The 72,089-nt window shown below is 46.1% G+C and overlaps 1 protein-coding gene and 1 pseudogene across 1 annotated transcript; both read right to left on the reverse strand.

Annotated features, from left to right (window-relative positions):
* Positions 1 to 6,654: 6,654 nt before the first annotated feature.
* On the reverse strand, positions 6,655 to 29,338 carry LOC142271034 (uncharacterized). Its single transcript, XM_075332461.1, has 11 exons — positions 29,261 to 29,338; positions 28,952 to 29,131; positions 28,746 to 28,869; positions 28,565 to 28,662; positions 24,424 to 24,573; positions 24,117 to 24,296; positions 23,912 to 24,035; positions 23,715 to 23,828; positions 11,224 to 11,656; positions 10,212 to 10,272; positions 6,655 to 6,963 (listed from the first exon to the last, which is right to left on the reverse strand). Exons 1-11 carry the CDS (start codon positions 29,336 to 29,338, stop codon positions 6,655 to 6,657), a joined length of 1,851 nt encoding a protein of 616 aa, XP_075188576.1.
* Positions 29,339 to 60,857: 31,519 nt separating this feature from the next.
* Positions 60,858 to 71,858, reverse strand: LOC142271035 (uncharacterized; annotated as a pseudogene).
* Between the last annotated feature and the right edge of the window lie 231 nt (positions 71,859 to 72,089).

Genomic DNA, 72,089 nt, shown 5'->3' on the forward strand with positions numbered 1-72,089 from the left:
ATTGGGGGCACGCTCAGGGAACGTGTCCCCCATTTTCTAGGAGTGCAGACCCTCCATGTGAAGAGTGTGGGTGCAATGACACGGCACCCACCCTCCCCAGGTCACTGCAGCAGAGTGCGAGCAGCAGCCAGCGTCTCGCAAAGCAGGAAGCCGAGCTGTCAGCTGCTCTGCACATGTGACCAGCGTCTGCTGTGAAGGAGGAGGGGGCTGCGGGGGATCAGAGCTGCGACAGGTACAGGGGAACACCGGAGGACACCGGGGGGGGGATAGGGGGTGACCCGGCAGGGCCTTGGGAGCAGTTTTCTGTCGCATGTGTCAGGCACATGCAACAGAAATCAGAGGAAGATAAATGAAGGCGGGGCACTGTTGTGCGCGCCGGTGTGCGAGTCGCCATCTTGGATTATAGAGGGGGTAGGGGGGGCACTTTAGTGACACCGGGGGACCGGGGAGGAGATTTATCTCCCATCTGACATGTTTGTTCATGCCAGATGGGAGATAAATCATTTTTTACCAGCGCTGTCATTTACTGTAACGTGATCATCGGTATACAGTGTATACCGGTGATCACGTGAGCGGGGACCAGAATAACGACCTGAATCATGATCTCTAGGGTCTCAGCTACCCCATGTAGCTGAAACTACGGAGATTTTCTGTCGCTGGCCGGCGCTACAAGCTTTTTTTGGCCTGACGTCTCAAACAAGTACGCTGGTTTTCCGACGTCTTGAGACGTTAGGCCGTCGCTATGGGGTTAAATTGATTGCTATAATTGGTGGAAAATACTATATTATTATTATTTTTCTTATATTTTTGTGATGGTATATTTTTATATAGCAAATCATTTCTATTAATATTGTTAACTATTGACTTAGCTCTATCAAGTGTCCATTGTGGATACCCTCTATTGAAAAGTCTCTTACAGACATTATCCTCCTCTATTATATAGTCGCATTATTGTTAACAGTTCCGTTTGTTACGGATCAGTTCACCCACTGGGATGTTATACTTAGTATGTGAATTATGACAGGAATCTGCTGTCAAAATTGAATTAAAAGCAGTTGGTTTACGATATGGGGTGACAATCACTCTACCATCTTTATTAATAGATATTGGTAATATCTAAAAAATTCATAACTTTTGGATTGTTAATTGAAGTGAATTTTAAATTAAATTCATTTGAATTAATGAATTCGATGACGTTGACAATCAAATTTTCTGGACCAGACCACATAAGTAGCAGGTTGTCCAAATACCTGCCATACCATTGTATGTATTCGTAAAAGATATTAATGTCATCATAGAGGAACTCCTCCTCCCACCTCGCCATAACTAGGTTAGCAAGCGAGGGGGAGAAGCGAGCCCCCATGCTAACTCCCCTGCATTGTAAATAGAATTTATTGTCAAATAAAAAATAATTATGCTTTAAAAGAAATTCTACAGATGAGACAATAAAATCCTTTAAGTTAACATCATAACGGCTGAATCTGTCTAGGTCTTGCGATAAACTACGTATTGCTACTTTATGTGGGATGGAGGGGTACAAGGAAACATCATCGCAGGACAACCAAAAATAATATTCTTTCCATACAAATCCATCCAATGCTATCACTACCTCTTCTGTGTCCTTAAAATAACCAGGGATGTCGTATATCAATGGTTGTAAAAATTCATCAATCCACCCCCCAAGGTTCTCCAACAATGACCCAATACCCGAGACTATTGGCCTAAGGGGAGGGAGGGAGTGATAAATAGGTACTGTGGAGACACGGGGCTCAGTGGGTGCTCTCGTCCGCTGGCCCGGCCGCCTTTAAAAAGACAGCATGACTTAGGGCTCATCCCAACTGAACGCCGACCTCCTTAACAGTGGGCGGAACACTACTCAGACAACACAGGGTGAGGGAATCACAATATTAAGACTTTATTGGATCCCCAAACAATTAACGACATATGGCACATAACCAGCAAAACACACAAATGTAACAGGCAACAGAGTCTCACCCATCCGCTGGCTCACCAGGGATTAGAATGTCTGTGCCTCAGAGCTTCCAGGGCTACTTACTCCAATCCAGCAGCACCCCGCTTTTGGTGGGCACCCACCGAGAAAGGAATAATGCCAGATTTAGGAAGCTGTCTGAGGTCTGCAAAGTCTGTAGCCAGGTGACCAAATTGTCCCAACCTGGGTTTCTTCCTTAAGTAGTCTCTGGTAGGATGATATAATCCTGGCAGCCGGAATCGAAATTCCTAGATTGTGGATATGGTCTCCAATCAGAATCGGAGTCCCTAGATTGAAGCCATGTAGCCAGGTGATCATCTAGTCGGAGCCAAAGTCCCTAGACCGAGTCCACAAGGCATCCTGGTTCTGATCCCCTAGGCAGCTCCTAAGAGCTTAGACTGGATCATGTAACATCCATTAACAACCTGGTGACTCCAAGAAGTCCCCTTTTATAGCCATAACCTTCCCTTAGGATATACTGTGCCCTTATCGGATTGGTTGTACAAGGTTGCTTCTCTTATTGGATGAATTTCAAGCTGCATGGATAATGTTCATTTAAATGATGTGGATAGAAACACTGAGGATATTTACATGTAGTCTGAAATCCACAACTAGGCAATGGCCACTGAGGGAATTTACATTAGATTAGCAATACAATGGGTGTCTGGCCTTCAGGGGCCACAACAATTACATGAGTAAACAAAAACTTCAATACTAAACTCCCAAGAGTCTTGTAGAACAATGAGGGATTATCCCCCATCTATAAACAAACTGTCTTCAGGTCTGGCTGAATTTTAGGAAACTTTAACCCATGCTAGGCATTGAGTGTCCATGTCGTCACAGGTGCAACCGGATATTTATTAAAAAGATAATCTTTAGTTTTTTCGTTGATGGCTCCTGTACAAACTACTTCCTCTAAATTCTTCAATAGTAAATTGTTAAAATGTCTAGTAGGATCACTATCCAGTTGGTAGTATGTATCCACATCTTTCAGATCTTCCAAAATCAGTTTTTTATATAGCCCTGAATTGAGCAGAACAATGGCACCCCCCTTGTCAGCACTTCTAATAGTCAAGTTGGGATTAGATTTTAACTCTTCTAGTGCTGCTCTCTCCCCCTGACTCAAGTTATCTCTATGGGGGCCATAGTTCTGCTCAGTTCAATGAACTCTGTCACAATCAATTCTTGAAACAAATCAAGTATTGGGGGTCGGAATTGAATAGGGTAATATTCTTAGTTTGATAATTTGGGAAAAATAGTATTTTCAGATATTTCATTAGATTCTATATGCAATAATCTTAATTTCATCAAACATTTTTGCTCACAAAAGGAAAAATTGTTATTTTTGTAAGAAAAGTCTTTTTCATTATCAGTGTCAGTATCAGTTGGTGGAGTCTCTTTTCTGTCATCAAAAAAATGGCATTTTGACGTTACATTGCGTGCAAACTTATTTAAATCTAAAATAGTTTGAAAGATGTTGAAGTTCACGTTAGGGGCAAATCCAAGTCCTCTGCTGAGTAACGATATTTGATTTTCCGATAATACATAACTGGAAAGATTCCAGACTGGGATCGTTAGTGTCTCTGATTGTAATTGTGAGCAGGGTAGATGTTGTTTTTTATGTTTCCTACCCGCTCTTCTCTTGCGTTTTTTGATCTGTTGTTGGAAAACATTTGTGGTGGATTTTTGTTTTTGTATTGTTTTGAGCGGGTGGTAATACCAGGAGTATCATTAGAGGAGTTGGATATGTCTGTAGCTCCACCTGAAGTGGACGCTATTGAAAAGTCAGCTGAAGAATTAATATTCTCGAAATTAACCCTATTGAAACTGGAATGGCGTCTCCTCCTCAAGATTGGTCTTGGTCTGTAATTCCAGGTATAAATTTCATCTTGGGCATAATCATTAGAGTCTCTCACAAATGTTTTCTTCTTCATTTCCATGATGTTATTCTGTAGTTTGGAAAGTTTGGTTTGCATTTTATCATAAGATAATTTATAATCTTCCAAACTATTAAATTGTTTAAGGGACTCTTTGATCTTATTTATATTAGTTTTAATTTGCACAAGTTCCAACTCCTCTTGTTGCACAATGAGTTGCATCAATTTCATTGAGCAATCGCTCAGTATATTGTTCCAATTTTTTTTAAACTCATTGTTATATTTACTGGTAGGGAACTTTTTCAAACACAACCCCCTGGGGATCATACCTTTTTCAATATAGGTTTTCAGCGAGGTTGAATCCCACCAGGTTTTAAGTTCCTTCACCATACTCTGCTCTAAGGCCATGTGCCCAAAGGCGCTCGTACCTGCGGATATATTCGCAGGTACGGCGGCATGTTTCCGCAGCTGCCCGCAGGCAGCCGCAGCTATTTTTAGCTGCGAGTTTCCAGCGGAATAGCTGCGGGAAACATGCGGAGATTCAGGCGATTTACCTGCGGACGTCCCGGCCTCTATCTCCATAGCAGAGGGCCGGGATCACCGCAAGTAAATCCGCATGAATAATTGACATGCAGTTAGGTGCGGCTGAGGGATCTCCGCAGGAGATTCCGCAGCCGCACTTTCCGCAGCGTGGACACAGACACTCCCCATGTCCCACAGGGTAACATGGGGAGTGCCTGTACATGCTAGAACCTGCGGATTTATCTGGAAAATGTAGAATTACAGTTTATTAGAGTATTAATATTGGACTCCCTCTGGTTGCTAGTAGATTTGAAAGTTTTTCCTTTCTGAACAAATGAACATACTTTGCAGCGATTTGCCCCACATTTGTAGAAGCCCATCAAATTTATCCAAGATGATTGTTTTGGATTACTTATTTCACTAGTAAATAAACTAGGTGACAATATGTTATTTAGTGTAGGGACTCTTTTCGCTACACATCTCACATTACCTTGAATTATTTTCTTTAGTTTTGGATCCTCATTTAATATAGGTAGATACTTTTTTACAATAGCTGATATAATGTTAAATTGATTGCTATAATTAGTGGAAAATACTATGTTATCCGAACCAGTACAACCGGCGCAGCCCAGGGACTCGGACTCAGGCGGATCACGCCATTATCCAACATTTTCGCTAACATACTCTTGACCTCTTGATAAAGATTCGGGGGAGTCTGGCGATATCTCTCTCGGATTGGGGCCACGTCTACTGTGGGTATCTCGTGTTCTACCGCCTTTGTGCAGCCAAAGTCTTCATCACTCCTGGAAAAGGCAGACTGGTATTCCCATAGGGTAGTCTGTAGCTGGTACACGTGTTCCGGCGTTAGCTGGGTTGTATCCATCCCCATCAGCTCTATAATCTTCCTACCATTCCACATGGGCGTGGGTGACTCTTCTTCTGCTGCCTGCATCGACAGAGTCCAAGCAGTCTGGCAGTTTGCTTTCAACGTGAACTGATTCTTGTGGAGAACATATTCACCGTACACATACACATCGGCCAGTTTTGAGCCCGCCACCAAAGTTGCCTCATGGCTCTGCAAGTTCAGGCACCTCATTGGCACCCTCACATTTTGTTCAGTGGCCAGCGTCCTGGCAATCATGAAGCCTCCCATGCTTTCGGACTGTCTCAAAGGCTCCAGAATTACTTCCACACCATTCAGCTTCCTATGGGACTCCACCGGTATCAACACCAGCTTCTCGTGACCAGGAGAGATAGTGACAGCAGGGCTACGTGAGACGTACACGGCTCCTACTGCTCTTCCTCCCGCTGAACTACCACACAAACAGACCACCTGCTGTAGGGCCCTCTGCGTGACCTTATGAGTTGTCGCTCTTTCCAGTATCCTGGGCCATCGCGCTTGAACAGAAGATAATCCAGTTCCCTCAGGATGTTCATCCCTAGGACCACTGGGAGATTTGGCCTTGCCTGCGTTTTCATGAGTATAACTCCCTTGGTTCCCAGCTTCTGTCGGCACAGTTGCACCTTCATCCATGTGATGCCCACTATTGGAATCTCTTCATTGTTAGCCGCTTTCATTCTTAAAAAATGCCCAGATTCTAGTGTAGCAGCTTCCTTGAAGTACATCTGGATATATTCCACCGGCATAGTCGTCGCCCCTGATCCAGTGTCTACCACACACGTGACCTTCTTCCCTCCAAACTGTACCTCTAGTACAGGACTCTCCGCAATCAGATCTTCTAAGCAGAGTTCGGGCATTTGTTCTCGGTTCTGCCTCGCCGTATGCCCAGCAACAGTGAGGGCTTCCCTTTTACCATCGTCGCAGTTTCTTCTGTTCTGCCCCTCCGGCAATCTCGTTGCAGATGTCCAATCTCATCTCCAACACTGGATAGGCCCTCTCATCCCGCTTCTTGCTACCTCTGTTCTGGGGCCAGCCGCTGTTCCTCGTTGTGTATAACGCCATGACTGCATTTCCACCATAGGAGGTGGCATTTGTCCAGGCATGGGAGTATAGGAGCATATCGGTATGGGTATGTTGGTAGCGTCCCCTGAGCCCGCATTTGTTGCATCTGTTCCGCTAGACCCTCCACAGTTTTCTGCAAGTCATACATGGACAGAGTCTCGACTCAATTCCCTTGTGTCAACTGCCTGCATGTTATTATATAACCTCCAGGATCCGCGCCACTGCCTCTTGTTGGATTTCAGCGTAGGTAACACCAGGGGTACTGCTTGCCTTCAACAGTAGTTCCCTCCTAACATTTCATTTTAAATCCCCTCAATGAACTGATCCCGTAAAATGCGATCAACCTCGGCGTCAGCGCCCACAGTTACATTCAACTTCTTCTTAATCTCCTGATGCAATTCTTCCAATGCGATGCCAAAATGGATCAGACTCACTCCGCTCCTCTGGATCCGAGCGAAAAATTGTACTTGCAGTTGTATGGCCGCTGCCACATGGTCAAAAGCTTTTTCCAAGATCTGAATTATTTCATCAACTGTCTTCCGCTGGCTTTCTGGTTTCAGCAGAACAACCTTGAAGGCATCTCCCTCCAGAGTATTTAGTGCGACCTGGAGCTGCAGTTTGGAATGTACGTTGTGCAAGGCAATGGCGTTCTTAGCCGGCCCACCCAATCACTGAACAGTAAGTTATATCCATCGACCTTAGCCAGGTGATTTAGCTGCGTGCCCGTTGCAGAGCACCCTATAAGCTGCTCACTGCTGGTCACCAAAGGGGAAGGGGGGTGAAGTACTACAGGGGGTGTTGCAGCGTCTCACACTTGCTCAGGATTATCCATAGCGAGCACCGTATCATGCCGATTACGCCAAATATGTAACGACCGGATGCCGCTTGTTATGACTATTAAGGTACGATGGCACTATGGAAAACCCAGGGACACAAAGATGGTAAATAACAGTTTTCTTCATAAGTCTAAAGATAACTGACAAAACCAGTTCTCTTACAACTTATGGACCACAACAGCCCGGAATAAACAATAACAATTTATGCAACTTGGAGGACTTCAAGTGTTGGTCTGTAGAGATGAACTGGACTATAATTTTTATCCCCCGGCTATACTGCTCCCTCCCCTGTCTATTAATGGGGCTTAACCGAGTGCACTACTACAGATAATGGCACGTGATCCCTCCAAGGATATAATCTTACAACCACCTCCCCTTATGTTTACAATTCAATCAGGGTACCTGGCCAACTTCCCATATACAGTAAGAAACAAGTGAATTTATGTACATGTACCTCTATGCAACACTCTGTAACCCTCACTGCCCCCAGACAGTGTGATGAAGCAAAGACAGAATAGTCTGTTATTATCAGCACAACACAGCTTAACTTCTGATAAATTTCGGGTCAGAGCAAATGCCTCCGGATAAACAAGCAAGCAAAGCTCCTTGTCAGTGAACAGTCTTTCAAAGAATAGTCTTCCTTCAATGCGTCCTCTTCCTATCTGTCTGTCCCTAACTGACTATTAGTACACCGATGGTCTCAGGTCAGTTGCTACTCACAGAAGTCTTCCACCCAAGATGGCGTCGGTCTCCCTCAGACTGCTTCTGATGCACTGTTAGATGATCTTATCCAAGCACTTTCTGGAGAAAAGTTTGCTCAGATGAATTCCCCTCGTCAGGAGCAGGCAGTAGGAGCTTCAAAGAAACAAGCAATCCCATTTGTCCAGAACACAGGAGTTCAACAACCTTCTCCCTCTCTCGCAGCCTTCTTCCTGTCACTCTCCTCTTGCTCGTGCAGTCTCCATATCTCAACTGAACATTTAACTGTCTCTATCTGTTTAAGTTACAAGGGAAAACTAATGTAACCCCTTACTGTCTAGCAGTGTGCCTGCCCTCTAGTGACAACTTGTGGCCATTTAAGTTATAGCATATATAACTTACATATACAGTATTATATATATATATATATATATAATACTTCATTAAGAAACATAAAAGTTTATCTTATGTACATTTTCACCCTGTTGCAGGGACATATATACTAGGACAAGAGCCATATATACTAGGATGGGGATCATATATACCAGGATGGGATAAAGATGGACAACATATATACCAGAATGAAAGACCTATATATGAGTATGGGATACAAATATACCTGGAAGGGGCCCAGTATGGGGAACATTAGTACAGAATTGGGGGATTTTATCCCCATAACAGTGTCAGCAGCAGATCCTACCCATAACAGTGCTTCATGACCACATTTTTTGCGTTAATTTTTTCCCTATATTCCTCCTTCAAAACCTAGGTGTATCTTGTGGTCTAAAAAAATACAATAATTTCTAAAAAGAAAGAAAATGGTTCTGTTCCTCACAAATTCTTAAGGAACTGTAGCCGATTTTAGGATAAAACCCTTTGAATTATGGTACATCATAATGGCTTCTCCCGTGTGACTCATCTGACAACAGAACCTGAATAATGATAAAAACATTTGGCAAATTCTGAATGCAAAATAGGCTGCTCCGCTCTGTTGGTTTTCTGATGGTCGGCAAGACTTGATTTACCAGTTAAACATTTCAATTATTCACAACATGAAAAAGGTTCCTTCCCTCTGCGGCTTCTTCACATGTTTAACAAGATGTGATTTCTGAGAATTACATTTGCCACATTCAGAACATAAAAATGGTTTATTTTGTGTGATTTTTATGATAGTAAACAAGACCTGATTTCCTAGTAAAACAGTTACCTCATTCTGGGCATGAAAACAGCTTCTCCCCTATGTGAGATCTTTGATGCACAACAAGTTCTGATTTCCAAATAAAACATTTCCTACACTCTGAACATGAAAATGGCTTCTCCGTAGAGTGGATCGAACGCCCGAAAAACCGGGGATATGGGGGCAGGAGCGTGCGCGGTATACTCACAGAGGCGCTGACATGGCGGCACACTCCTTCCGGGTCACGCTTTTCTCTTCCGGAGTCGACAATTCAATATTCATTGTTTTGCCCGCCCACCTGCGCATCATTGGTTGCAGTTAGACGCGCCCACACCCTGAGTGGCAGCGTGTCTGCTGACTGCAACCAATCACAAGCGGCAGGACGGCCGGTGGGCGGGGAATGCAGTGACTACTTTTTTTTTTTTAAATAATTAAAAAAAAAAACAACGTGCGGTCCCCCCTAATTTTCATCCCCAGCCATGATAACGCCGGCTGGGGGCTGGTATACTCTCAGCCCGCATCCACCCAGTATTGCCGCATCTATTAGATGTGACAATCCCGGTGCGATACCAGCTATTCCCGTTGGCCTGATGCAGTGCCAATCGGGGTAAATAACAGCACATGGCTGCTACTAAGCCCTATGTTTGTGATGGCACAGGCGTCTGTGAGACACCGGCTTCACAAACCTGTAAGTGAATGTAATTAAACAGACACAGAGAAAAATCCTTTATTTGGAATAAAATACAAACACGCACCCTCCTTCACCACTTTATTACCCCCAACACCCTGCAGCTCCAGCGTAATCCATACACAATGTCCCACGGCGACACATTCAGCTTTGCTACATGTCACAGCTAGCAGCCATAGAGATGACTGCTAGCTATGAGTGCAGCCTATGACTGAGCAGCGTTAAGCGATGACTGCAGGCAGAGCTGTCACAGGCTGGGGGGGGGGGAGCGTCAGCTTGGAACCAATCATAGATGAGAGGACGGCCGGTGGGCGGGGAAAACACAGAAAGCTGTGTGTATGCGATGGATAGCACAGGAAATGATTGCGCGACCCGGAAGCAGTGTGCCGCCATGACGCCGAGTCTCGGTAAGTATGAAACGCTCATTTTTTTCTGATTTTGTTTATTTGTATTAATTACCGAATACGAATCGTGCACCCGGAATCCCGCGCCCGGGTGCGGCACAGATATAACTCTGAAACTGCGCGTATCCAGAATTTTACAGTCCGGACACGCTCAGCACTACTTCTCCCCTGTTTGACATCTTTGATGCACAGCAAGTTCTGATTTCCAATTAAAACATTTCCCACACTCTGAACATGAAAATGGCTTGAACCCAGTGTGAGATCTTTGATGCCGAAGAAGTTTTGATTTCCGAATAAAACATTTCCCACACTCTGAACATGAAAATGGCTTCTCCCCGGTGTGAGATCTTTGATGCACAACAAGTTCTGTTTTCCGAATAAAACATTTACCACATTCTGAACATGAAAATGGTTTCTCCCCTGTGTGACATCTTTGATGCACAACAAGTTCTGATTTCCGAATAAAACATTTCCTACACTCTGAACATGAAAATGGCTTCTCCCCTGTGTGACATCTTTGATGCACAAGAAGTTCTGATTTCCGAATAAAACATTTCCTACACTCTGAACATGAAAATGGCTTCTCGCCTGTGTGACATCTTTGATGCACAACAAGATCTGATTTCCGAATAAAACCTTTCCTACACTCTGAACATGAAAATGGCTTCTCCCCGGTGTGATATCTTTGATGCACAACAAGATCTGATTTCTGAATAAAACATTTACCACATTCTGAACATGAAAATAGGTTCTCCCCTGTGTGAGATCTTTGATGCTGAACAAGATTTGATTTCCGAATAAAACATTTCCCACATTCTGAACATGAAAATGACTTATCCCCTGTGTGACATTTCTGATGTCTAACAAGGTCTGATTTCCGAATAAAACATTTCCCACACTCTGAACATGAAAATGGCTTCTCCCCTATGTGAATTTTCTGATGTGTAACAAGATGTGATTTCTGAATAAAACATTTCCCACACTCTGAACATGAAAATGGCTTCTCCCCTGTGTGAATTTTTTGATGTCTAGCAAGGTCTGATTTCTGAATAAAAGATTTCCCACACTCTGAGCATGAAAATGGCTTCTCCCCAGAGTGATTTTTTTTATGGTAAGCAAGGGTTATTTTATGAGTAAAACATTTTCCACATTCTGGGCATGAAAATGGCTTCTTCCCTGTGTGAGTTTTTTGATGGATATTAAGATGTGATTTCCTGATAAAACATTTCCCACATTTTGCACATGAAAATGGTTTCTCCCTTGTAGGAGCCGTTTCATGTTTCACATCCCTTCTGTAACTTTTGTTTTGCTTACAATTCTGTGATAAATTGGAATTTTGGACTTGTTTGAAAAGATCAGATGTTAAAGCTTTCCGAGGAAGGGCTGGAAGTATATCTGGGACAACAGCATGCTCTTCATATGTATCATGTGTGATACTTTCATCATCTGTTATAAATTCTGAAGATGTTAGATGTCCATCTGAACTCCCAATACAGTCATCTGTGAGAAATAAACACAATGTTATTTTTTTTTTTTAAAAAATTCTTTATTTTAAATACCAACTCGTAACATTGGAAACTTTCTATTCCACAAGGAGCGACATGAAGATTATCAGGTACATAAGATTGACATGTATCCTGACCTCCAGTACCCTTATGTATCCCGTCTGCCATCCAAACGAGTCTGGTCTGAGTTTAACCTTTTTGAGAACCAACTCTATACAAAGAAAGAAGAACATATAGCAGAAAGAGAGAAAAAGAAGTCCTAAAAGAGTATATCATAAGTTGAATAACAGAAACAGGAGAAAAGTAAGAGGGGGAGCGGGGAGAAAGGTGAGAAGAGGGGGGGGGAAAAGGAGAAAGAGAGGGAGAGGGAGAGGAAGAAAAAAAAAAAAAAAGGGGGTGGGTAGGGAGAGGGGGTGGGGGGGGACTCACGGGGCCTCACACCGCCCTCCCACCAGGGCACTCCTGTGGATCAGAGAGCAGTCTTATGTGGTCTGTTGAGGAAGTGAACTCCATCCATGGAAACCATGTCCTGTAAAAGTCCTCGTGACGGTCATTAAGAGAGGATGTCAAACCCTCCATGTGCATTAAGTCGTTAACCCATGATACCCACTGAGCCGTCGTGGGGGGGTCAGTAGACTTCCAGCCAAGAGGAATGCAGGACCTGGCGGCCATGACCAGGAATCTCAGCAAGGAGCGCTTGTATTTAGAGATCGGGAGTTCCGATAATTGAAGTAAAAACAACTCTGGACCCAGTGTCTCTTTCGTCCCGGTCACCTGTCTGATTACCTGTTTCACCTCTGACCAAAACCTCTGCAGAGAGGGACATGACCAGAAAACATGTACATAGTCACCCTCCTCTAATCCGCATCGCCAACATGTAGGGTCCACTGAGGGGCATATCCTATGCAGCCTAGTCGGGACTCTGTACCACCTTGCCAGCAGTTTATAGTTGGCCTCCAGCAATCTGGAGCTGATCGATGTTTTATGTGCTAACAGTAGAATTTTGTCTCTTTGCGTAACAGTCAGGGCAATCCCCAGATCCCTCTCCCACTGCTTCAGGTAGGCCGGAAGGGGCAAGTCTCCTGGGTCCGATAGCATGTTGTATACTAGGGAGAGTGCATGCCGAAGAACACCCACCTCTAGATACAGTTTTTCAAACCTCGTGGGGGGCCCCGCATACTGAGTGAAGCAGGGGAGGGAGCCCAGAAAATGCCTCAGTTGCATCGCCCTCCATCTCCCCATGGGGTTCGGGGTCAGGAGACTACGGATATCCTCAAGAGGTAGCCAGTCCCCCCCTCCTCCCAGGTGACAAGCTCTAAATCTACCCCCCTGGGCCCAGCCCCGAAAGACAGGGTCCGAGAGGCCGGGACGGAACTCCGGGTCACCTAATATGGGCGACATGCAGGAAGGCACTGGAAGGAGGAGACGCCGAATCTCGCTTTTCGAGCAGCATTCAAGGGTGGCACCAATAAGTGGGTGAGATTTCAAATTTGTCGGAGAAAATTGCAAAAGCCAAGGAGTGGCCGGGAGGTGTATGTCCGAGAAACTCTGTTCCAGTGCCACCCATGCCTTTGTCTTAGAGTGGCGGCACCAGTCTAGTATCCTGACCATATGAGTGGCCCAGTAATATTTTTTCAAATCGGGGATTCCCAGACCTCCTCTGCTCTTAGGCCTGCACAGGAGGGAACGGGAAATTCTCGCCGGTTTATTTGCCCAGATAAATTTAGTTTGTAGTGAAACCACATCCCCGAAAAAGGAGCCCGGGATCCGAATCGGCAGGGACTGAAAGAGGTATAATAGCCGAGGGAGTATATTCATCTTCAATATTGCACACCTCCCGAACCAAGTGAAGTAGCCCTTCCCCCATCTTGCGCAATCTGTTCTAATAGATTGCAAGAGAGGTAGATTAGTCAACTCTACAAATTGAATTATGTCCGCTGCCAACTGGACCCCCAAGTACGTCAGGGAGTGACTAGACCACCTAAACCTAAACGCAGATTGAAGCGAGACTACCTGTTCTTGGGGTAGAGATACATTTAAAGCTTCGGACTTTGACATGTTAATTTTACAGTTAGAAAGAGAGGAGTATATTTCCAACTCTCTCAATAGGTTGAGGAGGGAAACCTGTGGATTAGTTATGAAAAAGAGTAGGTCATCCGCATACGCCGCAATTTTGTAGGTGGTGCCATCAACTCTAGGGCCCGATATGTTGATGTTTCCTCTGATTCGACAGAGTAGGGGTTCCAGGGTCAGGATGAAAATTAGGGGCGAGAGGGGGCAACCCTGTCTTGTGCCATTAAGAATGGGGAATCTATCTGAAATGAGACCATTCACCCTGACTGTTGCCGATGGGATGCTGTACAGAGAGCAGATCCACCTGAACATCATCCTCCCCAGCCCCACTACTCGCAAAACCTCCTCCATGAATATCCAATTAACTCTGTTGAACGCTTTTTCTGCGTCAGTCGACAAGAGCATGAGGGGCGTCCCTTCCGTTTTAGTCTTATGGATTAAGTTTACCGCCTTAGTAGTGTTGTCTCTTGCTTCTCTTCCCCTTACAAACCCTGCCTGGTCCGTGTGAACAATTTCCCCAATCAGCGGGGAAAGTCTATCCGATATGATTCTAGTAAAGAGCTTCAAATCAGTGTTAAGGAGGGATATCGGCCTGTAACTAGAGCAGGAGGAAGGGTCTTTGCCCTCTTTAGGGATGACTACTATGTTAGCGGCTAAGGAATCCTTCGGCACTGGGGCCGCCGCGTGGGATGGGATATTGTTAAAGGCTGAGAGGAATGGGGGAAAAAGTAGAGCGCCCATTTTTTTGTAGTATCGCAAGGGGAAACCATCTGGGCCCGGGACCTTGCCTGTGGGGGGAGTTTTTGATTTCGGACCAGTACTCCTCCTCAGAGATGGGCCTCTCCAGTGCCGTCGCTTCCTCGGGTTTAAAGTGTTTGAAGACAGAATCCAAGATATATTTCCTTATGCGTTGCCGCAGCTCCGCCCCGGCCCTCTCGGATCGTCCCCCGTCTATCGAATAAAGCGAGGAATAGAAATCTTTGAAGGCGGATGCAATGTCCTTCGGCAGTGTGGCCCACCCCCCTCCAGAAGTGTGTACTTTAGGGACATATCCCCTCGCTCTCTGAGTCCGCAGGGCACGAGCCAGTGCCCTACCACGCTTATTGCCGAATTCGTAGAAGTGTCTTCTACACTTGGCTAGTGCTCCCTTGGCTTTGTGGTATAGTAAAGTACGCAATTCCTCCTTCTTCCTGCCCAGCCTGACTCCTATTTCCCCTCCCAAAGACCCCTTGTGTGTTACTTCCAACTCCCTTATATCGGCTAAGAGATATGTGACCTCTGCTGCCCGTTCCCTCTTCAATCGTGAGCCATGTTTGATGAGTAGTCCCCTTGCAACGCATTTGTGCGCTTCCCAGACGATATTGGGAGACACCTCCCCCTTTCTGTGACTGTCAAAATATTCAGTCAAGGCCTCCCCCAGTTTCCTCATCGTCACCTGGTCAGTAAGTAATGAAGTGTTCAGTATCCACTGTCCCTGTCTTCTGATGGAACAGTGGAGGGATATAGTGACTGTGACCAGAGCATGATCAGAAAAGGATATGCACTCAATTGACGCGTCCACCAGAGAATGAAGGTCCCCGTGTTTGAGGAAGAAGAGGTCCAGCCGTGAATAGCAGTTATGAACTGCTGAATAAAATGAAAAGTCTTTGTCTAATGGGTGCATCAACCGCCAAGTGTCTATCAGTTGGTGATCATGTAGTCCCCGTCTCATCCGGCGCAGAGCCGTCTGTGGGAGACTGGACACCCCCTTTGAACTATCCCTAGACGGCTCCAACACGACATTAAAGTCACCCCCCAGAATCAGAGTACCCTCTGAGAATTCCTCCATCTGCTCAAGGTAACGTAGCAAGGCGGCACACTGGCCCGTATTAGGCAGATAAACTGCCACAAAGGTGACAATCTGGGAGACAATGCGTCCCTTGAGCATTAGGAGCCTTCCCTCGGCATCCGACCGAGAGTCCAACTGTTCCCAAGGGAGAGTACTAGACAGCAAGATGCTTGTGCCCCTTGATCTGGGATCCGGGGAGGGTGAGCGGTGTACTATTGGGTACCTTCTGTCCGAGAGACTGTATGGTCTGGATTCGCAGTAGTGTGTCTCTTGAAGAAAGGCGACCTGGATTCGGTTTCTCCATAGGAAGTTCAATAGTATAGAACGTTTCTCCGGGCTGTGAAGTCCCTTGACATTCAATAAGCCCACTCGTAGCTCGTGCTGCTTTTGTTTCGCCATGCTCTGTCACAGGAACCTGGGTGGGGGGGAAGGGGGAGAAAAAAAAAAAAAAAGGGGGGGGGGGTGGGGGAAAAGAGGGGAGAAGAGTGCGTAGAGGGGGGGAGAAAAGAAGAAGAAAAAAACTTCTAGGATAGAAGAGAGAAAGGAAAGAAGCTCAAGAAGATAGCCAGAAACTAGAGAGACAGTTAATGTACTGTTCGTAGAACCGGGGACCAGCCCAGGGACTACTTAAGGGAAGAACGGGGACACAGACCGACACACGGCCAGAGCGCAAACCCGCGCCCTACTTTTTAATGCTGGCCGGCCCCCCTCCCCAACAATAAGGAAGGGTCCGCCAAATAACCTCCCGCTAACCCCACCCCCCCAGGATAAGCATATAAAGACATTACCCCCCCACCACCCCAGCAGCCCACCATCTTAAGATCCGCCAATGCAAATGCTTTAATCATCCCCCAGTACATTGTGTCCAACAGAATTGATTTAACGTCCCGAAAGCCATTTTTGAGAGGCGTAGGCACACAGAAGACTCTCCTATCTCCCGTCTCTTTGACTCCGCCTCCACCAGCATTGCCTCATTTGTAGGCACACCTCCGCTCAAACTTTACTCGAGAGTAGCCTCAATTCTCACAGGTCCTCCCTTTGGGCAGAGGGGTCCCCCCCCTTTCTCCTCCGCTGCTCCGTATAGGCCTGGGGTTCCCAAGCCATCCAGTCCGGAACCGAGCAGTCCGATATATCCAGGAAGGCACAGAGATTCGGAAGCTCCGAGTGCCTCCTCAGCAAGAACACCGAGTCCCCCTTACGCACAATCAGGTGAAAGGGGCGACCCCATCTATAGGAGGCGTTCGCTTCTTTTATGCTGATCAGGAGAGGTTGCAGCAGGCGCCTCATATACAGTGTGCGGCTGGAAACGTCTGGAAATAACTTTACCGTAGCTCCGTCTATTTGCACAGAGCCATGTGTCCAGGCCCCCTGTAAGATCCTTTCTCTGTCTCCATAGTAATGTAAGCGGCATAACACATCTCTGGAGGAGGACGTGAGTCTGAGGCTGGGCCTGGCAACCCTGTGGATTCTGTCAAAAAGGTAAGTAGCCTCAAGAGGACGGTCGGTGACCATGTTGAAGATGGACAGGACTTTAGTGCGCAGGAGATCCTGAGGCCAGTCCTCCGGTATACCCTTCAGCCTGATGTTATTTCTCCTGCTCCTGTTTTCTTGATCATCCAGGAGCAGGGCTAGATCTCTGATGTGGGCATTAGAAGATTCACAGTCCCTTTCAATTCGCTCCATCCTACCCTCCAGGGACTCCTGTGCTTGCTCCGTTGCCTCAATTCTGTCCTCCAGCACCACCATTTCCTCTCTCAGGGTGGACAGCGCCATCTGCTGGGAGAATTCAATTCTGGCCACTACATCCTCCAGGTCTTTCTTGCTGGGGAGGGCCAGGATAAGCTCTCTGAGAGCGTTTATATCTTCCTGCGGAGGGCAGGGTGCCTGTTAAGGACAGGGGCCCGGTGCGCCCCAGTGGGGGAGGGGTCCCCTGGATGCAAAGGATGGCAGGGATTCCCGGGTCGCATGATCTCCCAGGGGCCGAGGTCTCCGCTTCCCCCGCCGCAGTGTGTTTGGAGGCAGGCTGTGAGGTAGGCTGTGCGGTTCCCCCCCCTCCTCCAGCCCTCCATACCCTTCTGTCCCGTTGCCGGTTCCTTCCGCTGTTTTTTCCCACCGCTGGGCTCTGGCACAATGTTGCTGGCTGTGGGAGGGCGCCGGGCTGCGCCTGGGGAATTTCCCGCCGGAGTGAGCCGCGAGCCCGCCGGCGCCATCTTGCTTCGGGCCGCCAGCGGAGGCTCAGGCCCAGACGTCGCCAGGAACCTGGTCATGCTCCCCTGGGAACTCTGGCACGCCACGGGGGAGGCAGGAGCGGCAGCACTGCCCGGTCTCTTCTTTGGGGCCATCCTGGGAGAGCGGGGTCTGCGGGATGTGTGTATTTGCTGTTGTGGGCGCGGGAGCTCTGAGAGCAAGCTTCCTCACGCCGCCATGTCCAGGACACGCCCCCATGTTATTATTTTTTAATGATATCTTGAAAGTATATTTTTTTTAAACCATAACATCAGAAATTAAATTAGAAAAAAAATGTATTCTGAATCTGTTGTCCAATTTCAACATCTAAAGGGTGCTTTACACGCAGCGATATCACTAGCGATATCGCTGGTGAAAGCACCCGCCCCCGCCGATTGTGCATCACGGGCAAATCGCTGCCCGTGCGGACTTACCTGCCTAGCGACGTCGCTGTTGCCAGTGAACCGCCTCCTTTCTAAGGGGGGCAGTTCGTGCGGTGTCACAGCGGCATCACTAAGCGGCCGCCCAATAGAAGCGGAAGGGCGGAGATGAACGGCAGTAACATCCCGCCCACCTCCTTCCTTACTCATTGCCGGTGGCCTCAGGTAAGCTGCAGTTCGTCGTTCCCGAGGCGTCACACATAGCGATGTGTGCTGCCTCGGGAACGACGAACAATCTGCGTCCTCAACAATCAACGATTTTTTTAAAACGAACGACGTGTCAACAATGGACGATTTGGTGAGTATTTTCCATCGTTAATGGCCGTTCGTTGGTGTCACACGCAACGATGTCGCTAATGATGCCGGATGTGCGTCACGGAATCCGTGACCTCGGCAATATATCGTAAGATACGTCGTTGTGTGTAACGGGGCCTTAAGATTACTGATGGGCGATCCCCCCGATGGTCGAGATCGAGGAGACCCGTCGGATCATTTTGTAAAGATCGGGATCAAGATAACACGATCTTGCATCCAATCACCGATCTTGGACTTTACAGTTATGGGATGGGGCGAGAGGAGGGCTGTAAACTAAAGAATACAGTTAATAATAAACATTGCAATTATACTTACAGGTCCCGTGACGTGTCCTGCACTCTGTCTCCCGCTGCTTCTGCTTCCAAGTACGATCATCGATGTGTCCTCCCGGTAACCAAAGGACCTTCCGTGACGTCATAGCCATGTGATCAGTCACGTGGGAATGTTGTATTATTTCATTGGCTACAGACTGGGTCATATGATTATGACGTCATGCAAAGGTCCTGTAATGTCAGCATGCTTGCCGATACACGGTGTTCGCCCGAGCATCTAATTACTCGGTAAACTTGGCGACCGCCGTGTAGCAACGAGATGCTCGGGCACATGCTCGGCTCCCCCTCCCTGCAGGTTGGCGATTTTTACAGAGTCAGCCCACATGCAGGGATTGGCTGCCACAGCCAGTGATGAATATCGGCGACGGGAATCATGTGATCGGAGATCACCATTACTATAGTGTAGTAACCCGTTCGTTAGGTTACTATGGCAACGGTGGCAGCAGTGACGGCACCGCTTACCAACCCAAAGCCTCTTTTTACTCACTGAGTGATTAGACAGCGCGGGAGCAGCAGCAGCGCTCTTCCTCCCCCCGTGCTTTGTGATATAGCAGAGCTAGATCGGTGACAGAAGACCAGGATCGTGGAGGGGTGAGAAGGAGTAATAAAAGATGGAATCCCTAAGTGTGTCTGTGTATTTATTTCTAATAAAGTATTTTTTCTCTGAGTGGTGTCTATTTTTTTAACCATGTATTAGAGAATCTTACTGGCCGGGTCAAACTTGCCTGACATTAGGAATCTTGGGCTTAACACCAGCTGGTAAAACAAAGCTGGTAATAACCCCTTATTACCCAGCATGCCACCCGCCACCAGGGCCGCTGGAGAGTTGGATACAGTGCCAGAAGATGGCGCTTCTATGAAAGCGCCATTTTCTGGGGCGGGTGCGGACTGCAATTTGCAGCGGGGGATCAGAAAGCTTGGGCCACCCTCCGCTGCGGATTCCAATCCCCAGCTGCCTAGTTGTACCTGGCTGGACACAAAAATTGGGCGAAGCACACGTTACTTTTTTTTGTTCATTATTTCATGAAATTCATGAAATAATTAAAAAAAATGGCTTCCCTATATTTTTGGTTCCCAGCCAGGTACAAATAGGCAGCTAGGGGTTGAAAGCAGCCCGTATCTGTCTGCTGTACCTGGCTAGCATACAAAAATATGGCGAAGCCCCCGTCATTTTTTTTTTGGCGCAAAAAAACTGTTTAAAAAAAAAGGGCTTCCGTGTATTTTGATTGCCAGCCAAGGTAAAGCCAGGCAGATGGGGGTGGCCGCCTGTAGCCATCTGCTTTATGTGCGCTGAGAATCAAAAATACCGCAGAGCGCTACGTCATTTTTTTAAAAAATTATTGATTTTTATACAACTATATATTGTGTGTATATATACAGTACAGACCAAACGTTTGGACACACCTTCTCTTCTCTAGAACAACTGTTAAAAGGAGACTTTGTGCAGAAAGCCTTCATGGTAAAATAGTTGCTAGGAAACCACTGCTAAGGACAGGCAACAAGCAGAAGAGACTTGTTTGGGCTAAAGAACACAAGGAATAGACATTAGACCAGTGGAAATTTGTGCTTTGGTCTGATGAGTCCAAATTTGAGATCTTTGGATCCAACCACCGTGTCTTTGTAGAAAAGGTGAACGGATGGACTCTACATGGCTGGTTCCCACCGTGAAGCATGGAGGAGGAGGTGTGATGGTGTGGGGGTGCTTTGCTGGTGACACTGTTGGGGATTTATTCAAAATTGAAGGCATACAGAACCAGCATGCCTACCACAGCATCTTGCAGTGGCATGCTATTCCATCCGGTTTGCGTTTAGTTGGACCATCATTTATTTTTCAACAGGACAATGACCACAAACACACCTCCAGGCTGTGTAAGGGCTATTTGGCTAAGAAGGAGAGTGATGGGGTGCTACGCGAGATGACCTGGTCTCCACAGTCACCAGACCTGAACCCAATCGAGATGGTTTGGCGTGAGCTGGACCGCAGAGTGAAGGCAAAAGGGCCAACAAGTGCTAAGCATCTCTGTGAACTCCTTCAAGACTGGTGGAAAACCATTTCCGGTGACTACCTCTTGAAGCTCATCAAGAGAATGCCAGGAGTGTGCAAAGCAGTAATGAAAGTAAAAGGAGGCTACTTTGAAGGACTTAGAATATAAGACATATTTTCAGTTGTTTCACACTTTAAGTATTTTATTCCACATGTTTTAATTCATAGTTTTGATGCCTTCAATGTGAATCTACAATTTTCAGAGTCCTGAAAATAAAGAAAACTCTTTGAATGAGATATATATATATATATATATATATATATATATATATATATATATATATATATATATATATATATATATATATATATATATATATATATATATATATATATATATATATATATATATATATATATATACACTGTATATACACATATACATAGACATATATATATATATATATATATATATATATATATATATATATAAATATATGTATATATATAGTACAGACCAAAAGTTTGGACACACCTTCTCATTCAATGAGTTTTCTTATTTTCAAGACTCTGAAAATTGTAGATTCACATTCTCTGGTGCTACAGTAAACAATCTGATTGAGTGTCACAATGTGACTGCAGGATAATGAGGGACAGGGGGCTGCTAGGGGACCCTAGACTCTCCCTAACCTCTTGATTACACCAGAAGATGGAGATGCCTGAGTCCCGTGCCTTACTATTCTCCTGACCAGATTTAATCTGTTATCCCCCGGGGAAGGAAGGTGCAGGAATATGATGGAAACACAGATTAAGACAGACAGGACACATTGCAAACTCACAGAAATAAACAGTGAGAAACTAAGGAGAAAAGTAAGAGCAGGAAGGCAGCAACAAAAAGACACCACAGCAGCTCATAGCAATAATACACAACAACCACCCATAAGTCTGGATCACAACACCTCACCAGATCAGTATAGGTAACTAAGCTGGCATTAATTAAATAGTCGAGCCAACATATCCAGAAGGGGAGCGAATGATACTTTCTCCTCTATAGCATGTGATCAAAGAAATTAACAAGCAGCCCAGCAGAGAATAACTCTTGCTAGCCTGCCCAAGCCCGTGTTTCGACCCCTGCGTTGCTCGCAGACATCAGAGCAGTTAACATGCAGAGTACCAGAATCTATAATTTCCATAGATCCTGATGCCGCCATGACAGTTGGCAAAACCTGCAAAAATCTCCTTGTAACATTGATCTCCAACATAGACGATTTCAAAGAAATTTTTTTTCAAAGACTAACATAAAATAGTTATGCAGATGCCGGATATTTAACGGGATTGTCCGGGACTATAACGTTGATGGCCTAACCTTAGGCTTTGTAAGCAAAGCAAGTTGCAGGGTCTTGCAGTCTGTGAAGATAAACATTAGGGCTCAAATTCATCAAGACCGGCAATGGACACTGACAAATGACATCAAGGACTGGAGTGAGATTTCTGGCATAGGGAACATCGCAGTTTGTTATGAATTAGAGAAGCGGTGGCATCACACCCTTCTTCTGGCCAAGCTCTGCCCATTTTGGTAAAGCTGGTTAAAATTGGCGTGAACACACACACACATACACACACCAGCATTTGGTCTCATGACGTGATGTCAAAAAGGTCCTTAAGTAGTCCTATAACTGGCATATAAACACTGGGGCCGCTAGGAGAATGGGGGCCCTGTGAAATTGTCCAGTTTGCTGTCCCTTTCCCCTAATACCAGTCCTGCATGCCAGCCTGTGTCCTGTTCACTTCTTTTAAGGGTGCTTTACACGCTGCGACATCGCTAACGATATATCGTCGGGGTCACGGTGTTTGTGACGCACATCCGGCGTCGTTAGCGTCATCGCAGCATGTAACAGCTAGGGGCGAGGATCAACAATCGCAAAAACGGCAAAAATCATTGATCATTGACACGTCGCTCCTTTTCATAATATCGTTGGTGGTGCATGCCGCTGGTTGTTCGTCGTTCCTGCCGCACCTCACATCGCTGTGTGTGACACCGCAGGAACGACGAACATCATCCTACCTGCGTCCACCGAAAAAGAAGGAAGGAAGGAGGTGGGCGGCATGTTCTGGCCGCTCACCTCCTCCCCTCCTCTTTTATTGGACGGCCGTTTTATGACGCCGCTGTGACACCGAACACACCTCTCCCTTGAAGGAGGGATTGTTCGGCAGCAACAGCGACGTCGCTGAACAGGTATGTGCGTATGACACTGCCGTAGCGATATTGTTCGCTACGGCAGCAATCACCACATGTCACACGAACGACGGGGGGCGGTGCTATTGCTCGCAACATCGCTAGCAATCTCTAGCAATGTTGCAGCGTGCAAAGCACCCTTTAGACTCCTGCAATTAAGAGACCTTTGGTTACATCATGTCACATGACTTTGAAGTCATCAAAGATCCTTAAACAATCAACCTTACAATACAACTGATGGGGTCCCTAAGAGAGTGAGGTTTCTGAGAAATTGTGCAGTTTGACTCCTCACAACTCCGGCTCTGACTGTAACTAGGGCTTATTTTTGGAATAGGGCTTATATTTCAAGCATTCTCCAAAAATCCCATAAAATCATGCTAGGTCTTATTTTCGGTGTAGGTCTTATTTTTGGTGAAGGTCGTCTTTTCAGGTAAACAGAGTATTCATGAACCCTCTGCAGGTCTTTGAGTTGCCATCATAATGACATAGAGAAGACACTAGAAACAAACAGGAGAAGAAGCAGAAGCAAAGAAAATACAGCTGAAAAAACCCAGAGCAAAAAGCCTAAAAATGTAAACACAAAATTAGTGCAGAAAGTACATGAGTAGAAATCTCTTACTGGATAGAACTGGAGGAAACACATCCTGAGGAACATCGGGATCTTCTTGTTTACAGTCCTGTGGGAGAAGAGGACGGGGACATCTCTCTGGTGTTGTCCTCTTACTGGATAGAGCTGGAGGAGACACATACAGGGACTGAATTCATTCCTTACATACAGATAATTATAGGCCGTGTGTATTTAGTCCTGTCTATTACCTGGTGATGTGAGGGGCTGGGGAACCTCCATCATGACGTCCTTGTACAGATCTTTGTGTCCTTCTAAATACTCCCACTCCTCCATGGAGAAATAGACGGTGACGTCCTGACACCTTATAGGAACCTGACACATACAAGGATACCGTCACCCCCGATCCCTTCATAGCGTTACTGTATAATGTCCCAGCATTCCCAGCAGTGTCACCTCTCCAGTCAGCAGCTCAATCATCTTGTAGGTGAGTTCTAGGATCTTCTGGTCATTGATGTCCTCATGTATCGGGGGGTGAGGTGGAGGCCCCGTGATTGGGCTCAGGGGTCTTCCCCATCCCTCAGACACAGGGGCCTGACAGCGCTCACTAGAGGTCTTCTTCACTACTGTGTAATCCTGGTTATGGAGAAACAGTAATAAATCTCACTCCAGACATTTCCAGAGTCCTCACCTCTCCAGTTCTGTCCATCTGTTATTCCCATAGATAAGAATGATGTAATGTGACGTCATCAGAATCTCTCACCTCTCCAGCAAGCCGGAAGAGGATCTCTAGGGTGAGGTGTAATATCCTCTCCGCCATCTTGTCCCTGTCCATATCCATCCTTGATGGGTCAATTAGGAGAATTCTCTTATATAGAAGATCTCCACTGAGAGGATCCGATATTGTAGGGACCTGAATGGGGAGAAGATGATGATGTAACATCATAAATAATCCGGTGTAATAATACAATTACTGGAGATAACCATTCACTGGATAGGGATAATTGCCGCGCTGCCATGAGGAGTCCAGACTAACTCTGCTGCCTTATTACAGTGAATATATCTTTTGGGGGTTTCATCTGAATCATGTCATTTGAAGAATTACATGTAAACCTGTCATGCTAATAGGTTTAGGAGAAGGGTGTAACCTCACTGCGCCCTGAACCAGGCTTATCCAGGGGGGCATGATTAAGTGCCTACCCAGTCATCACCAGAGCCTCTGAGGTTGGACTTTGCTGACAGTAGGCACCAGTTACTAATACAGGGCAGTCCCTGGTTGTTGTGTTCCACCAAGAGGCTGAGCGGTGTATCATGAGAAAGATGGGGTGGGAGTCACTGCCTCTAGGGAAGAACAGGAAGGATAAACCATGTCACTTACTCTGAGCAACCCTGAGCTCCCCGATGTCCCAAGACAGGTTCTTTCACCTTGTGCGGCAATCACGTGTCTATCCCTGTCTTACCCTAATCACAACCGTGTCTAGTGAGCAGGGCAGGAGGAACACTAGTCCTGCTTTATGATAATGACACAAAAGGAAAATGACAGACAAAGGAAAAAGAAACTGCATTCCAAACAACAAGTGGTAAAAAAGGGGGATGGAAAGAGAAATGAATAAAAAGGGAGATGATCAATAAAAAGATACTGTATACACTTTATCCTGGGTTATTCATGTGGTTGCTAAATGGGTAATATTCTATAAAATGATTTTGCTCCATGTATGAATCCCATTGATATTTAGGTGTATTTGACCTCTGTGTATTTAATGTAATGGCCGCTAATGTTCCATATTCTAGTTTCCAGCTGAGTTCTACGCCTGCATTAACCCTATGTTCCATTGTGAACTGCAGACATCCACTTTTTACGATCGTTAGGTGGAGTCCGTCTTTGATTTATTGCTCGGTTTGTGTATCCGTGGCTTGTAGCCCTATTGTGATATGTTCCTATGTGCTAGAATATGCGCATAACTATTTGGGAATGAATATCAATATGGCTGCTGACAGAGAACTATCATATCACTGGTGGCTTTGGTACTTTATTTCTGACCCCTCTGCGCTAGCGCTGACTTCCACATTCCAGCATGAACCGCATATTGCTGTATCCCATGACCGCTATGAGTTTGTTCTATCTGCGGTGAACGTGAGGTCCGCGCATGCGCTGTTCGATATTTTAATCCTATCTCAGCCACCTAGTGTTGTATACGTTTTTTTTTTCTTCTCTGCTTGGACACTGTGCAAAAATGGGGTTAATTAGATTATTACTTCACCCGCTACAGCTGTGTTCAGGAACGGCGGGCTATTTAAGGCTGATCTGGGATGCATCTCCATTACACTCCTATTGACTGCTCTGGATCATACCACCAGGATTCTCTGCACCACCGCTGATCTTATATATGGGACTGTATCATGGATATGCATCTATCGAGCATCGTTAATTGGCAAGTACATATTATCACTGCTTTGTCAGTTGCTTTATGGTATATGGTCACAGTGTTTTGGGGAATTTTTGTATATACTATGTACATCATGCAATATGGCTGTATGGTCTCTGATAGACTGCACTTGTCTTTGTAGCCTCCTGATGAAGCATTCACTTGGGGAAACGCGTTGAGGCGGAGACATACCTCATTCATCTTAGATGGCCACTGTTTATAAACAGAATAACCTGGATACGTGACATCTGTAATATATGATCTTCGGAGGAACAATGGACTGTATATTTATTATACCTATTTATGCAGCGCTATACTCTGTATAAATTGTACTGCATTGGATTCATCTTACAGTCAGCAAGTTAAGTCCTGCTCTGGGATATAGGATTGTCCTTTTCCTTGTATACGTTACAGTGCCTCTACTTTGAATTGTATCAATTTGTTATGTTTTGCACTATTATTTGATATTCAGGGCCAAGGAATTAATATTCTAACCCATTTACTTGGACAAATTAGTATTCAATATTTGCATTTCTCTTACCATAGTGTGATTACCACTTGTTAGTTTTATATTTAATAAATCTTTGTTATGGGAAAAAAATATTTTTGTTATACTGAACCATATATATTTCCCTAGACCTTGAGTCATTTCTGCCAATAGGAAGACACCAAAGAAAACTTCCAGGCAGCAATCTCCAGGATCAAATTCAAAGCAATTTCTCTTTCCATGGCTCTCACCTCCATGCCAGCACCATGGAAAAGCAAGGTATCACTGGCAACTACTGAGTTATAGTGGTGAGTACTTATACCAGGGGGGGGGTGCAGAAATCAGAAAAGCTGAGACAACTCAGGATGGAAAGCCAAGAAAGACACAAGGGTCCGCTTAACCCTAGCACTAGTGCTGGCTTGCGTGGTGACCTTCAGACCCATGGGATAGGGGCCACCTCTCTCTGTCTGATAACATGGTGTCGGAAACCTGATATAAGTGTTCAGTGTAGAGAACAGGATAAAATGTGATCCAAAAGTCACACACAGATGGAGAAGTCAAATCTATGATCAGCTCTAATCCTGCTGTGGCGCCCCTGAGGCTTCAGGTGTCACAGGGTACTGAACCTCAATTAGAGTGTAGTACTTATACCGGGTCCAAAGAGGGTCGGTACCAGTTCCACCAACACACATACACACAGTTACAGTGGGTTGCCCTACCCAATGGGGACCGGCCCAGGATCGGGTCATAGCAGGGGGTCACTACAGTTTTTGGATTAACAGGATGCCACCGCACCAGAGGCTCCCCGATCCACTGGAGCTGGGACCCAGGGTCAGAGAGAAGCAACCACCAGGGCGAGTAAGGAGCATACAGTGGGAAGAGTAGGTTGACCTAGTGAGAGTAGTGAACCAGCCGGTGGCAGCGGCTGGGGGAAACAGCTTGGAACACACAACACAACTACAAAGGAGAGAACAGCTCTTGACACGGAGAAAAGCGGACGTGCCACGAGGCAGTGCTGTGGGCCAAGGCGTTTGAACACGGTCGATGGGGAGAAGCAGGCAGCTGCTTCCACAGGACCGGTGCTGTCGGGGTACAGAATCCTAGAGCAGATAGACAACGTGAAGTATATCAACTCTGCAAGGGTTGCGGGAACGGATAGAAGAGTCACCGGACCTACCCCATCGAGTCTTTAGCCAAACAGCATATAGGATCCAGGGCTGAGGTCTTGGACCAGCCCGACATCGGAACTGCGCTATCAGAATACAGAACGGGATACTTTACTGACACTGGGAGCCCCAAGTGCTTCACGCCAAGGCGATCCAATACTTAGTGCATCAAAGGAGAAAAGGCTCATAGACTGACACACACCGGATCGGTATTGGCTGGAGTCCATCATGGCAGAGAACGGTACTCTGGGGCAGTGCCTGAACTACCAGTCAGTAAAAGACCTGGAACCGCAGCCCCTGTCTCTGCCCCTCCTTTACCAGGTGTGGCGCCAACGTGGACCACCACCACCCCTGTCCGTTCTCAGTCATACTCCCAGGGGTAACCCCGCTCCACCTGTTGGGAGTGACACCATCCCAGCTGCGACCTTCACCATCAGCCCCGGAGAGCAGCACCCGTAGCGACGGCCCATCCCTGGTTGCTTACTACAGGTGGCATCACAATCTAAAAAGACTTTCCTCACAGTCTTTACCGCCCTCTCCCTCAGTCCTACCATCCCATCCATCACCTTCCCTCCCTTCCTGTACGTCTCGGGGTCACGAAACCGGGCAAGGCTGGCCCGTGACGATGCAGAGGATCTGCACCCTCGACTTGGGCGACATGTCGGGTGAAAACCCCTCGACCCCGGGGTGTTACACTGCCATCTCCACCGCTCTCATTACACAAGTATAAAACATAATTCTGGTGGATAAAACAAGACTGAGCACAAGACCTTCACAGCCGTCTACACATCATAGGAGATTTCATGGCACCTTCTCTCCATCTACCTGATGATCCTGAGGAACATCGGGGTCTTCTTGTTTACAGTCCTGTGGGAGAAGAGGATGGGAACATCTCTCTGGTGTGGTGCTCTTACTGGATAGACCTGGAGGAGACACATACAGGGACTGAATTCATTCCTTACATACAGATAATTATAGGCCGTGTGTATTTAGTCCTGTCTATTACCTGGTGATGCGAGGGGCTGGGGAATCTCAGTCATGACGTCCTTGTACAGATATTTGTGTCCTTCTAAATACTCCCACTCCTCCATGGAGAAATAGACGGTGACGTCCTGACACCTTATAGGAACCTGACACATACAATGATACCGTCACCCCCCGATCCCTTCATAGCGTTACTGTATAATGTCCCAGCATTCCCAGCAGTGTCACCTCTCCAGTCAGCAGCTCAGTCATCTTGTAGGTGAGTTCTAGGATCTTCTGGTCATTGATGTCCTCATGAATCGGGGGGTGAGGTGGAGGCCCCGTGATTGGGCTCAGGGGTCTTCCCCATCCCTCAGACACAGGGGCCTGACAGCGCTCACTAGAGGTCTTCTTCACTACTGTGTAATCCTGGTTATGGAGAGACACAGTAATAAATCTCACTCCAGACATTTCCAGAGTCCTCACCTCTCCAGTTCTGTCCATCTGTTATTCCCATAGATAAGAATGATGTAATGTGACGTCATCAGAATCTCTCACCTCTCCAGTAAGCCGGAAGAGGATCTCTAGGGTGAGGTGTAATATCCTCTCCGCCATCTTGTCCCTGTCCATATCCATCCTTCACGGGGCAATCAGGAGAATTCTCTTATATAGAATAAAACCACTGAGAGGATCCAATATTGTAGAGACCTGAATGGGAAGGAGAGGAGCCGATATGTAACATTAATCGGGATAATAATGAAGGGACGATATCATTTGGGCAGTAAAAAAATATTTCAACATGAAATGAAGTTGCACCTAAAATGGTATCAATGAAAACGTCGGCTCATCAAGCAAAAAATAAGTCGTTACTCAACTCCGATGTCAGAAAATGGAAACACAAGCCGATTTTTTTATGTTTTGTTTTTGTTTGTTTTTTACAAAAGTCTGATTTTTATTTACTACTAGAGATGAACAAACCTGGAGTTCAGTGTTCGGTACAAACTCAGACTTTCAGAAATAAAGGTCAGGTTTGGAGTTCGGGGGCTTTACGTCTGCAAACCACTCTCGTGTGATCAGATGTATTGTGCACCAAAAAATAAAACGGAAAAATCCGCCCTCCCCCGGAAGTGATCTGTTTATGGCTGCATGTGGGCGGAGACCTGAACTGCCAATCAGTGACTTCAAATAAAGTCCAGGTCAAGTCCAAGTCCAAAACCGATCTTTACAAATGTTCAGCTGGACCAGCAGAAGCCGAACGTCCACGGGTCCGCTCATCTCTAGTCACCACTGAGATAATAAGAAATGTCTGATATTGCCGTAATCACACTGACCTGGAGAATCACGCTGACCGCTCACTTCCAGCACATCGTGAATGGAGTAAAAACAATGATGGAATTACTTTTTTTTCACCATTTCACCGCACTTTGAATTTTTACTTAATTTCCAGTAAATTGTATGGTAAAATTAAAACCTATGAGTCATTTAAAAAAATAAAACAACAGTTTATACAGCAATGTCGGTGGAAAAATAAAAGAGTAGCACAGCTACACACAATGATGTAGCAACGGAGATTAAATCCATCCATCTCTACATAAGGCACAGACGGTTTATTACTGCCTCTGCCTTCTATGTCACTGTATACACAGCTTTGGTGTAATGACGCTGGAGCGGTGAGGGACCTGACAGTGACACAGATCTCTGTGTGAGAGCCCATCCACCAACGGTACTTGCCAACTGTAATTGTTTGGGGTCTGGTGAGTGCAATTATTTTTTTGGGGGGGATATTTGCTTTTTTTTGTGGGTGTCTGCTTTCTTTGATAAAACTTCTGCTGTATTCTTTAACTTTTTTTTAGATGTTTGGACAATTCATTATGGAACCACAACAAGGTGTATTTTTGTGGTAGGGATTATATTTTAAGTATACTCAAAAAAAGCCCCCAAAAATCCTACTAGGGCTTATTTTCAGAGTACGTCTTATTTTCGAGGAAACAGGGTAGAAAGAGCTGATGGTGCCTCCTCCCCCATATACAGAGGATATGGTCACCGCTGAGACATTATATCAGCCCCAGTTACAAGGGAAGGAAGATGAAAATAAAAATACGGAACTGACCCCGCTCCCGTCCAAATCTGTGACATATAGGAAAATACCACTGTCAATCCAAATCTCTGTTATTAGCCCCGACCAGGTAAAAAACAGCCATATATACAAAATAAGAAGTGTTACTAAATAGCTATGAAATATGTAAATGTGATCATAGACATATATTGAGACGGCGTCCAGCTTTCAGTCATAGGGATGGCACCGATGCAGTTTTAGTCACTGCTCAGTATACCGCACTCTCGGCACTGACTGACAGCAGGTTCCAATGCTCAGCGGCTGTCAGTCAGTGGGGGGCAGGGTATAAATGTGGTAATAACAGACATTTCCCTTATTTTTAAACTGGTATCGCTCGACATCAGACACAATGCTGAAATTGGTTTCTTATTCATCTAGTTTCTTATTCGAGGCTGAAGTTGGTTTAATTTTTTTTTCAGTTTTTATTTTTGTTTTTTTTTTTTACAGGTTTAACAACAAACATAAAAAAATCACAATATTAAAATACAAATACAGAGAGGGGCTGCAGCACCCTGGGATATGCTACCCCAGTGATCTGCAGGATCCTAAGGCTTTCTGGAACACCCTCTGCTGACAACCCACACCTCACACACAGATAGGGGCACATTCCCTGAGACCTGGGCGCAGCATGTAGAGGGTTAATAGTGGTGAGATGTGAAAACCAATCCCTTAGCTGTTAGCCTGGGAAAGGGGTGTGGCTTGTGGGAAGCAACAGGTGTTGCTAGGCAGAGTTGGCAGAGAGGGAAAATGACAGTTGAAGGAGTGACAGTTGAAAGGAGCAAGTGAGTGAGAGGGGTGTGAGGATTGTGAGGAGACCCCCAAAAGGCGGCTAGGAGGTAGTAGCCTGAGGGTAGATAGATCCCAGGCACTACGCACGAGGGGGTACTGGACCCCAGAGTAGACAACAGCTCCAAGTGGTCTGCTGATCCAGCCGTGTGTGGTGACTTCCAGGGTACCACATCACCCATAGGCTCAGGGACACAGCCTCATATATAGGACCCGGGAGAGGGACAGAGAAGTAGCCTACTCCACAAGGGACCGCGAGGCCTGTCATACTGGGCCCGGAAAACAAAGGAGCGGAGTGCCGCAGGTCACCAACAGCTTCAGGCAAGGGGACCATCAGCTCTGCATGTGCACGGAGGGCTCAACTGGGACTCACGTCAGCACCGGGACAAAGGAAAGTCGGTTGACCAGCCGTGCCAAACTGCACTTGCAACATCAGTGAGTAACTACCAGTTAATCTGCAAGAACTGTGTCGTGTTTATTACCACAAGGCGCAGCACACCTACATGGGACTTAAGCCCCTACTGGCGGAGGGTGCGAACACACTTGCTGCTATACCATCTGTCCCTAAAACCACAGCAGCAGCGGGACATCTTATTACCGCAACCCGCCAGTGGCGTCACAAGTGACATATAAAATAACTCTGTTAATGAGCGCCCCCCCAGGTAACGGAACCGGGCACGGCTACCTGTGACGGCGATCCCCATTATCCACCGCCCGGAACCAAGTATCCCAAGGGCCTGGGGTGTGGCAGCGCTCTACAAAATTGGCGTCACAAACAGGATGCAAACTAGGCCCAGCAACCCTGGGTGCAGTGTGCCTTAAACCGTTTAACATTGTATATAGACTTTTGTCGCCATTTTGTCTCAGTAAAAACTACTGCGCCATCACTCTGGCTGTAAAAGAGAGCAAAGTTTGAAAAAGTGCGCAGGAAACCTGGCTCCGCCCCCCAACAGGGAATCTGCAGAGAAGCCAAACACCGAGCAGTAGCCTGACTTCAGGAGCTCCTGAGCCGCTCGGGATCCCCATAGAGAAGGTTGCTGAAATTAACCAAGGGGGACTAAAATGGAAGCGCAAGAGAATGGAGACGCTGCCGGACCAAGTCGGAGCGCAGACGCTGCGGCGGTGGCACCGATCCTGCCGCTCATGCTACCCTACGTCCCAGGCGCGACCTGGATGCCCCAGTACAATGGCAAATCGGATACCTTAGCCGGGTTCAAAAAGAAAATAACTACTTCAATGGACATGTTTCCCTTAACCGGCAAGCAAAGGGCGTCCATTATACTGGGTCAGCTTAAAGGGGCAGCGGAGTTAGAAGCAGAAACTTGGTCAGACGCCGAACGCGAGTCAGTAACCACCATCTTTGACAAATTGAAACTTGCATTTGAGACCCGCACTGAGGCGGAACTGCGGATGGAGTTCTGCAACTGCAGGCAGAAACCGCAGGATAACATCAGGGACTATGCCCTGAGACTCCAAGCAGCAATAAGGACATTAAAACATGTCGATCCTCTCAGTGCCAGAGAGGAAAACCGGATGCTAACGGAGCAGTTCATACAGGGCCTGTTGTCATCAGAGGACCGCAAGCAATTGTGTCTGTGGTCCCTTGAACATGCTGATGCGGACTTTGCAACTCTAAAAGACCGGGCTATCAAGGCGTTGCAGCCCCCGGCAACCTCAGACTCTACCCTGACGGTGCTACCTACCAGTGTCCCTTCCTTGGAAGTGGAACCTGCCTCCTCTACTCCAGCAAAGGCCAACAGGCAGGTTGCGCCCCCTAGTGCACCAGAGGACCTGCGTTACCAAGTGCAGCGACTCAGCGAGGACGTAGCAAAGATCCTCAAAGCCATGCAGCTTGGTCCAGAGCCCAAGCCACCAGACCGTATCCTGCTTGCTGACTGCCCTGAGGACGTCCCATGGATGAGGAACCGGAGGAGTCCCCCACTGCGAGGAAGACCCACCGATCGCTATTGTTCTTCAGGACAACCCATCTGCCGGCATTGCGGTAAAACAGGCCATCTTGCAAGAAGGTGTCCTTTAAATATGCAACCCCTGGGGCCAAGGGCCAATCCCCAGGTGTAAGTCGACAAGGCCCAATGGAATGGCGTGACCGGTATGTGGGTGGACGTCCGATTCTGTCTATTACCTTGGACGGGATCCCCACTTCTGCACTGTTGGACACCGGTTCACAGGTAACCACCATTCCCTGAGTTGTACTGCCGATTCTGGTGTGATGAAGAACTCACCCGACCTGATCCAAGCCTCACCATATATGCTGTAAATTGGTTACCGGTAGAGCAGATAGGATTTAAAGAAGTAACCATAAAGGTGGGGAGGGTGGAGCTTAGGGGTCAGGGATTGATTGTTGTTAAAACTGATGCAAATGATAGAAATCCCCATGTGATCCTAGGTACCAATGTCATTGAAAATTGTTTGGGAGAAGTATTGTTCTTGCTCCAACAGATCGCCAAGACTGCTGATGCCAGGCAGCAGAGGATCCTGCAGAAGGAGATTAAAGTCCTCTTGCTAAAACAACAGGTAAACCAGTCTGGTGGAGAACTGGGTAGTGTGCGGGTAATGGATTCTAACCCCATTGTGTTACCTCCAAGAAGTGAAATGATGGTGTGGTGTCGGGTATCCATAGGTCCTAGAGGGCGAGATTACCAGGCAGTGGTAGAACCCGTGTACTCAGGGGACTAGTCCACAATCCTGACAGCCAGGGGAGTAGTCAATGTACATAAAGGGAGAGTTCCTGTACGTATATTAAATTGTGGGGACGAGGAAGCCAAATTGCCCAGGTACGCTACCATTGGTAAATTGTTTACTGTCACTGAAAATGCCATTCAAGAAGCAGAACCACTTGCCCCAACAGACCTGGCAGATGAGCAATTAGCAAACTGGTGCCAGGAACTCCATGTTGGTACCGACTCCACGCCTTCTTACCAGAAGCAAGGAGTATACCGGGTTGTGCAGGAATATGAACCAGTCTTCAGTAAGCATCCATTGGCTTTTGGGAGAATTAAAGGGGTACAACACAATATCCCCACTGGGAACCATCCTCCCATCAGAGAGTGATACAGACCTGTTCCACCAAAACACTATCAGAGGGCCAAAGAAATGCTACATGACATGAAGGAGGCTGGGGTTATCCGAGATAGTTGTAGCCCTTGGGCAGCTCCACTAGTCTTCGTGAGAAAAAAAGATGGCACCATGCGGATGTGTGTAGATTACAGGCAGATAAATCGCATTACACATAAGGATGCTTACCCATTACCCCGCATAGAAGAGTCACTAGCTGCACTCAAGACTGCTAACTACTTTTCCACCTTAGACCTTACTAGTGGGTATTGGCAGGTCTCTGTAGCAGAGGAAGACCGGGAGAAGACTGCGTTTGCCACCCCGATGGGTCTGTGCGAGTTCAATAGAATGCCGTTTGGACTCTGTAACGCACCTGGAACCTTCCAGCGCCTGATGGACTGTTGTCTAGGGCATCTGAACTTTGAAACTGTACTACTCTATTTAGATGACGTCATTGTGTTCTCCAAGTCCTACGAAGACCATCTGGAACATGTAGCAGCGGTGTTTGAAGCACTATCCAAGTACGGCATGAAGCTGAAACTATCCAAGTGCCATCTCCTTAAACCCAAGGTTCAGTATCTGGGACACGTAGTCAGTGCTGAGGGAGTCGCACCAGATCCAGACAAGATAACAGTCATCAAGAGCTGGCCAAGACCAACTACTATCAAAGAGGTACGTCAGTTCCTGGGCCTGGTAGGATACTACCGAAGATTCATCAAAGGTTACAATAAGATGGCTGCCCCCTTGCAAGACCTCCTGGTTGGTCAACCCAAGAAAGGCAAGAAGTCTGATCCTCCATTCGAATGGGGCGAAAAAGAAGAAAGTTCCTTCAAACAAATTAAGTGGGCTCTGACGGGGGAAGAAATTCTTGCTTACCCAGACTACAACTTACCCTTTGTGCTGTACACAGACGCCAGCAATGTGGGATTAGGAGCAGTGTTGTCACAGGTCCAGAATGGGAGAGAGCGAGTAATTTCCTACGCTAGCAGGAAGCTTCGGCCTACTGAGAGAAATCCAGAAAATTACAGCTCTTTCAAGTTGGAGTTGCTGGCCATGGTCTGGGCTATCACTGAGAGGTTCAAGCACTATCTAGCAGCCACTAAGTTTACAGTCTTCACTGACAATAATCCTCTTACCCATCTAGATACAGCAAAGTTGGGTGCATTAGAACAACGCTGGGCAGCTCGGTTATCCAACTATGACTTTACCATCAAGTACAGAGCTGGACATAAGAACGGAAATGCAGATGCGCTGTCAAGAATGCCCCATTTGCAAGAAGAGGGAGAAGACATAGATGAGCTAGAAGAGATAGAGTTACCTGCCTTCCATCGCAAGAGAACATGCCAATGTCAACAAACTGGTTCTAGACCAAAAGAGGCAACCTTGAAACCCTTATCACATTTTAGTTGGAAAGAGACACAGGACAGTGATCCCGCTGTCAGCTTAATCAAGAGGCTGGTAACCCAAACTGATTCTCGTCTTGCACCAGAGGCTCCACAAGAAGCCCGACATCTGTGGAAGAACAGAAATAAGTTGTTTATCCACCGGGGAACACTCTGTAGATGATTCATCAATCCAAAAACTCACGAGATGTGGTGGCAAGTGATAATACCAAAAAGTGACGTCCCAATAGTGTTAGAAGCGTACCACAATGACGCTTGACACTTCGGTTGGAAGAAACTTGAGATATTACTCCGTGAAAGATCCTACTGGGTTGGAATGAGATCTTCTATCGAAAACTGGTGTAGAAATTGTGGTCCATGTGCTTTAAGAAGAAAAGACAGAGATAGTCAAAGAGCACCACTGCAGCCTATTGTTACCAAACAACCTCTAGAACTAGTCGCCTTAGACCATGTGAAGTTAACACCGAGTACCAAAGGTTATACTTATGCCCTTACCATTGTAGACCACTATTCAAGATTCCTTGTAGTAGTACCAGTCAAAGACCTAACAGCACAAACAGCAGCAAAAGCGTTTCAAGCCTACTTTTGCAGACCTCATGGTTATCCAGAGCAAGTAATTGCAGATCAAGGACCAGCGTTTGAAGCAGAAGTTTTTCAAGAGTTCTGTAATATGTATGGTTGTAAAAAGATTCGTACAACATCCTATCACCCTCAAGGAAATGGAATGTGTGAGAAAATTAATCAGATCATCATTGATATGCTAAAGACCCTACCACTGGAAGATAGGAACAAATGGCCAGAAAAATTGCCTGACCTAGTGGATATGTATAACAACATCCCCGTAGGGTCTACAAACTTCACCCCAGCTTATCTTATGCAAGCAAGACCAGGAAGATTACCCGTCGACTTAGACCTGGGAGTCCTAAACCCTGAAGACCATCCACAAAGTGATTGGAATACAGCTCGTCAAGCTCAATACAAGAAGGTTCAAGAATGTGTTGAAAGGAATTTAGACCTAAGTAGGGAAAAACAAGAAAGAGATTACAACAAAAACGCAAAAGCTGTACCATGGACACCTGGAGAAAGGGTACTAAAAAGAAAAAGAAGACTTCACAAACTTGATGATCAATGGGAAGAAGAACCTTACATTGTCCAAACATGTAACTTTGACAACAAAAAAGTCTGTATTATTAGCAAAGATGAAGGAAAAACATCAACAGCTGTTTCTAGAGACCATTTAAAGAAATGCCCAGAACAGTTAGCACCAAAAGAAAGTACAGAAAGAATTGTAAATCTACCTCAACCTGAGCCAAAGAAAAAAATGATCCATACTGTATTAGGAGATTTCCCAGAAGATTGGCCGCAATACAATGGAGCCATAGTCATACCTTGTGTCACCTTTCCACAAGTACAAGAAGAACCTGTACCAAGACAAGAAGAACTTGTACCAGTACAAGAACCAGAAGAAATCTCAGGGGACGTTGACCCAGAACGTTCTGCACACATTGACCTTGTCAATCCTACAGTAAGGGTAAGAACACGTAGATACTTACCAAGTCAGTCAACCTACCGTACCAAGTGTAGTACAAAACACAGACAACATTGACACACCACAGTTGTGTAGGTCAAACAGAAGCAACATTGGTCATCCCCCATCCAGACTAGGAGAGTGGGAATACTACTAAAGATGGTCATTAAATACATATTAACTGTATGTAAAATGTAAATAATGTATATTAAGCATGTTGACCCTACAGAGACTGACCTGCATGGACTTTTGGGACACTAACAACTGTTCGTAATGTTTGTTTAAGAACTGTGCCTCCCTTTGGGAAGAATCCAGGTTATTCCCCATCCTTTGTTTTTATGGATCTAAGCCACAGGACTGGCGTGGCACAAAAACATTTGTATATAGTTGCACACTTGGTGCTTTTCATTGGTATTACCCAGGAACTAAACTTTTGTTCCCAACACCCTAAAAAGAGAGCCGGAAGTCGCAGGGAGGGTCTGCAGCGGAGCAAGCTAAGACCCCCATCACCATCATAACCAGTGATGTGCTCCCTAGGACAGTCCCCACAGAGAACAGTCACCAGGACGTTCGGAGAGGTCCACCGGATAGTGGCCTCAGAGACTGTGGGTGGTGGGAAGAAAAGCGTATGGAGTACTAACCTGTAACAAATGTATATTTGTTATTTATTGCTCTTTTAAAAATAATATATATTTTTCAGATTTTCTTGTTTTGCAGCCCGCGGACGTGCTGGTCTTAACCAAGGGGGAATGCAGCACCCTGGGATATGCTACCCCAGTGATCTGCAGGATCCTAAGGCTTTCTGGAACACCCTCTGCTGACAACCCACACCTCACACACAGATAGGGGCACATTCCCTGAGACCTGGGCGCAGCATGTAGAGGGTTAACAGTGGTTAGATGTGAAAAACAATCCCTTAGCTGTTAGCCTGGGAAAGGGGTGTGGCTTATGGGAAGCAACAGGTGTTGCTAGGCAGAGTTGGCAGAGAGGAAAAATGACAGTTGAAGGAGTGACAGTTGAAAGGAGCAAGTGAGTGAGAGTGAAAGGAGCAAGTGAGTGAGAGGGGTGTGAGGATTGTGAGGAGACCCCCAAAAGGCGGCTAGGAGGTAGTAGCCTGAGGATAGATAGATCCCAGGCACTACGCACGAGGGGGTACTGGACCCCAGAGTAGACAACAGCTCCAAGCGGTCTGCTGATCCAGCCGTGTGTGGTGACTTCCAGGGTACCACATCACCCATAGGCTCAGGGACACAGCCTCATATATAGGACCCGGGAGAGGGCACAGAGAAGTAGCCTACTCCACAAGGGACCGTGAGGCCTGTCATACTGGGCCCGGAAAACAAAGGAGCGGAGCGCCGCAGGTCACCAACAGCTTCAGGCAAGGGGACCATCAGCTCTGCATGTGCACGGAGGGCTCAACTGGGACTCACGTCAGCACTGGGACAAAGGAAAGTCGGTTGACCAGCCGTGCCAAACTGCACTTGCAACATCTGTAAGTAAATTACCAGTTAATCTGCAAGAACTGTGTCGTGTTTATTACTGGTGCACCACAAGGCGCAGCACACCTACATAGGACTTAAGCCCCTACTGGCGGAGGGTGCGAACATACTTGCTGCTATACCATCTGTCCCTAAAACCACAGCAGCAGCGGGACATCTTATTACCGCAACCCGCCAGTGGCGTCACAAGTGACATATAAAAAAACACTGTTAATGAGCGCCCCCCCCAGGTAACGGAACCGGGCACGGCTACCTGTGACGGCGATCCCCATTATCCACCACCCGGAACCAAGTATCCCAAGGGCCTGGGGTGTGGCAGCGCTCTACAGGGCCCTGATGTGAATACACTTAGAAGCAGTAAAAAAAAAAAAAAAAAAAAAAAAAAAAAAGTATAAAACTGGTATAAAATGGGCATTAAAGTGACATCAAAGCTCTTTTTTCACAAGGGTAACAGGAAAAAATGCGCCATACAATTTATTGTGCAGTTTTTCCTGAGTACACAGAAACCTCATATGTGCTGGAAATCAAATGTTTGGGTGCACGGCAGGGCTCGGAAGGGAAGGAGCGCCATTTGACTGTAAAATTGGCTGTATTCATTAGTGAATGCCATGTCGCATTTGGAGGTCCTGAGCTGCCTTAACAGTGGAGCTCCATCAAAAGTGATCACATTTTGGAAACTAAACCCCTCAAGGATTTTATCCAGGGGTATATTGAGCATTTTGAACCCACAGGTACTTTATAGAATTTTTAATAAATTTTGGTCGTCATATTGAAAATTTTCTTTTTTTTCCCCACAAAAATGTTGCTTTAGCACCAAATTTCTCACTTTTTTCAATTGGCAACACCAAAATGTGGATGCTACAGTTATCCAATTTCTTATGAGCGCAGTGATACCCACATGTGGCTAAAAACCTATGTTTGTACAAAGGGGAGGGCTCATAACAGAAGGAGCACCATGTGAATTTTGGAAAAATTTAAAAAAATTGTGTCCACCATGTCACATTTTCAGGACCCCTAAGGTACCTATAAAGCAGAAACCCCCACAAGTGACCCCATTTTGAAAACTAGACCCTCAAGGATTTAATTCGGGGGTGTAGTGAGCATTTTGAACCCACAGGTACTTCACAAAAATGTTGCTGTAGTGCTAAATTTCTCACTTTTAGGTATGTGCCCACGATCCAGCGACACTGTGTCTAGACGCAATGTCAGATTCCATGCAGAGATGCAAGTATTGTCCACTGGAGAACGCAGCTGCCCGGGCCCACGATCCAGGTTCAGGCTGCTGAGGACTTTAGCTCTATTTTCCCTTTGTAAGAAACTCTCGTCTCCACGGCATAAATTGACATGCTGAGGCTCAGGAAGCTGCGCTGCAGGTCAGTTTATGCTAAGGGAAAAAAACAAGCACAGTGGGCAGGAGATTTCCAAAAATCCTGCCATTGCGCTTGTACTGCACAGCGCAGCATTTTGGACGCAGCGAAAAGACTCTGTGTCCAAAACGCTGCAAACCCTGATCATGGACACAGCCTAAAAATCTAGGATGGATGGATGGACAAACACATATATAATGTCCCACCCCCCAGCATAATCTAAGCTGGCACCCTTTAGTGACTTTCATGTGGCAGTGAAGGGTGTTTACCTTATATGTAGCCACAAAATAAATAATTTAAAAAAACCTATGTGGGTTCCCCCTATTTTTGATAGCCAGCTAGGGTAAAGCAGATGGCTGAAGCCTGCAGATCACAGTTGGCAGCTTCACCTTGGCTGGTAATCCAAAACAGAGGGAACCAAACGCTGTTTTTTTAAAATTATTGATAAATAATTTTAAAAAAAAACAAAACATGGGTTTCCCCTAAATTGGATCACCAGCCAAGGTGAAGATGACAACTGGCGTCTGGTATTCTCAGGGTGGGAAGGGGCATGGTTATTTGGTCCTTCCCAGCCTAAAAATAGCAGGCTGCAGCCATCCCAGCAGTGGCGCATCCATTAGATGTGCCAATCCTGGCACTTCACTCTGGCTCATCCTGTTGCCCTGGAGCGGTGGCAAACAGGGTAATAAATGGGGTTGATACCAGCCTACTAATGTCACCTGGCATCAAGCCCTGGGGTTAGAACCGCTCTGTGCATGCGGCCGATATTTTTCAGAGGAGAGTAGGGATCATGAGGACAGATCAGCAGCTCGTATCAGAAGACCGGGGGAGGACCGGGAAGTGACAGGGGGTGACTTAGCTGGACCTGGGGAGGACGTGTCTGTCACATCTGACATGTCACATGTGACAGAAATAAGAGGAGGATGAATGCAGCGTGCGGCCACCATCTTAGATGATCAGTATGAGGAGGGAGAATGGGGGGCACTTTGGCCACACGGGGGGGGGGGGGGGGGGGGACCGGGGGAGGGGATTATCTCTCATCTGACATGTCTGATCAAGCAGTGCTGGCTCCTCCCTTTCTAATATGAAAATGTGCCTGATCAAGAACCGGAGTAAACTGGTCTGGAATTGGACATAAAGGGGTTAATGATAATGATGATGACCCCAAAATAACAGAGACCCTGCACCTACCTCCACCTGCAGAGCCGCACACTAGATATATAATAACCTGCACCTACCTCCACCTGCAGAGCCGCACACTAGATATATAATACCCTGCACCTACCTCCACCTGCAGAGCCGCACACTAGATATATAATACCCTGCACCTACCTCCACCTGCAGAGCCGCACACTAGATATATAATACCCTGCACCTACCTCCACCTGCAGAGCCGCACACTAGATATATAATACCCTGCACCTACCTCCACCTGCAGAGCCGCACACTAGATATATAATACCCTGCACCTACCTCCACCTGCAGAGCCGCACACTAGATATATAATACCCTGCACCTACCTCCACCTGCAGAGCCTCACACTAGATATATAATACCCTGCACCTACCTCCACCTGCAGAGCCGCACACTAGATATATAATACCCTGCACCTGCCTCCACCTGCAGAGCCGCACACTAGATATATAATACCCTGCACCTACCTCCACCTGCAGAGCCGCACACTAGATATATAATAACCTGCACCTACCTCCACCTGCAGAGCCGCACACTAGATATATAATACCCTGCACCTACCTCCACCTGCAGAGCCGCACACTAGATATATAATACCCTGCACCTACCTCCACCTGCAGAGCCGCACACTAGATATATAATACCCTGCACCTACCTCCACCTGCAGAGCCGCACACTAGATATATAATACCCTGCACCTACCTCCACCTGCAGAGCCGCACACTAGATATATAATACCCTGCACCTACCTCCACCTGCAGAGCCGCACACTAGATATATAATACCCTGCACCTACCTCCACCTGCAGAGCCGCACACTAGATATATAATACCCTGCACCTACCTCCACCTGCAGAGCCGCACACTAGATATATAATACCCTGCACCTACCTCCACCTGCAGAGCCGCACACTAGATATATAATACCCTGCACCTACCTCCACCTGCAGAGCCGCACACTAGATATATAATACCCTGCACCTACCTCCACCTGCAGAGCCGCACACTAGATATATAATACCCTGCACCTACCTCCACCTGCAGAGCCGCACACTAGATATATAATACCCTGCACCTACCTCCACCTGCAGAGCCGCACACTAGATATATAATACCCTGCACCTACCTCCACCTGCAGAGCCGCACACTAGATATATAATACCCTGCACCTACCTCCACCTGCAGAGCCGCACACTAGATATATAATACCCTGCACCTACCTCCACCTGCAGAGCCGCACACTAGATATATAATACCCTGCACCTACCTCCACCTGCAGAGCCGCACACTAGATATATAATACCCTGCACCTACCTCCACCTGCAGAGCCGCACACTAGATATATAATACCCTGCACCTACCTCCACCTGCAGAGCCGCACACTAGATATATAATACCCTGCACCTACCTCCACCTGCAGAGCCGCACACTAGATATATGGCTGCTCTGTGCTTACAGGACCTGTGATGATGTCACATGGAGGGGAGGAGTCAGGGGTCACATGGTCAGCTCCTCAGTGTATGCAGGACTCTGCTGTGCTGGTTGTCATGGTGCTGGATGAGGGGAAGTTTATGTGTGGAGTCAGGAGGGGTTTACAGTGTGGATGTAGCAGAGCCGTGTGTGTACGAGGTGTACGGAGCAGAGCCGTGTGTGTACGAGGTGTACGGAGCAGAGCCGTGTGTGTACGGAGCGGAGCCGTGTGTGTACGAGGTGTACGGAGCGGAGCCGTGTGTGTACGAGGTGTACGGAGCGGAGCCGTGTGTGTACGAGGTGTACGGAGCGGAGCCGTGTGTGTACGAGGTGTACGGAGCGGAGCCGTGTGTGTACGAGGTGTACGGAGCGGAGCCGTGTGTGTACGAGGTGTACGGAGCGGAGCCGCGTGTGTACGAGGTGTACGGAGCGGAGCCGTGTGTGTACGGAGCGGAGCCGTGTGTGTACGAGGTGTACGGAGCGGAGCCGTGTGTGTACGAGGTGTACGGAGCGGAGCCGTGTGTGTACGAGGTGTACGGAGCGGAGCCGTGTGTGTACGAGGTGTACGGAGCGGAGCCGCGTGTGTACGAGGTGTACGGAGCGGAGCCGCGTGTGTACGAGGTGTACGGAGCGGAGCCGTGTGTGTACGAGGTGTACGGAGCGGAGCCGCGTGTGTACGAGGTGTACGGAGCGGAGCCGCGTGTGTACGAGGTGTACGGAGCGGAGCCGTGTGTGTACGAGGTGTACGGAGCGGAGCCGTGTGTGTACGAGGTGTACGGAGCGGAGCCGTGTGTGTACGGAGCGGAGCCGTGTGTGTACAAGGTGTACGGAGCGGAGCCGTGTGTGTACGAGGTGTACGGAGCGGAGCCGTGTGTGTACGAGGTGTACGGAGCAGAGCCGTGAGTGTACGAGGTGTACGGAGCGGAGCCGTGTGTGTACGAGGTGTACGGAGCGGAGCCGTGTGTGTACGAGGTGTACGGAGCGGAGCCGTGTGTGTACGAGGTGTACGGAGCGGAGCCGTGTGTGTACGAGGTGTACGGAGCGGAGCCGTGTGTGTACGAGGTGTACGGAGCGGAGCCGTGTGTGTACGAGGTGTACGGAGCGGAGCCGTGTGTGTACGAGGTGTACGGAGCGGAGCCGTGTGTACGAGGTGTACGGAGCGGAGCCGTGTGTGTACGAGGTGTACGGAGCAGAGCCGTGAGTGTGTACGAGGTGTACGGAGCGGAGCCGTGTGTGTACGAGGTGTACGGAGCGGAGCCGTGTGTGTACGAGGTGTACGGAGCAGAGGCGTGAGTGTGTACGAGGTGTACGGAGCGGAGCCGTGTGTGTACGAGGTGTACGGAGCGGAGATGTGTGTGTACGAGGTGTACGGAGCGGAGCCGTGTGTGTACGAGGTGTACGGAGCGGAGCCGTGTGTGTACGAGGTGTACGGAGCGGAGCCGTGTGTGTACGAGGTGTACGGAGCGGAGCCGTGTGTACAAGGTGTACGGAGCGGAGCCGTGTGTGTACGAGGTGTACGGAGCGGAGCCGTGTGTGTACGGGGTGTACTGTAAAAACATTAAATATTATTAATACATCTAGCTATCAAACCCATTATAATAGGACATATTGAGTATATATGTGACAGTCCTGTCTATATTGGAGGCTCACCTCATGTGTACAGCAGAATCTCCCTATATGGTGTTGAACAGCTGCATATATAACATGACACTTCTCGGGGGGGGGGGGTCACTCTTGCTCGGGAGAGTCAACCTGCAGCATGTGAGATGCATGGAAGACCCACCATGGTATCACATGCTGTCAGGCCTACAGCATAGCATCCTTGCCTATCCATTCAGGAACCAGGGAAAGATGAATGAAGACTTCTACTGATTTAGTAAAGATATGGACTATTATTGAACCCTTCACGTAAGCTAACAAAGAACACTATTTTTCATTTCTGTCAGGCCCCTTTCACACGTCAGTGATTCTGGGACGTTTGTGCTTTTTTTTAAACGTACCAGAATCACTGACATATGCAGACCCATTATAATGAATGGGTCTGCTCACACGTCAGTGATTTATCACTGCACGTGTCTCCGTGCAGCGTACCCGCGTGTGCGTGATTGCTGCACGGAGACATGTCCATTTTTTTCTGGCATCACTGATGTCCCACGGACCAGGCAGTGGTGTGGTCCGTGAAACACGTGCCAGAAAAAAACGTACTTTTAAAATAAAAAGCATTTTTACTCACCCGGCGTCCAGCGATGTCCTCTGCAGCCCGTGCAGCTTGCTGCTTCTGAGCTGGTTCATTATTGTCGCGCATATTCATTATGCGCGACACAGCTGACCCGGAAGCAGCTGCTGCGGGGGTCAGCGCCGGCCGGATGCTGCACCGCGGGAGCGATCAGCACCATGGAGAGCGGGAGCGCGCACAGGTGAGTTGTTTTCTAAGTGCAATCACGGGCCATGGAGAACGGAGCCCGGATTGCACTTAGACAACCCACGTGTGCCGTGAATCACGGCACACGCAGAGACATGTGCGTGTTTTACACGCCAGTGAAAAACGTCAGTGTTTTTCACTGACGTGTGAAACGGGCCTAACTGATTTAATGAACTGTTCTATTTTTCTCATTTTTACTCAATATAAAATACATTATTTATTTTTACATTTTTGAAGTTTATCGGTTTTATATTTCATCGCGTATATAAAGAAAAATATATTGAAGGGATATATTTTTAACAATGGCGAGTCAGCTTAATTGATTGACACAGCTGTTTTTCCCATGAGTGGTCATTCCTATGGTGGTTTTTCCTATGAGTGGTCATTCCTATGGTGGTTTTTCCTATGAGTGGTCATTTTTCCTTTTGACGCTGGTTACTGCCGTTTTTTGTTGTTTTTGTCTCATTTCCCTAACCTTTTGTACAAAAGATGGGCAGTGCTGATGTATAATGAACTTGTCCAAAAGCCTCAGGGAATTGCACAGAACTGTGTTTAAATCAAACGAGAACCTAAACATACGCATGAGTTTGTTTAAATGAAGTTTGAAGAGTTCACAAAGCCACAGAAGATCATCCTTTGACGTGTCTTTGGAGGAAAAAGAATAAGTCAGTCCATAAGAAGTACTACAAGTGCTGAACAAGGTTCAAGTCACAAAAGAGTTATAAGCCAAGGTAAGAATGAATTTAAAGGGGTGGTTCACCCATTTTTTTATTTTCTCTATGAGTGTCACTTACCATTATAGGAGTTTTCTGCATTGGCTTATATTTGCACTTCTGGCGCTGAGCAGCGCTATCCTGCACGCTCAGTGCTGGTCACATGACCCCCTGGTGCTGTGGCCACTAGTATCCTCTTACGTCCCGTCAAGTTCCGGCCTCTCAAACTTGACGGTTACGTCAGAGGATGCTGGTGCCACTCACAGTGATTGACAGGGCTGTGGGCGGTGACTACCACACATCACAGCCCTGCATCGAGGGGAGGATCCGGAGGGCACCAGTGTGGAGCGGTGAAGAGGGCTGAGCGTCTGGCAGAGGGTGAGGCACGGGGCGCCTGTGTGGCGTACAGGGGGGTTCTTCAGCTGAAATCCCTCCGTCATGTAAGTACTGATCTCACTCTCCACCCGCCTGCTCTGCAGCGATGTCAGGAGAACGGGCGGTGACGGGCAGGGTGGTCATGTGCTCCTCCCACCAGCACTACAGGACTCAGCAAGACACTGACAAGCTGGTGACATGCAGCACCGCATGTGTCAGAGCAGAGCATGTCACCGCTCTGCTCTGTCACTGTCTCCACTCTGTCACCTGCACCACAAGTCACAGAGTGGAGCAAGTTGGTGACAGAGCACCTCTCTCCCCCCTCTCTTCCCCCCCTCTCTTCTCCCTCCCCCTTCTTTCCCCCATCTTCCCCCCCTCCCTCACCCCTCTTCCCCCCCCCCCCTTCTCCCCCCTCTTTCTCCCCCCCTCTCTTTTATCTCTTTTTTTTACCCCTAACCCTAGGGTTAGGGTTATGTGATTGGTTTTTTGTTGGGGTTTTTTTTATGAATTTTTAAAAAAAAAAAAATATGACATGGGCTTTGCCCATCGAGCACCAGAGCATTTTACTGGTCACTCACTCATACTCCTGACCACAGCGCCAGCAGAACAAGTAATCAGATGACTCCAGTGTCGGCCGATTACTTGTTCTGTGTCCCCCTGCATCCATCGCAGCGTGTTCAGTCCAGCACTGGAGTCAGCTGATCTGAACTCAGCTGAACTCCAGCCTGCACACGCTGCGATGGATGCAGGGGGAGACAGAACAAGTAAAGCCTAAGCCACACGACAAGAAAAACGGTGCGAGTGGAGTGCGATAAAACATCGCATTCCATTCGGACCAATATTAGCCTGTGTGTCAGCGCACATGAGCAATTATTTTCTCAGCCCTAATCGGACCGAGAAAACAATCGCAGCATGATGCAGTTGTAATGCAAGACTCTCTCTTTTACCCATTCAAGTGTATGTGGTGAGAGAAAAATCGCACTGCACTTGTGATACATCGGTGTACCGCGAGTGCAGAGTAAGAATCACAGTAGCCGACTACGGAGGAGAGAGGGAGAGAAATCCCGCCCGCCCTTCCACAGCGCTGGCCCGCCCTCCTGAGTGCCGGATTGCCCCCCGCAGCTGAGGTCTGCTCGCACAGTCAGACCTCAGTCGCAGGGACACATGCATGACACTCAGCTCTGCTGTACTGAGCGTGAGCCGAGTGTCACGCGAGGGGATCGCAGTTTTCCCAGTGTGGCCCCAGCCTAATCGGCCGACACTGAAGTCAGCTGATCTGAACTCAGCTGAACTCCTGTACACACAGCCTGCACACGGTCACATGTGATCGGCAGCAGGCAATGACTGCTGTTAAGGCTACATTCACATGACCGTTCCGTTTTTGCGGGCTGCAAAAAAAGGTCCTTTTTTTCATGGATGTATCTGTGTGGCATCCGTGTGGCTTCCGGGAATTTTGTGGACCCATTGACTTGTATTGAGTCACGATCCATTATTACGGAACAGAATAGGACATGTTCCATAATAACGGAGCGGACATACGGCATCCAATGTGTTTTTTTGTAGGATTGGATGCACATGGAAGTGCTACCATTTGCCATCCGATCCTACACAAAAGACATTGAAAAGATGCTCCTGTCCGTGGGTCCGCAAAAAAACAGGAACTGACCAGGACAAACGGAGCGGTCATGTGAATGAGCCCACTTGCAGCTATTGCAGCGTGTGCGGGCTGTGAGCTCAGGAGTCAGCTGACTCCTAGCGCCGGCCGATAAATTCTGTGTCCCGCTGCAGAAGGATCCGGTAAAATAACGGTTGCATGTGTTGCACATTTAATCCACAGGATCCGGTCATATGTGGTTTGCGTTTTTTTGCCTACAGGCAAAAAAAACGCTGATGTGAAAGTAGCCTGCAAAATGCATGCCACACGGATGATACGGACAACACACAGACTAGGCAAGAGGGAAAAAAAGCAATCTCATGACCCCTTCGGTTTTTTTTTCCCCCCTACTATTTTTTCACAATAATAATCTAATTATTATTGGCTAATAATAATAATAATTTCTGTACACACACACACAATATAACTATATACACACACACACACACACACACACACACACACACACACAGACTATGAACTATATGAGAACAAGCAGAAGATAGACGCTTTCTTCCCCTGGTTGTGCTGGGAGCTTCGGCTGTCTCTGCTGTGATTGCTCTCAGTGCATCCACACTGGAAAGGGGCAGGGAGGAGTCTTTGGGTGGAGAGCTGAGTGGGTGTGTTAGATACAGTGGTTGTGTTAGTTACAGCGCTAGAGCCACAAAGAATTATGGGAGTTGTAGGAACTGAACCCAGGAAGTCAGAAGAGAGATTAACCCCACCAGAGCTGGAGCCAGAAATGAGGATGTGCTGCTAGAACACAATAAAAGGCAATATTGCTGAAAAAACATAATAGATGTGTGGAGAGGCACATATTAGCAAGATTTATGAGAAGAAAAAAAAAAATCAGTTTTGGTAACTGGACAACTTCTTTAAATTGTTTTTCTGAACAAAATAAGCATTTAGAGAAGTCTAGTTTAGCGAATTTATGGTTAAGCTTTTATGCTGAGTGTAAACTTGCAAATTCTCAAGTAAATTCTAAGGTATTTTTTAACAAATATAAAGAGAAGCTTAGAAATATATGACATCTAGTCCAGGAATTCCACAAGTCAGTATTAGAGAAATTCAGAGATTGCTTACAACCTGAAATGTGATATTATTGAATTAGGCTGTAATCGTCCCCAAGATGGCTGCAGACATGTGCTGTCCATTGAAGGTGATTTTAAGGACACCGGAACTGATGTAGGAAAAGGGTGGAGAGGCATGAAATTACATAGAGAAGCCAGAACGGGGAGGAGCTAGAGAAGGACATGTGCAGAAAGGAGTCAGAGAAGGGTGAGGAGTCAGAGAGCATGGTGATAGTCAGTTACTAAAAATAGAACAGGCTAAGTTAGAAATTAAACTCAGAAAGAACCTGTTGGATGTATGCAAATTAATTCCTGCATATGATCCCAAGATACATGTGTGCAGAAATTCAGAAATATTTTAAAGTTTTGTTGAAAAGTTCAATTTAACCAATAATGAGAAAACTCAGATATTCTATATGTGGATATGTCGCGGGCGGGGAGGAGGGTGTCAGCACACCGCGCTCACCCCTTCTGCTCGGGTCCGGCAGTTGCTCCTGGTGGCTCGAGCTGCGGGCCGGATCCCGGGGTGTCTCGAGCGACACTCCTCGCCCGTGAGTGAAAGGGGGGTGTTTGTTGCGGTTATAGTTCGTGACGCCACCCACGGTTGTGGTGATTGCACCACCGCTGCTCAGTGTGGGGGTCCCGGGGATGGTGATGGGAGCAGCCAGGTGTTGTGTTGCCCCTCCGTGGGTAGGGGTTGGTGATCCCGGGGCCCGGTGGAGAGATGTAAAGTGCAGGGCCTGGAGGGCGCAGGGACGCGGGGGCAGCGCTGTGCCTTGCGGCACTGTGGTACTCACTCAGCCTGAGACACGGACACAGTTTGTACGGTAAACCAACGGCTGGTAGGACGGTCCCACAGACGGCTGCACCTGCACTCCCGGTAGGTGACGGTGACGTCTCTCTTCCTTGCACCTGTGTTGTTTGATGGTATCGGTGGATTCCCTCCGGTTACCTGCTCCCCGACTGCAATCTGGGCCGGAGGAGCTCTACACTTTGCCCGCAGGCGCTGGCCCTGGGGAAACTGGTGCCTTGGCGGTGGCGGTGTCTCCCCGGTAATGGTCGGGCTGTTGCCGTCAATCGGGACTTTGTTGTTGGGGGAATCTACGTCCCCTTCACTGACGGATTCGGCAAATTGGGCGACTCCTAGCCTTGCCGGGGTCCGAGAGGCCCCTGCCCTGGTGCTGACTGTCCTTCGGAACACTGCTCCAGACCACCGGGCACACAGCCAACGGGGTCCTTCCAGGAACTTCCAAACGGTCCCCCTCCGGACAGTCACCGCCGTCGCTGACCTTGCTGTTCTAGCCCTACACACAGCTGGGCTCTCAGGCTTTCTTTCCTTCTGTCACTTTACTTCCTTTTCTTCTTTACACTTCTCCACTTTCTCTACTTCCACTTAGCTGTTTACTTTCTCACTTCAACTCCTCACACTTGCCCTGCCTGGGCTTCACTCCTTCCACTTCCTCCTCCCTGACAGAACTGCTCTTCACTCAAGCCCTGCCTGGGCTACTCTGCTGTTCACTCGTTCATGTCCCTCACTGGACTGCCTGGAACTTCCTGCCTCCAGAGTTGTGAGCTCCTTGGTGGGCGGAGCCAACCGCCTGGCCCACCCCCTGGTGTGCATCAACAGACTCTTGGAGGGAGGCAACAAGGATTTTTGGGTTAGCAGGTGTGCCTACCTGAAGTGTGGGGTGTGGTGGTGTTGTTACCCGTGTCCCCTGGCTTGCCCAGGGCGACACATTCCCCCTTAGCAAAATGCAGACCGTCCGCGGGCTGCCGTCCTACACCGGTTTTATTTTTCTGTAAAAAGGGGATAACAGGGTTAAACATGACATACATGACATTTTTAATAAACTCTTCCCAAGACGGGAGGCACATTTTACTTTTAACGTTTCAACGGTGTACGGTCACGGTTTCCGCTCTCTCCCACCCAAGCAACCTGGCCCTGATGCTGCCCCTAAAACCCAGGCAGCAGCACCCCTTGACCCACAGTCCAGCACAAGTCACCCGAGCGGGATCTGTCCTTCCCTCCAGAGGGTAGCCACCGGTTCCTTTGGTGGCTGGGCCCTGGCCTGCTCTGCTCAGGGCCCTCCCTCCAACCTGCCTCTCCGGAGGCGGCATTGCGGAAACGGTAACGGTACCCAACATATTTACAAGCCACTAACGTTTGTGGTTGCCCTGCAGAGTTCACGGGCTTGTCCATGGATAGTTCCCATGCATTTTAAACTTTTAAACGGTCCCCACGGGGACAACGGTGCCGGCTCCTGCCGGTTGCAAATCACACAGGCAAATCAGGTGAAAACTCGGATAATCATTTTTCATCTTTCAAAACTGTTAACAAACTTTCAAACAAACAAAGTGCTGGTCCCGACGGGGACAGTGCTGCGGGCCTCCATTGCCCTACTCCGGTCCTGCTGCTGCTTCATCCGAGGGAGGGGGTGCAGAGCTCACCTTGCTCTCCGGGCTGCCCCTCAGCTTTACATCCAGGGCAAACCACCCCCTCTCTCCGCAGTGCCGAGTGTACCGCACCATGTCCCCTGGTATTAGATTGCGACCAGGATGCTCTTCGGGCAGGTGAGCATGCACATCCCGCCGGGCCACAAACACCTCGGCCTCTAGGCCCGGTTCGTATATGAATCCGTAGCCCCGGCGGACATCAAAGCGCCGCACCTGCCCCTCGTAGAACGGGCCCCGGACACGGAAGGTCGCTTGCCGCAGGTTCTCCTTTTCCCGAATGGCTCGGGCTACCAGCTCGGCTCTCCTCCGCTCCCTCTCCGCGATCTCCAGGCCCAGCTTGGTCGGCTCCCTGTCCCAGTATGGCTCCGGCGCACGGGTTGAGCCCCGCGGGACATCCAGTACGTTACCCACTGTCAGGAAGGTGGGCGGCGTATCCCGCGGTGTCATGGCCTTGGGCGCTGCCTTGCAGCAACAACCCGGCGCCACCTCAGCCGAGGTGTGGGGGATGGGCACAGGGGCTTTCCGCAGTTGGGCCTTCGGCTCGGAGCGGGTCATCGGCTCCGGCTCGGGGAACTGCTCGGGGACTGTCTCTGGCACAATCTTCGAGGCCTTCCATGGCAATGCCTCCGGTTTGCTTCGGGCTCCGGCTACAGGTCGGTCCGCTGGGGCGGACGGGCTGGGTATCGCTACCGGTTGCGGTGGTAGCGGGCCTAGTGGCGGGGTCACGGCCTCCGGGACGGGTGGCGAAGGAGGCAACGGGGGGAGAGGGCTTGGAGCGGGTCCCTCAGCCGCAGCGACCGGTCCCTCCGGGACATAGGGGCGTGGGTCACTCACCCTCCCTTCCTCCGCTTCCTCCTCGCGTCTCCGCACGGCTGCCAAAACGTCCGCCATGTCGGTCTCCCACTCCTCCAAGAGGAGCTGCATTTTGACCTGCAGCCTTAGATGGAGCTGCGCGGTCCGGATCTCCACCCACGCTGCGGTTCCCGGGGCGGGGGCCACGGTGGTTCGGGACGGCATCCACATGGTGTCTTTGCTGTTTGCTTCCAGGAACGGTTTTCTGGCAAGGTCCTGGCGTCCTTGCTTTTATAGCGGCGACTACATGCCGCCATCGCGTCCCCCTTAGCTCTTTCCGGCCCCTCCTCTCTCGGGGCGGGGTTTTGGCCTTCGCGCCTCTACTGCTCGAGAAGACGCTCGAGCGGGAACTTTTCGCGCCAAAGATGGCGGCTTCTGAAATTTTTCTGCCGGATACCTCCGGCGGTAACAAGGCGCACCTCTACCTGACGGCAGAGCGGTAAGATCCTGTTCGTGACGCCAAGTTGTCGCGGGCGGGGAGGAGGGTGTCAGCACACCGCGCTCACCCCTTCTGCTCGGGTCCGGCAGTTGCTCCTGGTGGCTCGAGCTGCGGGCCGGATCCCGGGGTGTCTCGAGCGACACTCCTCGCCCGTGAGTGAAAGGGGGGTGTTTGTTGCGGTTATAGTTCGTGACGCCACCCACGGTTGTGGTGATTGCACCACCGCTGCTCAGTGTGGGGGTCCCGGGGATGGTGATGGGAGCAGCCAGGTGTTGTGTTGCCCCTCCGTGGGTAGGGGTTGGTGATCCCGGGGCCCGGTGGAGAGATGTAAAGTGCAGGGCCTGGAGGGCGCAGGGACGCGGGGGCAGCGCTGTGCCTTGCGGCACTGTGGTACTCACTCAGCCTGAGACACGGACACAGTTTGTACGGTAAACCAACGGCTGGTAGGACGGTCCCACAGACGGCTGCACCTGCACTCCCGGTAGGTGACGGTGACGTCTCTCTTCCTTGCACCTGTGTTGTTTGATGGTATCGGTGGATTCCCTCCGGTTACCCGCTCCCCGACTGCAATCTGGGCCGGAGGAGCTCTACACTTTGCCCGCAGGCGCTGGCCCTGGGGAAACTGGTGCCTTGGCGGTGGCGGTGTCTCCCCGGTAATGGTCGGGCTGTTGCCGTCAATCGGGACTTTGTTGTTGGGGGAATCTACGTCCCCTTCACTGATGGATTCGGCAAATTGGGCGACTCCTAGCCTTGCCGGGGTCCGAGAGGCCCCTGCCCTGGTGCTGACTGTCCTTCGGAACACTGCTCCAGACCACCGGGCACACAGCCAACGGGGGTCCTTCCAGGAACTTCCAAACGGTCCCCCTCCGGACAGTCACCGCCGTCGCTGACCTTGCTGTTCTAGCCCTACACACAGCTGGGCTCTCAGGCTTTCTTTCCTTCTGTCACTTTACTTCCTTTTCTTCTTTACACTTCTCCACTTTCTCTACTTCCACTTAGCTGTTTACTTTCTCACTTCAACTCCTCACACTTGCCCTGCCTGGGCTTCACTCCTTCCACTTCCTCCTCCCTGACAGAACTGCTCTTCACTCAAGCCCTGCCTGGGCTACTCTGCTGTTCACTCGTTCATGTCCCTCACTGGACTGCCTGGAACTTCCTGCCTCCAGAGTTGTGAGCTCCTTGGTGGGCGGAGCCAACCGCCTGGCCCACCCCCTGGTGTGCATCAACAGACTCTTGGAGGGAGGCAACAAGGATTTTTGGGTTAGCAGGTGTGCCTACCTGAAGTGTGGGGTGTGGTGGTGTTGTTACCCGTGTCCCCTGGCTTGCCCAGGGCGACACAGATACCACAACAATTTTTCAGACAGCTGGCATTAAGAAAGTCTTCTGACAATGAGACATTTGTGTCTCCAAATGATAATGATATCAATAGGCTGAGGAATCTGATTTTTTTTTGTGAAAGAAATGAAGATAGTTCAAATTATGAGATGTTGAAGGAATTACAAATTGAACAGAATGAGGATACGTTCTCATTTATGTCTGTTTTTGAACGTTTATATAGGGCAGTCATCTCTGTCAGATCAAATGCAATGATACACACATTCGTAAAGAAATTCAAATTTCTGGATGCTAAAACCTGTACTATCGCATTACTGAAAAGGTCCCTATTCGAATGTACCAGATTTATCAATTTTGTTAGGAATCCCTAAATTAAATTAAAACAGAAATTAATGAATGCCATAAAACCTAAACCAAAAAAGGAGAAATTCTATGAAAAACCAACATTGTCTCCCAGATCCAAATATTCCTGTGACAAAATTTATGAAATTCATAGGAAATTGCATGTAAATTACAAATCATACAATCTGCTTCAATTATTATCTAAAAGTCCTTTTTCACAGGAGAAACCTCTCTTTCCTTGTCTCCAATGAAGGAGGGAATTGTCACAGGATCCACTCAGAGACAAATTATTTTTAAAAACTTTGACAGACAGAAACAGATGATGGATTCTCCTCTGTCTCATGAAAAGGAAATAGCGGAGTTACAAAATATTTTCAGAGATTCCAACAATTTGAAAATGACCATAATAGATCGAATCTTTGAAGAAAAAATGAGGTTTGGTCTTCAGTTGGGTAAAGGGGATTTCTGAATTAATTAAAATATGGTGATTGTATTTGATATTTATAATTATTCATATACAGTGTATCTATGTATTGCATACTTTTTAGAGATGCATCTAGATAGTATATTGTATACTTGAAATTAGTGACAGTAAAATGAAAGTTATATTTTCATTTAGTTAAAGAATTAATAAATTTGATCTCTGTTTATGAATAATAATATTTCAAATGTAATAATAAGGATAAGTACAACTTATTTTAAGTGTTTCATTTTTCTCATAAATATTATAATAATTTTATTTTTATTTTCCTCAGAATTTCTCAGTAAAAGCAGATTGATGAATATTAATTATTTCTTTATAAATTTAATCTTATCCTCAAACAGGTAAAATATATCTTATATTGTGTAAGGCTAATTACAAAAGCATGCTAAATAATTATCTTCTCAGGTATCAATCGCCAGAGGAACATCAGTTTTTAACAATTTTTCTTAAATATATGAATACATATATCTTTCTTAGTGCTATTTGTAATGTAACTAACATACACATACTAATATACACATACTAGTAACTACCGCAACCTCTCCAATATAAAATCCATTCCCCTCTCACCTACTCCGCCGCCCCCTCTATCTGGAGCGCTCTGGAATGCCCGTTCTGTCTGTAATAAACTGCACGTCATTCATGATCTCTTTACTTCTAGCAATCTATCCTTTCTGGGCCTCACCGAAACATGGCTGACACCCTCTGACACTGCCTCCCCTTCTGCACTATGCTACTATGGCCTCCACTTCACCCACACTCCTCGCCCTGGCAATAGACAGGGTGGAGGAGTGGGTCTCCTTCTTTCTAACAACTGCAGCTTTAACCCAATCCCACCTCTACCCTCCCTTGTCCTCCCTTCTTTTGAATTACACTCTGCCCACATCTATTCTCCCTCCAACCTCCAAGTGGCCGTCATATACAAACCCCCAGGCCCTACCACTGCCTTCATCAACCAGTTCTCTGCCTGGCTTCTACACTTTCTCTCTGCTGACATTCCTACTATCATCATGGGTGACTTCAACATCCCCACTGATACCCGCCAATCAGCTGCTTCCAAACTCCTCACCCTTGCTTCATCTATTGGTCTAACTCAGTGGTCCACCTCTGCCACCCACAAAGATGAACACACACTGAACCTTATCTTCACGAGTCTCTGTTCCCTTTCTGACCTCACAACTTTCCCCCTCCCCATATCTGACCATCATCTACTGACCTTTTCAGCCCTATCCTCACCTGCCCCCCCTGTCCAGCACATAGCACACCCCTGCAGAAACCTTGCACACCTCAACATGCACACCCTCTCTGACTATCCTACCTTTGTCTTCCATATCTTCACTCCATGACACAAATTGTGCCACCACTTCTACAACACCACAGTCACATCAGCTATTGATTCAGTCGCTCCCCTTGTGCATGGCAGAGTGAGACGAATCAATAGACAGCCCTGGCACAACAACCTCACTAAAAAACTTCGGCAAGTGTCTAGGGCTGCAGAGTTGCGGTGGAAGAAAACGCACTCCCAGGAAGACTTCACCACATTCAAAAATGCAATTCACACATTTCGTTCAGACCTCACCACCGCTAAACAGGAATACTTCAGAAACCTCATATCCTCTTTAACACACAACCCCAGTTATTCAATACTTTCAACTCCCTCCTTCGCCCACCACTGCCCCCTCCAACTTCTTATTTCTGCAGACTTTTCCACTTATTTCAAAGAAAAAAAATCGACCAAATAAGGCAAGTCTTCTCTGCTCAACCACCACAACCCCCTCATATAACAGACCACTGCCCCTCCCCCATAAACTTCCTCCCCTCATCACCGAAAGAAAACTGGCACATCTTCTGTCAAAAGCGCACCTCACTACCTGCGCACTTGACCCGATCCCACCCCACCTCCTCCCAAACCTTACTACTATCCTTAGTCCAGCCTTAACCCATCTTTTCAATCTATCATTAACGACTGGACATTCCTTTCTGCCTTTAAACATGCAACAGTCACACCTATCCTAAAAGAAACCTTCCCTCGACCCAACCTCTACTACCAGCTACTGCCCCATATCACTACTCCCGTTCACCTCAAAACTCCTGGAACAGCATGTCCATGCTGAACTTTCCTCCCACCTCTCATCTAACTCTCTGACAACCTACAGTCTGGCTTCTGTCCACATCATTCTACAGAGACTGCCCTGACTAAAATCACAAATGACTTACTTACTGCCAAAGCTAACAAGCACTTCTCCATACTCCTACTTCTAGACTTGTCTTCAGCCTTTGATACTGTCGACCACTCCCTCCTATTGCAGATCCTCTCTTCCCTTGGTGTCAGAGATCTTGCCCTCTCTTGGATCTCTTCATACCTTTCCAACCGCACTTTTAGTGTCTCCCATTCCCACACAACCTCTTTATCCCGGCCTCTCTCTGTTGGCGTCCCTCAAGGCTCTGTCCCGGGACCCTTACTTTTTTCCATCTATACATTCATCCTGGGACAACTCAAAGTCCCATGGCTTCCAGTACCACCTATATGTCGATGACACTCAGATCTATCTCTCTGGCCCAGATGTCACATATCTGCTGTCCAGAATCCCGGAGTGTCTATCTGCTATAGCCTCCTTTTTCACCTCTCGCTTCCTAAAGCTTACTGTGGCCAAAACTGAATTAATAATCTTTCCTCCATCTCACCTACAGTCTACACCTGATCTATCGATTACAATAAATAACACCATGCTCTCGCCAGTACCCAAAGTTTGGTGCCTCGGAGTGACCTTTGACTCTGCCTTATCCTTCATACCACACATCCAATCCCTCACCACCTCCTACCGTCTTCAACTCAAAAATATTTCCAGAAGCCGTCCTTTCCTCAATTCTCAAAGTACAAAAATGCAAGTGCATGCCCTAATAATCTCCCGCATCGATTACTGTAACATCCTCCTCTGTGGCCTCCCTGCTAACACGCTCTCCCCTCTCCAGTCCATCCTTAATTCTGCTGCCCGACTGATCTACCTCTCGCCTCAATACCACCCCACTTCTCCTCTCTGCAAGTCCCTCCACTGGCTCCCAATCTTCCACCGTATCCAATTCAAACTACTAACACTGACCTACAAAGCCGTCCATAATCTGTCTCCTCCGTTTATCTCTGAACTAATATCCCATATACCCCAACACGCCACCTCTGGTCCTCCCAAGATCTCCTTCTCTCCTCCTCTCTAATTCGCTCCTCATGCAACCGACTCCAAGTCTTCTCCCGTGCATCCCCAGTCTTCTGGAACTCACTGACTCAACACGTCAGACTATCTGCTACACTTGCAGGCTTCAAACGGAACCTGAAAACTCATCTGTTCAGAAATGCCTATAATCTACAATGATCTCACTGCTTCACCACCGTGCGGAGCTGCCGCCTAACCACCGTGCAGAGTTGCCGCCTGACCACCGTGCGGAGCTGCCGCCCCACCACCGTGCAGAGCGGAGCTGCCACCCGACCTAGACCCCATCTACTGTCTCCTCCCCAAAATCCTATACAATGTAAGCCTGCAAGGCAGGGTCCTCTTCCCTCTGTACTAGTCTGTCTATTGTAACTTGTACATGTATTCTGTATGTAACCCCCTTCTCATGTACAGCACCATGGAATTAATGGTACTCTATAAATAATAATAATAATAATATGTGTAACCTGAGTTTTTTGAGTGGAATACTTACACGCGTATTGTTGCTGACGGAATGTTCTTTGCATCTTAATATAACTAAGGCATGTGACATTTGAATACTGAGCTAATAATATGTGACTGTCGTACTGTCAAAAGTGACTGTGCCAAAAGTACAGTATCTGTGTTACACATGAGTATATGTGATAAATGTCATTCGTATATTTAAAGTACTTCAAATTATCATATTTTTGAAATGTGCATAGAAAAAATTGAGAAAAAAAAGGAACAATATTTGTTTGTCCAACGTCCTCATAATTTTAAGTTATGTGGATAGCCCTGTGTACATATGTGTGTCTGAATGACTGACTGAACAGCTTTTGACTGAAATTCAATCCAGAAAAGTCTTTGAAGCTTCAAGAGAAATAAAAAAAGGAAGACCTTTTTAACTTCAAGGCTCTATATATATATATATATATATATATATATATATATATATATATATATATATATATATATATATATATATGCGCCTTATATATATATTATTTAGAATAAAATAAGTTTAAAGTACAGTAGTAGTAAGTATTAGCAATGAAGGAATTTATTCAGAATGTATCTTATTCATATTACTTTAGTATAGATGTGTGTCAGGATTTAATTAAATTATAGATGGGTAAAACCCATATCAAAGGTTTACTCTGAAGACTCTCATTCTAGAAAAGTATTTCCAATGTCTTTACCTTTATATAGTTTTATAATATTTTATTTTACTGATACACAGATTGGTAAACATTTTCTTCTGAAATAAGAAGGTAATATAAAGTCTATTCTGAAGATTTACAACATCAATTTTAATTCAATTTAATCTTGATATATGATTTTTTTTTCCATAACATCATATTTCATATTAAAAGAAAAAAAAAGGTTGTGGTCCTAATTACATATTTATGTTTGATTATTATACATGTCTACACAATATTTTAATAATCAATATTAATCAAGTACAAAGAATCATTATTGGGAATAAAAAAAATTGAAGTATGGTATCACAATGCATTTATATACTAAAGAAGAGTATTATCTGAAAAATTACATGACTTAATTATTTTTTATAATTTGATGATATGCCAGGTATGGGAATCATACAAGAAATTGGTAATATTAAAGTTATGTGTTTATTAAGGACATAAGTGTCATATACATAATGCCTTATTTTTATTGAAATTTGTGGAGCGGCGGCAGGAGCGGCGTGAGCGGTGACTGTCTCCCACACGCAGAAAGCAGATAATGGCGGCGTGAGGGAAAATGGCCGTATTTATAAGGCAAGGACATGTGACATTCACAGCCTATGACACATGCCCTTGCTTGTCTGCCAAAAAGTACACTTAGCTGTGTGTCTGTGATTGGCCGACATCCTGGCCCGCCCCACTGCACGCGCGCTTAGGGAAAAAAAATGGTGATCGGCATTCTCTCAGCAGCACAGATCTAAACCGCGTCCCCCACGCACACTATACGCTGAAATTTGACAATAGTGTGAGTCACAGTGACTCACACTATTACAGTGAAAAGCCAGCTAGTAAATAGATAGGCTTTTTGCTGATCGAACCGTTCTCGAACGTAACTCGAGCTATCGAGCTTTTAGCAAAAAGCTCGAGTTCGATCTCGAGCACCCCCCAAAATCACTCGAACATTAAATTGGCGAACCTCGAACCTTGCTCATCTCTAATCGCTACAACTTATCTAATATGTTTAAAATTGTGTCAAATAATATATTTATTATTTGTTAATTTATATAATAAATCAAGAAATAATAAACTTAATTCTTTTTTTGTGTTACCTTAATTGTTAAAGGTAATTTTGGAAAAAATAATATTTTTAATATGTATTACAAATCTAAAATAAAAAAAAATAAAAAGAAAATATTTGTATTGTAATTTTTTAATCAACATTATCTTTCATAGCCATACATAATTTCATTACTCTACAATGAACATGAAAAGTATGAATTAGCAAATTACCGCAAGGTGATCAACAGCCTTTCCTCAGCTGAGATGGCCTTGCGCATCAGAGTGTCATTGTATGTGATTTCTTCTTTAATAATGTGTAGTAGCCTATCAAAACCCATTATTGGTAGCCGACAGAAAGATATGAATTTGTCCTCATACCTGTTACATTTGTAAAAATGAATAACAATTAAAATATTAATTTTTTCTTAAAATTTCACCGTTACATCTTCATCAAAAACATTTATTAACTTTTTTTATGAATACGTTTTTATATCTCCATTGTCTTTTGTATTATTTGTTATAATGTTCAAATCGTTAAATTTACATTGCAAGCCAAATTTTTGGTTATGATTTTATTAAACTATTAGTACATATTTTCTTTTATTTTATTGTGGTTTTTTATTTGTTATATTTTTTAGAAATGATTAATTATTTAAAAAAAATGTTTTACCTTCTTAAATCTCGGTATAATGTAAAATGACCCTTCTCCTCACAATCCATTAATAGTGGATGTACCCACATTTTGGTTTCCTGTATCTGATATGACATGTTTTAAAATATTAGTTCATAATAATTAAATGTTAACATAAAAATAAATTAATAAAATTTAAGTTTACCTGAAGTAGATGACGACGTAATAACATAAGAATTATAAGTAATCTATTTCTCTGGGCCCTCCTTAGACGTACTGTTCCTGTTTGTTGAGGCATTTTGCATCAACCTTATGAAAATCACCACATTCAAGAGAATTTAGTGAAGAAGGAAATTACATCAGTAGGTCTCTATTTATGTGTTTTTTTTTCCCCGTGTTGTTTCATTGTTTAAACTTTATTTCAAATAGACAATGTTTAGAAAATGCAACAAAGTTTAAGCATTCAAAAAGAATTTGAAAGGCACTTAAAACGCACACAAAACGCACGAAAATGCACGGAAAACGCATGCGTATTAAATGCGTTTTTTTTTAACAAAACCAAAATTGTCAAAATCATTAACTGCCAGAGGATGCATTTATTTCAGCAATGGACAGGACGCAACAAGTGCATGAGCCCTAAAACATTTCCCTCATTCTGAATATGAAAAAGTTTTTTTCCGTGTGAGTTGTCCGATGTGTAACATGATGTGATTTATGTGTAAAACATTTCCCACATTCTGAACATGAAAAAGTCTTCTCCCTTGTGGAAGTGCTCTGATGGATAAAAATACATGATTAATCTGCCAATTATTTCCCACATTCCTAACATAAAAAAGGCTTCTCCCCTGTGTGAGTTCTCTGGTGTGTAACCAAATTGGATTTAGGTGTAAAAGATTTCCCACTTTCTGAACATGAAAATTGCTTCTCCCCTGTGTGAATTTTCTGGTGCTTATGAAGTTTTGATTTATCGATAAAATGTTTCCCACATTCTGAACATGAAAATGGCTTTTCCCCTGTGTGAATTCTCTGGTGTGTAATGACTTGTGATTTATTTATAAAACGTTTCCCACATTCTGAACATGAAAAAGGCTTCTCCCCTGTGTGAGTTCTCTGGTGTGTAACCAAATTTGATTTTAGTGAAAAACATTTCCCACATTCTGAACATGAATATGGCTTCTCCCCCATGTGAATTTTCTGGTGCTTATGAAAATATGATTTATCATTAAAATGTTTCCCACATTCTGAACATGAAAAAGGCTTCTCCCCTGTGTGAGTTCTCTGGTGTGTAACCAAATGTGATTTTCGTGTAAAACATTTCCCACATTCTGAACATGAATATGGCTTCTCCCCCGTGTGAGTTCTCTGATGTATAACAAAATCTGATTTATGTGCAAAACATTTCCCACATTGTGAACATGAAAATTGCTTCTCCCCTGTGTGAATTTTCTGGTGCTTATGAAGTTTTGATTTATCGATAAAATGTTTCCCACATTCTGAACATGAAAATGGCTTTTCCCCTGTGTGAATTCTCTAGTGTGTAATGACTTGTGATTTATTTATAAAACGTTTCCCACATTCTGAACATGAAAAAGGCTTCTCCCCTGTGTGAGTTCTCTGGTGTGTAACCAAATTTGATTTTAGTGAAAAACATTTCCCACATTCTGAACATGAATATGGCTTCTCCCCCGTGTGAGTTCTCTGATGTTTAACAAAAGCTGATTTATGTGCAAAACATTTCCCACATTCTGAACATGAAAATTGCTTCTCCCCTGTGTGAATTTTCTGGTGGTTATGAAGATTTGATTTATCGTTAAAATGTTTTCCACATTCTAAACATGAAAACGGCTTCTCCCCTGTGTGAGTTCTTTGGTGTGTAATGACATGTGATTTAAGTGTAAAATGTTTCCCACATTCTGAACATGAAAAAGGCTTCACCTCTGTGTGAGTTCTCTGGTGTATAACCAAGTGTGATTTCCATGGAAAACATTTCCCACATTCTGAACAAAAAAAGGGTTTTTCGCCAGTGTGACTTTTTTGATGTGTAACATAATTTGATTTCCATACAAAACATTTCCCACATTCTAAACATGAAAATGGCTTCTCCCCTGTGTGAATTTTCTGGTGGTTATGAAGATTTGATTTATTGTTAAAATGTTTTCCACATTCTGAACATGAAAACGGCTTCTCCCCTGTGTGAGTTCTTTGGTGTGTAATGACCTGTGATTTAAGTGTAAAATGTTTCCCACATTCTGAACATGAAAAAGGCTTCACCTCTGTGTGAGTTCTCTGGTGTATAACCAAGTGTGATTTCCATGGAAAACATTTCCCACATTCTGAACAAAAAAAGGGTTTTTCGCCAGTGTGACTTTTTTGATGTGTAACATAATTTGATTTCCATACAAAACATTTCCCACATTCTAAACATGAAAATGGCTTCTCCCCTGTGTGAATTTTCTGGTGGTTATGAAGATTTGATTTATTGTTAAAATGTTTTCCACATTCTGAACATGAAAACGGCTTCTCCCCTGTGTGAGTTCTTTGGTGTGTAATGACCTGTGATTTAAGTGTAAAATGTTTCCCACATTCTGAACATGAAAAAGGCTTCACCTCTGTGTGAGTTCTCTGGTGTATAACCAAGTGTGATTTCCATGGAAAACATTTCCCACATTCTGAACAAAAAAAGGGTTTTTCGCCAGTGTGACTTTTTTGATGTGTAACATAATTTGATTTCCGTACAAAACATTTCCCACATTCTAAACATGAAAATGGCTTCTTCCCTGTGTGAGTTCTGTGATGTGCAACAAAATTTGATTTCTGGTTAAAATGTTTCCCACATTCTGAACATGAAAAAGGCTTCTCCCCTGTGTGATGTCTTTGATGTTTAACAATAAGTGATTTACGTGCAAAATATTTCCCACATTCTGCACAAATAAAAGGCTTCTCACCTGTGTGAATTCTTTGATGTGTAACAAGAATTGATGTATGTGTAAAACATTTCCCACAATCTGAACATGAAAATGGCTTCTTTCCGGTGTGAATTTTCTGGTGATTACCAAGGTTTGATTTGTGGCTAAATTGTTTCCCACATTCTGAACATGAAAATGGCTTCTCCTCAGTGTGAGTTGTCTGGTAACTAACAGATTCTGAAGAAAATATATTCTCCCCTGTGTGAATTTTTTTATGTATATTTTCATATTCTAAAGTTGAAAATGGCTTCTTTGCTCTAAGAGCACTTCCATTTTGAATGCCTGTTTTGTGACTTTTATTTTTCTTAACAGTCTGGGATAAATCAGAAGGTTGGACTTGTTTAAAAGAAGCAGATGATAGATCTTTGCTGTGAAGGGATGATGTTATATCTGGAGTAATTGTATTTTCTTCAGTAACAGCTTGTGTGATATCAAAGTCATCTGATTTAAAAATTGAAAATGTCAGTAGTCCCTCTGATCTCCTGATACAACCATCTGCCAAGAATAAAAATATTTTTAATATTTAAAAATATAAGGATATAACTTCTAAAATAGCTAAATAAGTTACAAGTTATGTAGCAATCTGTAATTATAATAATTATTTACTGAAACAAAAAACATTCACAATCTAACAGTAGACCTCAAAGCAGAGCCGGAAATAATAGACCATGATGTTCAATCCACTAAAATAATCGCCCTCCACCCCGACAGTCTTCAACATCAATGATTTCGCAACTAGAGGTGAAACATCTGGAGTAATTAGAGTATGTGGCTCGGGGGCTCTCCGCAATCCAAACTATCGTAAGGACCAATTATTTTTGTCATATGAGTTTATTGAAGAAATATTAAACATTTAGAGAGAACTTTTTAATACAGTCCAGTAAACCAGAGTTTTACTCATTTAAGATGGAACATTGGAGCTACTATGAGTTCTTGCCAAAAAAAAAAAGTGGAGGAAGTATTAGTGCTCCCCATTTCAGGAGAGATTGTGCAGTAATCTGTATTGCATTAGGATCAGAAATCTAATAGAATTCCTGCCGATTCTGTATCTGTGAGTAAATGTGTTTTAGAGCCATCAACTATGCACAGCTTAGCGATTTATCATGGTGTAGGTGTCATATTCTTGTGTAGTTAATCACAGTCCTCTTTGAAGGAGACAAGTGGGATTGGAGAGAACATCTGTGCTCTATCCCCACAAAGCAGGACCTGGAGGCCATGTTTACTAGACTACAAGAGACTCAGACCGAGGCCCATATTCTTTTGAACAGGACATCACGCAAGTGGGTAACAGAGTGGATAACCTAGAGTCTGACACAGCGTTTTTATATCAAAGAATAGAGGACCAATATGTTATTATATCTGAACATACCACTCAGATCTCAGATATTTTAACATTGATAGATGACATAGAGAAACATCACAGATTAAACTATCTCCGTATTCATGGTGTGTCTGAAGAAAATCTCTTCCCATATGCTGAAGAAAACCATTAATACTTTATCCTCTGATTTACTTGGGCGGAAAGAGCACTTGCTTATTGCAATGGATATAATTCACAGAGCTCTTGGTCCCAAATCCACCTTGGCCTCAAGACCACATGACATTGTATACTGCATTCATTTTTACAAGTAGAAGTAAACTATTTCACAAGCTGCAAGATGTAAAAAAAACCCATATAACTGTAAGGCTGTGACAATGTTATCCTTCCAGATCTGGCCAGGAGCACACTTTAACTTTGTAGAGCCTTAGGACCACTTACTAAATTACTTCGAGACCAAGAGATCTCCTACGACTGGGGGTTCCCATTTCAACATTTAAAAAAAGAAAAAAAAGATGGACGCTCTGCAGGATTCAAGAAATTGGGGGACCTCTCGACCATCTTATCCGCCTTTGACTTGCCTCAGAGTCATCTGCCGTGGCCGGCACGTTGTACTTTACCTCCTTTGAGCCCACATGCTAATTGGGAGACATAGCAGTCACCAAAATCACAACACTTATCCCTGAGTAATGGGAATCTTAGAAACATCAGGTCTTCTCCAGGATGACTGATCTGTACTTATTACAATCACTAGATTTACAATTCAGTCATTATTGATGCCTATAAATGGTGGCCTGGAAATATTTGGTGGTACTTTTATCTTTTCAGCTTTCTTTCTATATTGTTTAATATACTATACATATTTTGGATATTTGAGTAATAAGGGTCTCTTTTGAATGTTATTTGTCTTGGCTTCCTCAACCCCACTTAGGTATTGGTACCTGTTCATAAGGTCCAGTCTTCTCCTGCTAGGAGTTAATAGTGTAGTGTGGCCTATGGAAGTTGTCATGTCTATATCCTATTTTAGTCGTTCTCTCTTCCTTTATGGCTAAGTTAACATTTACATCTTCTATTGTAAATAGTCCTATGAAAAGGAGTTAGATATGTTATTATCTACATTAAAAAAAAGGGTCTCAATAGCTATACTTCAGAAAACATACTTTAAATCCTCTTCATTCTTAAATATTCAAATACAGTTAGGTCCAGAAATATTTGGACAGTGACACAAGTTTTGTTATTTTAGCTGTTTACAAAAACATGTTCAGAAATACAATTATATATATAATATGGGCTGAAAGTGCACATTCCCAGCTGCAATATGAGAGTTTTCACATCAAAATCGGAGAAAGGGTTTAGGAATCATAGCTCTGTAATGCATAGCCTCCTCTATTTCAAGGGACCAAAAGTAATTGGACAAGGGACTCTAAGGGCTGCAATTAACTCTGAAGGCGTCTCCCTTGTTAACCTGTAATCAATGAAGTAGTTAAAAGGTCTGGGGTTGATTACAGGTGTGTGGTTTTGCATTTGGAAGCTGTTGCTGTGACCAGACAACATGCGGTCTAAGGAACTCTCAATTGAGGTGAAGCAGAACATCCTGAGGCTGAAAAAAAAGAAAAAATCCATCAGAGAGATAGCAGACATGCTTGGAGTAGCAAAATCAACAGTCGGGTACATTCTGAGAAAAAAGGAATTGACTGGTGAGCTTGGGAACTCAAAAAGGCCTGGGCGTCCACGGATGACAACAGTGGTGGATGATCGCCGCATACTTTCTTTGGTGAAGAAGAACCCGTTCACAACATCAACTGAAGTCCAGAACACTCTCAGTGAAGTAGGTGTATCTGTCTCTAAGTCAACAGTAAAGAGAAGACTCCATGAAAGTAAATACAAAGGGTTCACATCTAGATGCAAACCATTCATCAATTCCAAAAATAGACAGGCCAGAGTTAAATTTGCTGAAAAACACCTCATGAAGCCAGCTCAGTTCTGGAAAAGTATTCTATGGACAGATGAGACAAAGATCAACCTGTACCAGAATGATGGGAAGAAAAAAGTTTGGAGAAGAAAGGGAACGGCACATGATCCAAGGCACACCACATCCTCTGTAAAACATGGTGGAGGCAACGTGATGGCATGGGCATGCATGGCTTTCAATGGCACTGGGTCACTTGTGTTTATTGATGACATAACAGCAGACAAGAGTAGCCGGATGAATTCTGAAGTGTACCGGGATATACTTTCAGCCCAGATTCAGCCAAATGCCGCAAAGTTGATCGGACGGCGCTTCATAGTACAGATGGACAATGACCCCAAGCATACAGCCAAAGCTACCCAGGAGTTCATGAGTGCAAAAAAGTGGAACATTCTGCAATGGCCAAGTCAATCACCAGATCTTAACCCAATTGAGCATGCATTTCACTTGCTCAAATCCAGACTTAAGACGGAAAGACCCACAAACAAGCAAGACCTGAAGGCTGCGGCTGTAAAGGCCTGGCAAAGCATTAAGAAGGAGGAAACCCAGCGTTTGGTGATGTCCATGGGTTCCAAACTTAAGGCAGTGATTGCCTCCAAAGGATTCGCAACAAAATATTGAAAATAAAAATATTTTGTTTGGGTTTGGTTTATTTGTCCAATTACTTTTGACCTCCTAAAATGTGGAGTGTTTGTAAAGAAATGTGTACAATTCCTACAATTTCTATCAGATATTTTTGTTCAAACCTTCAAATTAAACGTTACAATCTGCACTTGAATTCTGTTGTAGAGGTTTCATTTCAAATCCAATGTGGTGGCATGCAGAGCCCAACTCGCGAAAATTGTGTCACTGTCCAAATATTTCTGGACCTAACTGTAGATACTACAATACCTAGTCCATTTCTACTAACCCAAGTAATAAAACGAAGGGTGTTTTTATAGCCTATAGCTTTCCAAAAATCCCTTCCCGACCAAATTTTGGAGTCGCGAGTTGATCTGGACGGTACATACATTTTCCTTAAAGTGTGTATTGCTAATATTTTTTTCCTCAACACAGAACAAAGACCATTTGGAGTCAAAGTTTTGCAGTTACTGGCTGCGATCACCGGGGGTTCTTCTATCATTCTGATGGGATTCTATGTAAATAGAAGAGGGAGGAGCTGTCCCTCTAGACCCTCCCTCTGCCTATAGCTCCTCCCTCTTCTTATCATCATATGAGCTCATCAGTAACAACGGCCATCTCCTCTCAGTAATGGGAAAGTCTTCACTGAATACAGATTTTACCTCAGGATTGAGAATTTTAATTGATCAATTCCTCCAGAGAATAAAATATATCACAAAATTGCTTATTTTCATGTGTACTAATTATTTATAATAGATAAATATTAAACACCCTGTCTCCATTTCACGGGGCGTGGAAATGGGCGTTCAATAGATCATTTTCTCCTGCCGAGTGGGATGAGATCTTTACCCCCTGATAATTATTACATTGTTATTAGGAGCTGTGCGTTATTTCCTTGTTTTGTGATAAAAGGGAAGTTTGGCAAAAAAGACTAAACCTTTATAATGACCCAATCAGCACATTCAGCAGAAAGGAGAGAAGGAAGATTCATCAATAAGATACCGAGATTCTAGGACGTCACCAGCATCATTAACCTCCGCTTTCTCTTAGGGGTCCACCATACAGATTAGATTCTTCTTCCCATGATTTTCTAACTTGTCTGCACATTCTACGTACACTGTCATTTGGCTTTGCAGATTAGAGATCTGGGCAGCTAAGGGTTAACATCTTCTAACTTCAGAGGATGGGGTGGATCCTACCTGTAAGATCTGGCTGATACAGATCTCACTCCAACACAAGGGCGTCCAATGCCCAAAATAATGGGGACAGTATTGTGTGGAGGAGCATGTGGTGGTCTAGCAGCAGAATGGTGACCATTTGATATGGCCGGACTACAACCCTGGTAAAGCAGCCACAGCCGGTGACTGAGCAGAATCTGTGACTTCTCTGCATTTAGTGGTCACTACTCACCTGGGCGGTTATCTGTAGGAATCTCCTCTTTACTCCGCTCATCACCCCTCACATATGTCTCTGTAGTATTAATATGGGGCAGATCTTCCCCCTGAAACAAATATTGTAAAAGTCACAGACAGATGGAGAAGTCACATCTATGATCAGCTCTAATCCTGCCATCTCCACCGCTCTTGTGACGCCCTGGCAAAACCAGGTAGTCACAGTTAGGCCCCCGCACTACAACGTTCCCTCACTAGGAAACACACAGCCAACCAGAAAACCCTAGTCACCCCCCCTTAGGGAAACATAGACACACCAGTAGGCGTGACCAGGCGGTTGGGACACACCCACCCAGGGGTCCAGACAGCCCGGGGTGGGAAAACAGTCAGAGTTTTAGTCTGAAGTTCAGTTTGGAGAGGAGTGTGGGTTGGAGCTAAGTGTTGCTTCAGCAGGAGAGTTCAAGTTGAACGGAACCAGGGTAGGAGCCCTGGTGCCACTGGCTAGGAGGCAGACGGTGGTCTACATCAGCAGGAGACGGGAAGACGGCTCGGTGGAACCGAAGTGGATCGGGACAGGGTTGTAGCCCGCTGGTACCAATACGGGGAACTGGCCCGGAAACCGGAGCACAAAGGGGGGTACTCGGACCCTGAAGCCAGGACCAGAACCAAGTGGAACTGGTTAATTAACCGATTGAGGCCAGGACTAGAGGTCTTGTCCCACCCAAAGTCCCTCATAGAAGACAAGAGCCCACCGTTTAGAAATAGGAAGTCACCGCCTGGGCCCATAGATCCCACGGGCCAGCGTCTGCGGACATGGCTCCTTAGGCCACATCCAGCCGGGAGCGGATTTCTGAGTTTCACACTAGGAAAGGCCACCTTACACAAAGCATTGCAGGGAAAGGATAGAGACCACCAGCCGGGTGGGGGACCCGAACGCAACCAACCGCGGCACCGGCCACCATCACCTTGGTTTACCAGAGACTTGTGTGTTTTACTAACAGTGAGTACACCAACACCCCCTACGGTCGCCATCCCCTGCACCGAACCACCGGGTCCCGGGGCCACCATCCCTACCCACGGAGGGGTTAACAACTTGCTGCACAACATCTCCCCCGGGTGCCCCATAACAGCAGCGGTGGTGTCCCACCTCACCACACGCCGTGGGAGGCGTCACGAACTTACTACGGCCTAGCCCGTACATCTATGTCCCCCCATTTATTCGGCGTAACCGCGAGACCCCCGGGTCCGGAGACCTTCGAGCCACCACCCCTGAAGGCCCGGATCCGAGCAGCGTCAGCTGCTGGCACGGGGGCGGCACACTCTCATTACACAAGAATAAACCATATAATACTGGTGGATGAAACAAGACTGAGCACAAGACCTTCCCAGCTGTCTACACATCATAGGGAGATTTCATGGCTCCTTCTCTCCATCTACCTGATGATCCTGAGGAACATCGGGGTCTTCTTGTTTACAGTCCTGTGGGAGAAGAGGATGGGGACATCTCTCTGGTGTTGTCCTCTTACTGGATAGAACTGGAGGAGACACATACAGGGACTGAATTCATTCCTTACATACAGATAATTATAGGCAGTGTGTATTTAGTCCTGTCTATTACCTGGTGATGTGAGGGGCTGGGGAACCTCCATCATGACGTCCTTGTACAGATCTTTGTGTCCTTCTAAATACTCCCACTCCTCCATGGAGAAATAGACGGTGACGTCCTGACACCTTATAGGAACCTGACACATACAATGATACCGTCACCCCCGATCCCTTCATAGCGCTACTGTATAATGTCCCAGCATTCCCACCTCTCCAGTCAGCAGCTCAATCATCTTGTAAGTGAGTTCTAGGATCTTCTGGTCATTGATGTCCTCATGTATCGGGGGGTGAGGTGGAGGCCCCGTGATTGGGCTCAGGGGTCTTCCCCATCCCTCAGACACAGGGGCCTGACAGCGCTCACTAGAGGTCTTCTTCACTACTGTGTAATCCTGGTTATGGAGAGACACAGTAATAAATCTCACTCCAGACATTTCCAGAGTCCTCACCTCTCCAGTTCTGTCCGTTACTCCCATAGATAAGAATGATGTAATGTGACGTCATCAGAATCTCTCACCTCTCCAGTAAGCCGGAAGAGGATCTCTAGGGTGAGGTGTAATATCCTCTCCGCCATCTTGTCCCTGTCCATATCCATCCTTGAGGAGTCAATCAAGTGAATTTTCTTGTATAGCAGATCTCCACTGAGAGGATCTGATATTGTAGGGACCTGAATGGGGAGAAGATGACGATGTAACATCATAAAGAATCCTGTGTAGTAATATAATTACTGGAGACTTTATATCCGATCACTTGCCGCAGACATAATGCTAACATGTGTCATGAAGGAGAAAACAATTCATGGTTTTGGGGCTGCAGGAACCAAAATGAAAATCCTTGATCCAATAATATTAAGAAGCGGCTTTTACTCCACATGTATG

The sequence above is a fragment of the Anomaloglossus baeobatrachus genome, unplaced genomic scaffold, assembly GCF_048569485.1.
Source record: "Anomaloglossus baeobatrachus isolate aAnoBae1 unplaced genomic scaffold, aAnoBae1.hap1 Scaffold_334, whole genome shotgun sequence".
Classification (NCBI taxonomy): domain Eukaryota; kingdom Metazoa; phylum Chordata; class Amphibia; order Anura; family Aromobatidae; genus Anomaloglossus; species Anomaloglossus baeobatrachus.

What these genes read in the sequence shown, in the direction of transcription:
- LOC142271034 (XM_075332461.1), bottom strand. Translation starts at nt 29,338, where the DNA reads ATGGATATGGACAGGGACAAGATGGCGGAGAGGATATTACACCTCACC. An exon ending in CCAGCCCCTCGCATCACCAG is followed by an intron (nt 28,663 to 28,745) that starts GTAATAGACAGG and finishes TGTCTCCTCCAG; the next exon opens with GTCTATCCAGTAAGAGCACC. An exon ending in TTGAGCTGCTGACTGGAGAG is followed by an intron (nt 24,036 to 24,116) that starts GTGACACTGCTG and finishes TGTATGTGTCAG; the next exon opens with GTTCCTATAAGGTGTCAGGA.